This window comes from Castanea sativa, chromosome 9 (genome assembly GCF_040712315.1).
Source record: "Castanea sativa cultivar Marrone di Chiusa Pesio chromosome 9, ASM4071231v1".
Lineage (NCBI taxonomy): Eukaryota > Viridiplantae > Streptophyta > Magnoliopsida > Fagales > Fagaceae > Castanea > Castanea sativa.
In genome coordinates this window covers 18,329,133-18,401,221 of record NC_134021.1, presented here as the reverse complement: position 1 = coordinate 18,401,221, position 72,089 = coordinate 18,329,133, and the positions used below count along the sequence as shown (strand labels likewise).

Sequence of the window (72,089 nt, the reverse complement as noted above, 5' to 3'; positions counted from 1 at the left end):
CTCCGGGGAGTCAATGGGTGGGTCCCACGTTTGAGGGGTCGAGCTGGGCCAGCAAGGTTGGTGGCGGTAGCGGTAGTGGTAACGGTAGTGGTAGTGGTAGTGGTAGTGGTAGCAGTAGCGGTAGCAGTGGAGGAAGAGTAGTGAGAGGCCAGGGTGATCATAAGTGGGTGGAAGTGGGACACACTGCCCCATCTATTCCTTCTCAGCCTCAGCCTCCTCCTCCTCCTGTCGCTGGTATTAGATCTGGATCTCTTCTCTTTTCTGCCTTTCTTTCTTTTCTTCTGTTTTTTTTTTTTTTTTTTCGTATGCTAATAAAATTGGGAAAACCATCTTGGAAAATTATGGTGCTAAAGTTGTTACTCTGTATCAAAGAATTTTTTTGTCGACAATCAAATTCTATTAGGAGGCGATGCCCTTGAAGATAAGCAAAGTATATAATATAGTAATGGGTGTTTCACAATATTGGTGTGTTACTAATACGAGAGTCATGATAGCAATAATACAAAATTTACTTACTTGTCAGTTGTCAACTTTTAAACATATAACAAAACAAAAGTAATTAAAACTCCAATTTCATTCATTCACACTTTAGTTTGTAACTTTTTTTTAAAGAAAAATAAAAGCTTTAGCATTTTCCTAACTGTTTTATCAGTGTATTACATTGATGTTTTATCTGGAAATTATAAATTATTATTTAAAGTGTCATAAGGGGAAAAAGTTCCATGAAGTGTATGATTGTGTATTGGGTTTTGGGGTTCATAGAGTTTTTGTTTGCCTTACTGAATTATCATTTATCAATATGATATTACATTTGTAAAAATGGTCACCTTGGTTAATTTATTTCTTATACTTAGTTTAATATATCAATGATTAACATTGACCATAATTCCTTAAGATTTACTTCCTTTAAAAGCCAAGAAGTTATAATTATATTTAGATTGGATTTTTGGTGAAAATGTGTAGTGCAGTCTACCGTTTATGGTTCTACTATTACTCCTATTATTATTTTTTCAAGTATACTATTATAGTTATTATAAATATTCAAATTTCAACAGATTCCTCATCTTTATGATATTTTTTTTCTTGAATTTGAGTACTTTAGAAGCTTTTATAAACTTAGAAGGAAACTATTCGAGTAATAGAAACGTGCATTATGGTTAGACTCTTTCAACTGTTCTTGACTTCACTGAAAAGATCATTAATGGAAAGATGTTGTCTTTTCCCATATTCATATAAAAAATTTAAGTTAAAAAGTCAGCTTACTTATAATGTTATTATTCCTCGTCATCATTGCTTTCATCTTTTGTTGGACCACTGGTGTGGGTAGCACGTGCTTTGTTCTTAAGGAAGAAAATTAAAATAGAATTTTGATTTGAAGAAATATGAAATTATACACATAAAAAATGTATGTCATACAAAATTAATCTTCCTTGTATAAAATTTTTTATACCTATGCTAAATACGATATTCACTCATTAGGTATTTTTAAAAATGATAACAAATATCATCATCTTCTAACAATAAGTAACTGAATTTTACAAAAAATGTTAGACACATTATTGGCATTGTATTAGGCATGTGCTGAATTGTATTACACACATGGCATGGAAGTTATGATAGTTAGTTACCTAGACCAGTTGGCAAGGAATGATCAAAGTTAGTTACAGTGGTGAGCATGAGAGTATAAGTCTGATTGTAATGAGAGGAAAGGGAAATCATTGATGAATGAATACTAAACACTACAATAGTCTCTATTTCCATTTATGTTCTCTCCATCTTTCTTAAGGAGGCTTGGTTGTTCTTAAAATCAACCAGAAATATTCTTTCCTCTGTACAATCCAAGATTATCTTAGTTGAGTCTTAACGATTAGTATCAGAATCAACCACTATGTCAAGTAATCGAACGTAGCTCATTAAGTATGGGATCAAATAAGTTGCAGTTTTGTGGTCGGATGTCGGAGGGGGCGACCTAAAAGCTAGATTAAAATTATTGATAGGTGAGTAGAGCCACCAAAAAGAGAAAGAGCTATCATCGGATATTTAAATTTTCGTAATGAATAATGTCATATGCTAAATTAAAATTCTTCATCATATACCTTCAACCATACACAATGAAAATTTTATCATTCATACTTTCTTATTTATCATTCTACATGAGTTTGGGTGCAATCTTTAGCTTAATTAGTTTTTAAAGAACACCTATTTTAGGCAAGAAAAGAAAAATATAATAAAAGGCACATATTATCGAATATTCCATTAAATAAATTATAAATTTTGAAGATTTAAACCTAAAAAATCAATGTTCTCCAAGTAACAAATAAAACACATTATATTATAATTCCAACTTTCTAAGCATTACTACTATTTAAAATTCAAAATACGTGAAAAAACTTTTTGAGATGTTAAAATTTAGTGGGAGTATTTTAGACATTGCACAATGGAATATTTTAAAAATTATAAGCTTTCATTTAGGTTTAATTGAGAGCACAACAATATGACATATTTGCTCTTTTCCAAAATATTAAGGGGGAAATTACTTGATTTTAAAATTTAAGGATGAATTGTAAACTACCCAATACATAAAAGGATGAAAAGTGTTTTAATCCTAAGTTTTTGTTTTTGTTCTTTGTTCTTGTGTGTGTGTGTATAAAACTATGTGTTTTTACTTAAAATGGTGCATAAAGAAAAAAAAAATACAAAATACAAAAGTTCAACTCAAGAAAATTGTATGTGAAATAGTAAATTTTGGCTCAACAAAAATTGACTAATAAAAAAAATTCTAGAAACACGATGAATGACACAACATTTTCATAATACCTTTATAATTTTGTTATATTTTACTTTGATTTGTAAAGAATTGATACCTCAACATATGTGAAAATATTGTGACGATAACAAAATGTATTAACATTTTCACAAAAGAAATGCTATAACCACAACATTTTCATTACAAATCATAAATAGTAAGTTGTTACGGATTGTTATTAGTGGGCAAAAAAATAATTTCATTAGTAAATTTAAATTAGAATAACAATTTACCACCTAAGATTTGTTATGAAAATATTGTGAAAAATGTTGTGGATGTAGTACTTTTTTTTTTCACAATACCTTTATTTTTAATTGTGGTTAGTACTAGTATGATATTTTATTATTATTTTTTGACATATAAAGAATTAACATCTCAACAATTGTGAAAATATTGTGGCAATTTGTATTATTATTATTATTATATAAGCAAGTTCAATGGATGATATTACTGCCAAAAAAAAAAAAAAAAAGAAGAAGAAGAAGAAGGAGAAGAAGGCAAGTGAATCAATAGGAATTGAACTACTCTTAAACCAAAACACTCTATGACTATCACCACATATAAATATTTAAAAGAGGAAAAATTGAAATGAGCAAGAAAACTTGTATGAATGGTGATATGTTTAAAGAATAATTTGAAGAAAAAAAAAGAAAGAAGAAGAAGGCTAGCTCTCGTGAAACGGTGAGTTTATGCTCACCAAAGGCCAAAAATACTGTAGAAATGTCTCTGCTCTATATCAATTTTTGTTTTGTTAAATTGTGACTTTTTGCTTTTTCAAAACATAGCACACCATTTTGGCTTAGAAAAAAATAGACAAAAACTTGACTAAACCAAACCAAAATATTGTAGATAAAGGCATTGACACTTGTTATATAGACTAGTTAGGGCGGCACGTGCTATCTCTTGAGTGAGAAAATTAAGATAAAATATTTATTTGAATAAGTATAAAATTATATACATTAAAAATGTATGTCATACAAAGTTAATCTCATTCGTATAAGAATTTTGATCACACACAAAGTCAGGGTAACTATTTAACATATAAATATCTATATTACTATAGTAATTTCTTAGTTGCTAAAGATACTATCAACTCACTAAAAACTTTTAAGAATGATAATGAATATTATCACCTTCCAACAATAAGCAACATAGTTTTGCTAAGACATTGCCACAATATTTAGATTTTTATAATGAATGATCATATGCTACAATTGAAACTTTTCGTCAAATACCTTCAACCATACACAAAGAAACTTTTTTCATTCATACTTTCTTCTTTATCATTCTACATGAGTCTAGGTGCAATGTTTAGCTTACTTAGTTTTTAATGAACACTCATTTAGGAAAGAAAAGAAGAAGAAAAAAAATAACAAAAAGCATGTGTTATCGAATTTTCTATTAGATAAATTATAAGTTTCAAATATTTAAACTTAGAAAATCAATGTTCTCTAGGTAATAAATAAAATACCTTATATCATCATTCAAACTTTCTAAGCATTACTACCAACCAAAACTCAAAATATGTGAAAATAATTATTGGAATGTTAAAATTTAGTAGAAGTATTTTAAACATTACACAATATAATATTTTAAGAATCATAAGTTTTCATTAGAGTTTAACGGAGAGAATAACTATATGAAATATTTGTTCTTTTCCAAAATATTAAGGGAAAAATTGTTTGATTTTAAAGTTTAAGGAGTAATTGTGAACTACTACGAACATAAATGATGAAAAGTGTTTTTATCCTAATTTTTTTTTTGTTGTAAAACTATGTGTTTTTACTTAAAATAATGCTTAAAAATAAAAATAAAATACAAAATACAAAATGTCAAACCAAGAAAAATGTATGTGAAATTGTGAATTTCGATTCAACAAGGTTGACTAAACAAAAAAAAAAAATCTAGAAACACAACATAATGGTACAATATTTTCGTAATATCTTTGTAATTTTGTTTTATTTTATTTTGTCTCGTAAAGAATTGACACTTTAGAAGTTGTGAAAATATTATGTCGACAACAAAATGTCTTAATATTTTCATAAGAGAAATGTTATGACCACAACGTTTTTACAAAAAAATCACAAGTAATAGGTTGTTATGGGTTGTTATTGGTGGGTAAAAAAGTAATTTAATTAGTAAGTTTAAATTATAACCAATAACAATTTACCACTTATAATTTGTTATGAAAATGTTGTGAAGAATGTTGTGGATGTCATACTTTTTTCTTCATAGTACGTTTGTTTTTAGTTGTGGTTGATTCTAGTATGATAGTTTATTATTTTATTTTGCCCATAAGGAATTAATGCCCCAAAAATTGTAAAACTGTTGGTGGCAATTTGTTGTGTTATTTTTTTTTTTTAAGATAACAGCTCATATGTACATTAAAAAAAATAAAAACCTTGTTCAATTGGTGATATTAGCCACACACACACACACACACACACACAAAAAAAAAAAAAAAAAAAAAAAAAAAAAAAAAAAAAAAGGAAAAAAAAAAAAGAAAGACAGAAAGCCGGTGAAACAATGAGAATTGAATGAACCAAACTTGCTGTAGTCATGTCCCTAGTGGCAGCTCTACATGCAAGCACAAGTGGTCACAAGACCCCCCTAACTTGCAAAAAAATGTATATATACACTTGCTAAAAAATTATTATATACTAAACTAATCTATTGTGATTACCTTAATAAAAATTTTGAACACCCTGACTTGAGAATTACAAAAAATTTTGTTCAACAAAAATAGGAGTAGTGCTACTACATTTACAATATTTTCACAATAATTTCAGAACAAATTAAATGTGGTAAGCTGTTATTAATTTTTAATTTGAGCCAAATACTAATATTATCCACCAATAACAGTTTTTTGCATAAGATTTATTGTAAAAAATGTTGTAAACGTAGCATTACTTCAAAATTAATTCTACTCCCAAACATAATTCTTAATCCTTTTTTTAAAAAAAACTTAAATAACAACAAACATAAACCAAACAAAAACAATACAAGACCAAACAACAACAAGTGAAAAAATTATTCAACAAAAAAACTATTATAAAACAAAAGGATAAAATTTATAGCTCGCTCAACTTATTCAATAAAAATAATTTTTAATTTCATTTTTCTTTAAAAAATGGTACCAAGAAAAATATTGTGATAATTTAAATTTTTTAGTGACTAACCTAAATAAAATTCCTAGATCTGCCATTCTTAGAAACAGTGAGAATTGAATAAACCAAACTTACTATAGCCATTGCCCTATAGATCTACGTATTGACTCTTTTTATATATATTAGTTAAAGTGGCACTTGCAAGGCATGTGCTACCTCTTGAGTGAGAAAATTAAGATAAACTTCTATTTGAAAAAGTATGAAACTATATACATAACAAAAGGTATGTCATACAAAGTTAATTTCATTCGTATAAGAATTTTGACCACACACAAAATTATGGTAGCTATTTAACATATGATTATCTATTTTACTATAATAGTTTCTTAGTACTTATTTGCTAAAAGCAATATCCACTCGCTAAAAACTTCTAAAAATAATAACAAATATCATCATCTTTCAACAATAAGCAATTGATTTTTGCTAAAGCATTGTAATAATATTTAAATTTTTGTAATGAATGATATTATATGCTACAATTAAATATTTTCATCAAATACCTTCGACCATACACAATTAAAATTGTGTCATTCATACTTTCTTCTTTATCATTCTACATGAGTCTATGTGCAATCTTTAGCTTAATTAGTTTTTAATGAACACCCATTTTAGGCAAGAAAAAAAAAAGATAACAAAAGGCATATGTTATCAAATTTTCTATTAGATTAATTATAATTTTTGAAGATTTAGACCTAGAAAATCAATGTTCTCTACATAACAAATAAAACACTTTCTATCACCATTTCAACTTCTTAAGAATTACTACCATATAGAACTCGAAATACGTGAAGATAATTTTTGGGATGTTAAAATTTAGTGGAAATATTTTAGACATTACACAAAGAAATTTTTTAAGAATCGTAAGCTTTTATTATGGTTTAATTGAGAGAATAACAATATGACATATTTGCTATTCCAAAATATTAAAGGGGAAATTGCTTTAATTTTTAAAGTTTAAGAAGGAATTGCGAACTAATCTAAACATAAAAGATGAAAAGTCTTTTAATCCTAAATTTTTCTTTTTGTTTTTTTTTTGTGTGTGTGTGTGTGTAAAACTATGTGTTTTTTACTTCAAATTGTACATAAAGAAAAAAATTACAAAAGCAAGATTACAAACATTCAACCAAAGAAAACTGTATGCGAAACGGTGAATTTTGGCTCAACAAAAATTGACTATTAAAAAAAATCTAGAAACACAATGAATGACACAACATTTTCATAATACTGTTGTAACTTTGTTATATTTTACTTTAACTTGTAAATAATTGACATCTTAGTAATCATAAAAATATTGTGACGACAACAAAATGTCTTAATATTTTCACAAGTAAAATGCTATGTTTACAACATTTTCATTACAAATCGTAAGTAGTAGGTTATCAGAAGTTATTATTGGTGGGAAAAAAGTAATTTCATAGATAAGTTTAATAAATTAAAATAACAAATTACCACTTAAGATTTATTATGAAAATGTTGTGAAAAATGTTGTTGGATGTAGCACATATAAAGAATTAATACTTCAACAATTGAGAAAATATTGTGTCAATTAATTCTTTTATTATTATTATTATTATTATTATTATTATTATTATAGATATAGAAATATACCGTCACTTGCAGATCGAGCTGTGTTACTTTGTTAATAATCTGTGTTTATATTTCTGGGGCAGCCTATGCTTTGCTCTAGTGTGTGATCAATTTTGGAGAGAGCTGTTTCTTTTGTTGTTATTGCTCTCTCTCTCTCTTAGAGAGGTTTTGATGTGTTGAGCTTAAGCACAGCCCTCCTCTCCTCGCCTTAAAAAAAGAAAGTTGTGTACAGTCTTCTTCTGTATTTGAAAATTTTCATGCTATTGTCAATTTCTTGATCTCTTGTGCCAACAGAAATGTTTTCTATTTCACAAAATAGAGCAATTTGAATTCAATATTCTTAGCAGCCACAATGATTAACGACTTTTTCCCCTTCTACAGATCCTGTTATTGAAAAATTGAAATTAAAAGAAATTTCAGAAGATTCAGATAAGATTCTCCCAGTAAAACGACCTGATAAAGGTGGCGTGCTAGCTGTACGGACTGTTGGACTTCGTGCCAATCATTTTCCTGTCAAATTCAACCCAAATACTATTATAATGCACTATGTTGTTGATGTCCAACCGGCGGTGCCACCCAAGAATGGTCGACCTGTGAGAATATCAAAATCTGTTCTTTCAGTAATTAGAAACAAATTATCTTCTGACGATCCTGAACAATTTCCATTGTCAAAGACTGTATATGATGATAGGAAGAATACATTCAGTGTCGTACCATTGCCCACTGGAAAAATTGATGTGGAAGTCCATGAGGGAGAAGACATGAAGGGTGGTTCATATGTAGTTACCATAAATCTTGTGAACCAATTTGAGTTTGGCAAGTTGAAGGATTACTTAAATGGGCAGCCCTTGTCAGTCCCTCGCTATGTATTACAAGGAATGGCTCTTGTAATGAAGGAGAATCCATCTAGGCACATGATCCCTTTTGGGCGAAGGTTTTTCCCTAGAGAGCCTAGGGAAGGAGATGATCTTGGGTGGGGCATCACAGCATCTAGAGGATTTCAACCTAGCCTAAAGTCCACCTCCCAGGGTCTCGCACTGTGTGTGAACTACACAGTTCTGGCATTTCGGAAGAAAATGTCAGTTCTAGATTTCCTCTGGGAGCATATTCCAAACTTTGATATAAAAAATTTCCGAAGGTTCAGGAGAGATGTAGAGGATGCACTGGGGGGACTGAAAGTTACCGTGACCCATTGGAAAACCAATCAAAAACACATAATTCGGGGGTTAACGAGGGAGAATACACAAGAATTTTCCTTCATTCAGGAAGATCCAGAATGCCAGAATCCACCTAGGCATGTTAGAATTTTTGACTATTTCAGGGAGAAATATGGCAAGGATATTATGTACAAGGATATTCCCTGCTTGGATTTAGGAAAAGCCAATAAAGAAAATTCTGTACCAATGGAGTTCTGTGTCTTAGTTGAGGGGCAAAGGTATCCAAAGGAGCATTTAGATAGAAATGCGGGTATCATGTTGAAGAACTTTTCACTAGTGCCACCAAGGGTTAGGGAGAGAGAGATATGCAGCATGGTACGCTCAGAAAATAAACCTTGTGGGTATGTGCATTCAAACTTCATTCTTTTTTTGATAGCATGTAATTAGCATGGAACTTCTATTGTTGCTTTATATGTTAATGCATTTAAACAACAAATTAGGACGCATGAGTGACATCAGTAATAGTAGGTGGTTGTTTCACTATGATTGCACTTGAAAATAATGCTAAAATGATATGTATTTTGCACTTTTTTCATTTGGAGAATGGAGAAAATTGTTAGTAGCCTACTATTTGCCATAGTTTAGCCATGAAAAGGGCTAAAACTTCACAGATTGTGCACTTGGCTTTCATGTTGTAATTATGAGTTTAATAATTATTAGCTTTTTATACTAATAAGTGCTGGTTCAAATGGCACTTCCACGTCTCACAAATGTGAGTAAAGGATGAGGTCCTGAGTCAAAGTCCGCCACATACATCATGCATGCATAACTTACTGATCAAAAAAATTAATATTGTATTTTTTTTACCATGAACTCATGCTGGCCACCTTCAATTATTACTAAGCAGTGACTTGAGCATCATTATTATTTTCTTTTTGACATTGATTCGGTCACTACACCAACTATGATAGGCATGTATGATGATTGAAGTGTGAGTAATGTACAGCTAAATGGATTATTTACAATTAAGTAACCTCCTATTACTGGACTAATAAATGTGGGACAGATAAGCCTTGTATCTCCTATATCATGCTGAACTTCTGATAGATGAAAATAGAAAAGCTTGAGACATTTGGCCGAGTACGAAGCTTATAAAAAAATTGTTTTATATTCTATATCTTAAGATTTAAAGATTCAGGATTCATTAGTTGACATGGATTTCCTTACATTAATTGATTGCATCGAATCACTTGGTGCAGTTTGAATAATGCTGTAGTGATTTTATTTAATATTATTAGATTTGTTATGTTCCATTGGCAGTGGAGGAATGGCTCATAATTTTGGAATGGAAGTTGATGATGCCGAAAATATCACCAATGAGTTGCAAGCGCTCCTCAAACGAAAGCAACACCTGCAAAAAGAAAACGAAGGACCTAGAAGAGAGCACCGGTGTAGTGTCGGCCGAATACCCTCTGAAGGTCAAGTTAGAATCTTGTTCCTTTAACCCTAGAGTGCTAGAGTTAAGAATATTATGCGTACCTTCATACTTAGGGTTTCTGGGGTATTTATAGTGGGTAGAATTACCTTTCTTTGAGGATACAACTTCCTTCTCAAGTTCCTTTCCATATAGGAGTCTTCTTAAACGTGTGCCGCAAGGAGTCTAAATATACACGTTTGCGTGGGGATAAAGCAGAAGCTTATCTGAAATATATCAAACGACACGCCACGTGGCATCCATAATTAATTTATACAAGACGGATATTCAGCAACACCTAACCGTCATAGCTGGGTCAATCATGGTGTCGATCCGTCCTCACTGTTTTCGTCCATTTACTATTTTTATCCCCTTCAGTTGCCCCCTTCATTCCTTGGATCCGTCCTTATAATCTGACGGATCCATGGAATGACTAAAAGCAATGTATTAAATGGGGACGGTCTTGGCATACCATGACGGATGACACGTGGCCTACATTTCTGGCGAAGAGCACGTGGCCCTCATGGATTGGCTGTTTACCCAAACCGAGACGTCGCTTCGTATTCCGCGCCCTCTGCTCTATAAAAAGCCAAATTTTTCTCCCCTTATTTTACCTTCATATGAAAAACTTGTGAGCAGAGCACAACCGTCACAACTATCGTGCCTTCCCGTCATTTCAGCAGATCCGTCCGTCGATTCTCGTTAGAAATCATTTCGATTCGGTACGTATTCCAAACCTTTCTCCGTCTTTCTTTGAATTTCACTGTTTCAAGTGTGTTTTCTTTAGAACCGTCGGTGTCTTAGGTTGTACCGTCATAAATGTAGGTAATGTCTAGTGCGTCAAGTAATCAGTCGTTTGTCCGCGAGGGGGCGGGCTACGATGAAAAGTTTCCATCAGGTCCAAGAGATCCTGACACTTCAAGTGAAGAGAGGGATCCGTCAAGTACCTCTTCTTCCCTTGATGGTGGTCTAGAGACGGAGAGTTCAGAATCGTCCAGTAGTAGCTTGGACGGTGTGGATCCTCCCGTCCAATCAATAATTGGCCCAGATGGCCTTAGGGAGTTCGTCATGCTGCCTCTCTGGACGGTAAACGATTTTAGGTCGTCCATGACCGAATCTCAACTCAACACACTTAGGACAAAGTACCAAATACCAGACAACATCCGTCTACGTCTTCCCAACAAATCCGAGAAATGCTACTACAGGGGGGTAGACGGTGTTGGGATCTACGAGCAAGCTTTAAAGGCGGGGCTCAGATTTCCCTTGAGTTCTCTTCACCGTCGACTTCTTCAATACCTTGGTCTGTCCGTCACCCAAATCTCCCCAAATGCCTGGAGAGTGTTCATTGGGGTTGAGGTTTTGTATGGGGCGATGTCTGAAGGTGCCAGAAGGTTGACGGTGGAAGAATTTTTCCATTGTTACCGTCCAACAGAGATCGTCAAGTCCAAGGGGATGTATAGCTTTGTAGCTAGAAGTCCCTTATTGAGGCTCGTCAGTGACACTCCAGACTCAAATAGAGACTGGAAGAGTCGTTACTTCTTTTTAGAAGGGGACGAATGGATGTGCCGTCCAGGAGATGTAACTAACATGCCCGTCGACACAACATGGGGCATAATGCCTCCGTCGGGTATGTGTACCCTTTTTTGCTTCCGTCCGATCTTTGAAGTCAATTTAATTTATTTTCTAGGTCTAACCGTCCTTTATTGCAGCTCGGGACCGTCCTCAGGTTGACTTGGAGCAGTGGAGTTTTTTGGAGAGAATTTTTAACAAGACAAAACTGCAGGAAAGAACTTGGGCTCAACTCGTCACGCTTGATACTCTGAATTGGTATTGTGACGGACCCGAACCTTCATCCGCTGCCCGTCAATACGATAACAAAGTTCGAAAACGTAAGTTCGTCAAAACTATACCCGTCTTTCATTTTTTCTTTTGCTTTACTTTATCTTTCCTCTCTCATCCGTCTATGATTTGCAGAAATGGACGCCGCCAGGAGGAGAGCCCTTATTAAACAGCAAGCAGCAAAGAAAAAGCAGGACGGGGGTCAAGCAAAAGGGACGACCCATATGGTACCGTCAAAACGAATCCAACATGAGAAGACGGACCGTCCTCAGAAGAAACAGAGGACTACCGTCGAACCCGTCGTGGCCTTACAAGCTGAGAAAACGCCCGTCAAACACGGGAAAGGCAAAGGTTTAATGAAGGGTCCAACACCTCCAGGGGAGAAACCACCCGTCCTCTTTCGGGAAGACTCGAGCTATGCTCTCGAGAAGATGTCGTCCATGCTGACTGCTGACGACTACGCAGACCTTGGAAACCACTCGACGGAGGCGATGGGTGAAACGGGACTCTTCACCCTTGCTCAGGTAATTTTGGATCCGTCTGGTATTGTTGCTAAGCGCCTTTACGTCCGTCATTATCATGACATCGTTTTTCTTTTGCTTCCAGGCTATGGTGATGATGAAGGGGCTTTTTGGCCGTTGCCTTAATCATGAGACATCCATGGACCGTCTGAGACAGAAAAACAAGACGATGGAGGAGGAGTTACATGAGCTGAAGACCTATAAGATTAATATGGACAGAAAGCTCAAGTGCTCGGAGCAAGTTAGAGGCGAAGTGGAGAAAGAGAATGGGCATCTACGTGAACTTTTGAATAATAAAGATAAGCAGCTGACGGAGACGGTGTCGAAGCTTGACAATGCCAAGGAGATAGCCGTCCAAGAATACCGTGATTCTGAGAATCTTATAACGGAGCTTGGAAACTCCTTTGCAGACGGGTTCGACGACGCTATCCGTCAGGTTAAGTCGTCGTACCCTGAGTTGGACGTATCTCACATCAACATTGATGCTCAAGGGCAAACACTAGCGCAATCCGTCCAGTCAGAGAGTACAGATGAAGTGTTCGCCGTCACTGCTCCAGCTAATGAAGGTGAAGTTCAACCTCCTACTCAGCAAGACGACGGTCCATTGGACGGGAACTCATCTCCGAAGAACGAATAGAACACTTTTCCTTTTGTAAAAATTTATCACTGTTTAGTGAACTTTTGTTTGAACCGTCATTTGTAATTTTTAAACTTGACTTATCAAACCTTAAATGGCATGTTGCTTGCTTATTATCCGTCGTATATTCAGATAACCCGTCCATTTGTGAACGAGATTTTCTAATCTTTTTGTGTAGTCTGCCTTATTTTATGGAGTTGTAATATGGGATAACCCGTCCACTTTTTAGACTTAAGGTTTTTTACCCTTTGGGTTATCCGTCCACTATGTGGACTTAGGTTTTTTACCCTTTGGTTGATCCGTCCACTATGTGGACTTGTAGGTTTTTTACCCTTTGGTTGATCCGTCCACTATGTGGACTTGTAGGTTTTTTACCCTTTGGGTGATCCGTCCACTAGGTGGACTCGTAGGTTTTTTACCCTTTGGGTGATCCGTCCACTATATGGACTCGTAGGTTTTTTACCCTTTGGGTGATCCGTCCACTATGTGGACTTGTAGGTTTTTTACCCTTTGGGTGATCCGTCCACTATGTGGACTTGTAGGTTCTTCACCCTTTGGGTGATCCGTCCACTATGTGGACTTGTAGGTTCTTCACCCTTTGGGTGATCCGTCCACTATGTGGACTTGTAGGTTTTTCACCCTTTGGGTGATCCGTCCACTTTATGGACTTGTAGACCGTTCACTCCTGGACTTGTAGATTTTCATCAGCATGCATTTTTTAGATAAAATTCCACTCATAAGTTCAATAAACCAAATTGTTTATGAAAAAGAAAAAACTGAGCTCTAAAAAGTAAAAGCTATAACTGTCTAAAATTAAACTGGAAAGTAAGGCAGTTGGTATCGTGACTGCTGCACTTATTGGTAGTACTTCTTCAGGTGCTCCGTGTTCCAGGGATGGCTTAACTTCCTTCCGTCTAGTGTCTCCAAGTAGTACGTTCCCTTCCTGTGCCATGAAATGATTCGGTACGGGCCTTCCCAGTTGGGACCCAGCTTTCCCAGGGATGCATCTTTCGTAGCGCCAAGCACTTTTCGTAACACTAGATCTCCAACTCTGAAGTCTCGGTGCCGAACCTTAGAGTTGTAATGTTTTGCCATCATGTCCTGATACCGAGCCGCCTTTGAGCCGCCGTTGCCCTGACTTCATCAACAAGGTCAAGCTGTAGGCGTAATGCTTCAGCATTCTTACTCTCGTCATAGCTTTCCACACGGTAGCTCGTCAACCCAACTTCTGCCTGTATGAGGGCTTCGGCACCAAACGCTAATCGAAACGGTGTCTCTCCCGTTGGTGTTCTTGCCGTTGTTCTGTACGCCCATAGGACACTTGGTAGTTCGTCTGGCCATATGCCCTTTGCCCCCTCGAGCCGGGTCTTGATGATCTTTAATAAGGACCGGTTCGTGACTTCAACTTGTCCGTTAGCCTGTGGATGAGCGGGCGACGAGTAGTGATTCTTGATTCCTAGCTGAGAACAAAAGTCTCGGAATGCATCGTTGTCGAATTGCTTCCCGTTGTCCGACACGAGTACTCTCGGAATCCCATATCGGCAGATAATATTTCTCCATACAAAGTTGCGAATATTTTTCTCCGTGATAGTAGCAAGAGCTTCCGCTTCCACCCACTTGGTGAAGTAGTCGATTCCTACTACCAGGAACTTCAGTTGTCTTGCCGCCATTGGAAATGGACCCATGATGTCCAATCCCCATTGTGCGAACGGCCATGGGGCCGTCATAGGTGTGAGTTCCTCCGTTGGCTGCCTAATAAGATTGCCGAACCGTTGACACTTATCGCAGGCTCTCACGTATACATGGGCATCCTTCGCATTGTCGGCCGCAATACCCAGCTTCCGAGTAGCTTGTGTACCAGAGACCTTGACCCCGAGTGGTTTCCACAGATCCCTTCATGAACTTCCCTCATTACGTAGTCTCGCTTCGTCATGGCCTGTGCATCTTAGATAAGGGCGGGAGAATCCTCTTTTGTAGAGGATGCCTTTGATCAGTATGAATCGGGCAGCCCTAACCTTCAATTTTCTTGCGTCTTCCTTCCCGTCTGGAAGCTTGCCGTCCTTAAGGTACGCCACAATTGGAACCGTCCAATCATCTCTAGTGATTAGTTCCCGCACCCGAACATTATCTAGTAACGATGAATATTGGACGAAGGACAATACCTGCTCTGGGACGACCATAGGTTCGGCCGAAGCCGCCTTTGCGAGTTGATCCGCTTCTTGATTCTCTTCTCTCGGTATCTGAGTTATCGTGAATTTGAGGGCACTCGTCCGACCCTTCACTTCTTCGAGGTACCTTCTCATTCGTTCATTCCTACAATCATAACTCCCATTAACTTGGCTAGCTACGATTTGGGAATCGGAGTAGACCATTGCTTTCCTGGCCCCAGCTGCTATTGCAAGCTCCAATCCCGCCACCAGGGCCTCATACTCCGCTTCATTATTCGTAGCAGGGAACTCCAGACGGATCATACATTCAATCTTATCTCCTTCCGGGGTATGGAGTACAACCCCGATTCCTCCCGCATGCTTATTGGAGGATCCGTCTATATGAATTCTCCATGTAGGCGTCTCTTCTACCCCCTGCTCCTCATGTGTAGTGAATTCCGCAATGAAGTCTGCCAATATTTGTCCTTTCACAGCTGTTCGTGGCTGGTATTGGATATCGTACTCGCTTAGCTCGATAGCCCACAAAGCCATTCGTCCGGCGGTTTCAGGATTGTGCATTGCTCTCCGTAATGGCTGATCCGTCAGGATTGTTATTGTGTGTGCTTGAAAATACGGCTTCAGTTTTCGAGCTGCAGTTACAAGTGCGAAGGCGAGTTTCTCTATCCGTGGGTACCTCTCCTCAGCGCCTCGTAGCGCCCGGCTTACAAAGTACACAGGTTTCTGGACCTTCCCTTCCTCTCTAATGAGAGCCGCACTTACCGCTGCCGACGAGACAGCAAGATATAGGAATAATTCCTCCCTCGGCGCAGACGGGCTAAGTAATGGCGGGGCAGACAGATATGCCTTCAACTCTTCAAATGCCCTTTGGCATTCGTCCGTCCACTCAAAAGATTTCCTTAGCGTTCTAAAGAAAGGGAGACACTTGTCGGTTGCTCTCGATACGAACCTATTTAAGGCTGCTATCTTTCCCGTCAGGCTTTGCACTTCCTTCACCGTCCTTTGAGGAGATAGATCCATAATTGCTTTCACTTTCTCGGGGTTGACCTCAATGCCCCGCTGGGACACCATGAACCCTAAGAACTTTCCAGCAGTTACTCTGAATGCGCATTTGCTTGGGTTCAGCTTCATTTTGTACGTTCGAAGAGTGTCGAAAGTCTCCTGGAGGTCCCTCAGATGATCCGACGCCTTTACGCTTTTTACCAACATGTCATCTACGTAGACTTGGACGTTCCGGCCAATCTGGTGCTCGAACATCTTGTTCATTAATCGTTGGTACGTGGCTCCTGCATTCTTAAGCCCGAATGGCATCACCTTGTAGCAAAAAAGCCCTTGACTCGTCACAAATGATGTCTTCTCTTGATCTGTCTTCTCCAACTTAATCTGGTTGTACCCCGAGAAGGCGTCCATGAAGCTCAACAACTCATGTTTTGCGGTGGAGTCGACTAAAGCGTCAATCCGTGGGAGCGGGTAGCTGTCTTTAGGGCACGCTTTATTTAAATCCGTGAAATCAACGCACATTCTCCACTTCCCATTTGACTTTTTGACCATTACCACATTTGCCAGCCAGTCTGGATAGTACACTTCTCGTATGAAGTCCGCTTCTCGTAGCTTCTGCACTTCCTCTCGCCGCAGCTCGATCCCTTTCGGGGGCGAATACGAGTTTCTTTTGTCGGACTGGAGAGAACGAAGGTGATACGTTTAATTTATGGACTATGACCGTCGGATCTATCCCTGGCATGTCGTCATGGCTCCATGCGAATACATCTTGGTTTTCTTTGAGGAACAATAGGATCGCATGTCGAATCGTTTGGTCGACCGAGGTTCCTATCCCGGTAGTTCGATCGGGCCTTGAATCATCTAGTTGGACTTCTTCCAATGTCTCCACGGGTTCCGCCATCGTTCTCTCGTTCTTCGATGCTCATTGTCCGTACATGGTCATCCATCTCCATCATGGCCACGTAGCATTCCCGTGCAGCTACTCGATTTCCGCGTAGTTCTCCAACCCCATGTTTAAGTGGGAAACTTGATCATCGATGGTAGGTTGAAGTGATGGCTTTCCATGCATTGAGAGTAGGACGTCCGAGTATGGCGTTGTATGCCGAAGAACAATCCACCACTAGAAAGGAGACATTTTTAGTTATCCGTCGTGGGTAGTCTCCTACCGTCACCTCCAATGTGACGGATCCTAAAGGATGGACCCGGGTTCCCCCGAAGCCGACGAGGGCGCGCGTGCCGGGATCAGCGCTCCTTTGCAATCCCCATCCGCCGGAACGCAGGATAGTAGAGGATGTCCGCCGAGCTCCCGTTGTCTACTAGAACTCGGTGGACGTTGAAATCCCCTACCCGGATGCTAACCACAAGCGCGTCGTCACGGGGGTGGTGAAGGCGCCGGGCCTCGTCTTCAAAAACTCGATGCCGGAGCCGTTTCGCCGTATTCTTTCTAATGAAGGTCCCGTCGATTGGACACTCTGTACCGTCCGTAAATAAGTCTTTCTCGGCCTTCTTGGACGATCCTATCGAAGCGTTGCCCCCCATTATCATCCGTATGTCCGCTACCGTGGTCCGGGACGCTCGTTTTCCCGTCTAGGATTCTCGCTCCCGAGGATGATCAGCTTTTTTCCTTCCTCACGAACCTTTGCAACCTTCCTTGCCTTATAAGGGCTTCAATCCGTTGTTTCAAATCAAAACAATCCGTCGTTTCATGGCCGTGGTCCCGTGAAAGCGGCAATATCTATCTCTTGGCCTCTTGTTCGGATCTCCCTTCAACTTGCCCGGAATGTCAAGCTTCCTTCATCTTTGATTTGCATTAGCACTTGGTCAATTGGGGCCGTGAGGGGGTGAAACTTGTGAACCTCCCCGAAGGCGGTTTGGGTCTCCGGCCTTCTCGTCGATCTCTCGGTTCTAGCCACTTTTCGTCCGTTATCTGGTTTCATATCTTCCTCTCTTTCCCTTTTCTTTGGTTTGTAGTCTTCTCTGGCCAGCAAGGCATCCTCCGCGTTCATATACTTCGTCGCCCTGTAATAGACATCGGACATAGTCTTTGGGTCATTCTTACATAGGGAAAATAAGAACTTACCCTCTTGTAACCCGTTTGTGAATGCTGCCACAAGTGTCTTGTCGTCGGCCTCGTCTATCGAGAGGGATTCCTTATTAAAGCGGGCTATATAAGACCTTAAAGTCTCACCCTCTCGTTGTTTAATTCCCAATATACATTCAATAGACCTCTTGTGTCGATGACTTCCGATGAAGTGTGACACGAACTATGCACCTAATTCCTTAAAAGTGCCGATGGAATTAGGCGTCAACTTGCTGTACCAATCCCTCGCAGGCCCTTTCAAGGTGGTGAGGAAAGCCCTGCACATGATTTCGTCCGGTACGCCCTGAAGATGCATTAGAGTTCTGAAAGACTCCAGGTGATCCAACGGGTCCTTGGATCCGTCATAGTTTTCCACATGGGGCATTTTAAACTTTGAAGGGACGGGGTATGAATTCACCAACGCTGTGAATGGTGAATCCGTTCTATGGACTAGGTCGTCCAGATTGCTGGATACTCGTCCCTTAAGGGCGTTCATCATTGCATCCATACGTTCCCTCATCTCCTGCATTTCGGTAGCTATGTGAGTCGGCACCGGGTTTAAAGCAAGCGGTTGATTGGTTTCTTGTCGCTCGGGTCTAGTCGGAGCGTTGCTGCCCTCAGGCCTTTCCGCGTTCCTTCCTTCGGGACTAGCTCCCTCCTGATCTTCCTGTGGTGCGCTCTGATGTGCAGTTATTTGCCGTAACTGTTCTTCCAGATCATGATTCTGCTTAGTGAGGCGCTCAACCGCCGCTGCAAGCGTTTGGACCTGCCTTTCCAAAGCGGTGGCGCGTGGTTCGTCGCCTTGATTGTTGTTCGTTGCCATCGATCGGGTGAGTGCCATGCAACTCTTTGTCTCAGGGATAGAGTGAGGCTAATATAATCCGAAGTTTTTCTTCCTCCTCCTTAGTGTTATATCCCCACAGACGGCGCCAACTGATGATGCCGAAAATATCACCAGTGAGTTGCAAGCGCTCCTCAAACGAAAGCAACACCTGCAAAAAGAAAACGAAGGACCTAGAAGAGAGCACCGGTGTGGTGTCGGCCGAATACCCTCCGAAGGTCAAGTTAGAATCTTGTTCCTTTAACCCTAGAGTGCTAGAGTTAAGAATATTATGCGTACCTTCATACTTAGGGTTTCTGGGGTATTTATAGTGGGTAGAATTACCTTTCTTTGAGGATACAACTTCCTTCTCAAGTTCCTTTCCATATAGGAGTCTTCTTAAACGTGTGCCGCAAGGAGTCTAAATATACACGTTTGCGTGGGGATAAAGCAGAAGCTTATCTGAAATATATCAAACGACACGCCACGTGGCATCCATAATTAATTTATACAAGACGGATATTCAGCAACACCTAACCGTCATAGCTGGGTCAATCATGGTGTCGATCCGTCCTCACTGTTTCCGTCCATTTACTATTTTTATCCCCTTCAGAAGTAAACACAAGCATGACAAGAGTTAGAGGACGTGTTCTTGGGCCACCTGTGTTGAAGCTAGGTGCTCGGAATGGCAAAGTGATAAAGGTAACAGTTGACGAAGAGAAATGCCATTGGAATCTTGTTAAAAAATCGGTTGTGGAAGGCAAAAGAATTGACCGATGGGGTGTTATTGACTTCAGCGCTAATGATTATAAATCGAGGCTGAATCCTGATTTTTTCATTCCAGAGCTTATCAAGCGGTGCATAAGTCTGGGGATCCACATGGAGGAGCCTCTCATATATGAGTGCACTTCAATGAATAAACTCTCAAGGGTTGATGTGTTGCTTGAACTACTTGAAAGTGTTAATAAAGAGTCTTATAAGAAAGGCAAAGGTCATTTGCAAATTCTTCTTTGTGTGATGTCTAGGAAGGATGCTGGTTACAAAAATTTGAAGTGGATCTCTGAGACCAAGGTTGGTATAGTGACGCAGTGTTGTCTGTCCACCTGCAGAGCGAATGACCAGTTTTTTGCAAATCTTGCTACCAAGATGAATGCTAAGCTTGGAGGCAGCAATGTAGAGCTTAATGACCCGCTCCCCAATTTTGGAGGCAAAGGCTATGTAATGTTCGTGGGGGCTGATGTTAATCATCCTGTTGCTGGGGATTTTGAAAGTCCATCCATCGCAGCTGTTGTTGCTACCATGAACTGGCCTGCTGCAAATCGCTATGCAGCACGCGTCTGCCCACAAATCCATCGCAAGGAGAGGATTCTGGATTTTGGAAATATGTGTTTGGAGCTTGTTCAATCGTATGCTAAGCTAAATAATCGCTTGCCAGACCATATTGTGGTTTTTCGTGATGGTGTAGGTGACAGCCAATTTGAAATGGTTCTGAATGAGGAGTTGCTAGATCTGAAGATGGCACTGCAAAAAAACAAGTACTACCCAACCATCACGCTTATCGTAGCCCAAAAGCGACACCAGACTCGTCTATTTCTGGAGAACGAGAGGGATGGGGGTCCCACCGGCAATGTGTCTCCTGGCACAGTTGTGGACACAACAATCGTTCACCCATATCACTTTGATTTCTACCTTTGTAGCCACTATGGAAGCCTTGGGACAAGCAAGCCCACACACTACTATGTCCTCTGGGACGAGCATGGATTTACTTCTGATGAATTGCAGAAGCTCATATACCACATGTGCTTCACCTTGGTTCGGTGCACTAAACCTGTATCACTGGTCCCGCCGGTGTACTATGCTGACCTTGTTGCCTATAGAGGGCGACTATACTACGAGGCAGTGGTGGAAGGGCAATCTCCAGCTTCAGCAACATCCTCCTCTCCATCATCAACATCATCATCTCTGTTTTCAGCTGCATCACTTGATCCAAATGTCTTCAAGTTGCACGCAGACCTAGAAAATATAATGTTTTTTGTCTAAACTGGCTGTATCATGTTCTCCTTTTCTTTTCACAAAGGGGGTGAGGAGATAGACAGCTGCTGTTTGACAATGGCCGACGCCCTCCTTTCCTATGTGAACTAGTAAAGGAGTTTGTGCGTGAATCTAAACGGGCTATTAGTTGCTTTTTTTTTTTTCATTTTTATTTAATTTTTCTAGTTGAAGGAAATGGAGATTGAACCCAGCAAATGGGTTACAATTCACAGTCTCGTCTTCCGTTTCCTTTAAAGACAGATGGTTTGTTTGGATGATTTATTGTAATAATTTGGTTGTGTTTGGGTTTTCGGAGTCAGTGTGATTTTCTTTAACATGTTTTTCTTCTTCTAGACTACTATTTAAAGTGTTTTTCTTATTTAGATTTCATATTTTGAATGTCTAAAGTACCCTCATCATATTCGCTTACAAGTTTTCAACTAAGAAGGATAAATATGTAAATTCCACATTTTGGATGCCTAAAGTACCCTCATCATATCCACTTACAAGTTTTCAACTAACGAGGTTAAATATGTAAATTAAAATTCCTACACTTTAAAACTCACAAACTCACGTACGCTTTGCAGTTTCTATCTTACTTTCTATCTCTCATTCTTCTTCAGATTGAAGACATTTAGTTTCACTCTACATCCTCCTTTCTTCTTCTTCAGATTGAAGACATTTATTGTCAGAGGCTCCAACAAATTTCCAAGTTCTATTTTTTGCAAGTTCTTTTTGTTTTGTTTTCGTTTTTTTTATTTTTTATTATTGACTTTCTTTGAGCTCTACTTTTTCTTTTTCTTTTTCTTTTTTTATATGTATCACATTAACTCTTTTTTTTTTTTTTTTAATCTTCCCTCTCCCGTTCTCTCAAATCCCAGGGACGACTTCTCAAAATAATCTGTCAAGTCTCATCTTATTGAACATTGTCAATTTTTCCACCTGGAAAAGCTTGAATTGTAGTTTGCCTAGATGTCCGTTTCTTAAAAAAAAAAAATGCTACCTTCATTAGTGGCTTCTATTTGACCAACTTGCAGTTAACTTATAAGTATGATACAACTACATACCTCCTTCAATTCTTCTTCTTCTTCTTCTTCTTCTTCTTTTCAATTATTTAGAATAAAATATTTGAGAACAAAAAATAGGCCTAATTGATTTAAGCTTGAATTGTAATTTGCCTAGATGTCCGTTTCTTTAAAAAAAAATTGCTACCTTCATTAGTGGCTTCTATTTGACCAACTTGCAGTTAACTTATAAGTATGATATAACTATATACCTCCTCCTTCTTCTTTCAATTATTTAGAATAAAATATTTGAGAACAAAAAATAGAGGCCTAATTGATTTTATTATGGATATGAACCGCAAAAGAGCAAAGAATTAAAGATCATATGACTTGTGCTAGATTTTCATGTGATTTTGTGATGATGTGGTGATTAGATTTTAAAGAGTCCATGATAGAGTTAAATTCTAAAATATCTTTATCTTCTATTTCCTCACTTCTTCTTCTTTTTTCTTTTTCTTTTTTTTCTACTTATTTTTTTTTTCTTTTTAAGAATTTTTTTTTTTTTTACCTTCATTGTATATGTTTTTGGCATTAAAGTTTTTTAGTTTTTTTTTTTTTTAACATCATTGTATATGTTTTTGGCATTAAATTTTATTTTTTTTATTTAGTTATTTATTTAAATAGTTGATGATGTGGTGATTAGATTTTAAAGAGTCCATGATAGAGTTAAATTCTAACTTTGGTTTGTTGATTAAATTTTTAAAAAAAATACTTGGTTTAACCCTAATTCTTATATCTCTCTCAGGTTCACGTATGCACAAATTTTTTGGATTGCATTGAGGAGTCATTGGAATTGAATATTAGATAAGTTCGGGTGAGAGACTTTACAAGAATTATTATATGTATTAAACCTCACATAAAGTGGTTGTTATCTAAGAAATTGTTGTAAAAAAATTTCTTTTGTAATAGAAACTATATTTATCATTTGTATAATTCTATGTCAAATTCGATTTAAATTTTTTTCCATAAGTATTAATTTGCTACTTCATAAAAAATGTTACGTACCTTTTTCTCAGTTTCAAAGGTTGTTGATGTTGTTGATATATTTGAAATTTAAACTATTTTTAACTTTTGTTATGGATGTGTAGTGTTTCTTTTGGTATTGTTGTTCTTTTTTAAAAAATTTAATAACATTTATAATTTTTTTTAATTCAAAATTTTAGTTTTTTAGTCCAAAAGTTAGCCACTTACTACACATCCATAACAAAAGTTAAAAATCTAACCCACAATCCCACGTTTTATTTTTACTTTTTTAATTTTTAAACAACCTCAAGTTTCCTTTTGGTTTGTTCAAAATCCAAATAATGCTAATGTTCTATTTGAACTCAACTAACTTCATTTTCCTTAATCACATTTTCTTTTGTAAAAAAAAAAAAAAAAATCTCACATTTTCCTCTTTTCTTTTTTCTTTTAAATCTCTTCCATATTTTGAGGGGGAAAAAAAAGACTCCTACTATAAAACCACTATTATAACTTCTCCATCCATATCCTTATATTTAGGCACTAACATATCTAATTTTGAAAGAAAATAAAATGCTAAATTTTAGGGAAATTTAAAAGATTAAGGTGGGGAATTGGTGTGACCCTATCCTTATTTAAAAGTTTATCAAAAAAAAAAAAAACTACACGTTTAAAAAAACTCTCATGTTTTATTCATGTACTATTTAAAAAAAAATCTAACTTTCTATCTCACATTTAAAAACTACCCGACCACCTTTTTTTTTAACCCAAATTCACATTTTCCTTTTAAAAAAAAAAAAATCTCTTCCATATTTTGGAAAAAAAAACTGCACATTTAAAAAAATCTCATGTTTTATCCATGTACTGTTTTAAAAAAATCCCACTTTCTATCCCACGTTTAAAAACTACCCAACCACCTAGTACATGGCTTGCATTTTTGGATTGGGATTTGGATGCTTCTACTAATTTTTACAATAGCTGAGTATCCAATGAGTTTAAAATTGACAAACTATGATTATCAATACTTATATTGCATTTTTATAAGGTACATAAGTAAATTAATAAGTTTTTTCTAGATACTTCTAAACATTAATTCCCAATTGTATTAGCCTTTTGTTAAGGTTAAAGCACCCATTTAATACTTTATTTTAAAAAATCTCAAAATATAATTGTGGTTTTATACAATTAACGTGTATCTCTTGCCATAAAATTTTCAATTTAAGCTTTTATTTACTTATGTTATGGATGTGTAGTAAATGACTAAATTTTAGGATTAAAAAAACTACATAAAGGTTATCACATGTATTTTGTAAGTAGTTTTATTGTTACAATTTTATTATGCATTTTCAATATATGCACTATTTATAAGATTTATTCAGATGATCTTTTTTTCCTCCCCCTAAAGGTTAATACTAAATTATTGCATCATCTTCCAATCAATAACACGTTAATTACTGCATAAATAAAATTGGCAAAAATGGATAACAGTTACAGAATACTAGCCTCTGAGCACGTGCTCACGCACATGCTCAAAGGCTCTTCTATTTTTTGGATAAGGGTTAATTTAGAGCATTTATTATAATTTAGGATTACTAGATTTTTCAATCACAAAAAAACCTAGAGGTGTGATGAAAAATTATTTCATCACACATAATACTAATTATAAGGCACTACCTCTGCAATACTAGGGGTGTGATGAGTATTATGTGCGATGAAATAATTTTTCATCACACCCCTAGGTTTTTCTGTAATTGAAAAATGTAGTAATCCTAAATTATAATAAATACTCTAAATTAATCCTTACCCAAAAAATAGATGAGCCTATGAGCACGCGTGTGAGTGCATGCTCAGAGGCTAGTCTTCTTTTACGTGTTATGTGACATGTGAAAGAACGCATTGCAATGATTTGATGTGTGTATGAATAAAATTTTGATGTTTGGCATAATCTAATATATATATATATATATATACACACACACTAGTATTACTACTATTTCAGGATTTCTACTGTTTGAACTTCTAATTTTCCTACCCTTACATTCTTCCCTACTTGGACTCTTATAAATATATAAAATTTAAAAACTCATAAATTTTAGCTAAATAAAAATGTAGTTCCAAGTTTTACAGAAATGGTCCTAAATTTTAGATGAGTAATGCTACGGATATAAACTATTTTACAATATTTTTACAAACGGTTGATATGATTTTAGCATTTTTCAAATAGTTATTATGAGTAAAAATGTGGTGTTAGAAATGGACCTATATTAGAATTAGTAAAAATTTATCACATCAGCAATTTGTAAAAATATTGTAAAATAATTTGTGTATGTAGCATTACTCATTTTAGATTAAAAAAAACTACCGTATGCTAAATCGATATGTTTTATTCATTTTGAACTGTTCATCCTTTACTCCCGTTCAATATTTTGTGCAAATTAAAAATAAATAAATAAATAAATAATGCACATAAAAAAACAAAAAAACAAAACAGGAACCAATGGGGATAAGCACATACAAATCCCAATTACGATTTTCCTTCTTCCTTGAAATAGAGTGACTCAGTGAGTCCCATGCCAAAGCGGTCCCGGCCCACGTTAAGCTGCATTTGCGTCTAACGAGGCCTAAGATATCATAGTGCAGGTGGGTCAGAAGATTGTATTCCAAACTGAGCACATTTCTGCCAAGGGCTCACCCGGTACTCTGCATTCTCAAATTAAGGCTTGCTTTCTAGCCTGCGATTGGTCATGGATCATATTCTAGAACCCTTTAGTCGCATATCCAATAGTCCAGCCCAATGGATAGCTGCACTCTCAAGGAGTCCATTTCCTCTTAATGGGTTTCATCTCCTCCAATTGATTTTAAAAGAATCCTTTTTGTTTGATTTCTACCTGTAGCATTAGATGTCATTTTTCTTTTTTAAACCAAAAAACAAAAAAATGCATTAGCAAAATCATAATGACAACTTTGTTCTAACTCGAGGAAAATTCTATGGATATAATTTATTTTTCTTGCAACTTGTTAATCAAGTTCACAAATTATAATTGAAGTGATATTACTTTTATATAAGTTTATTATTACTATTATTTTTGTTATGCAGCAATTACAAGAAGATACGTCAATAATTATGAAAAGTTATTAAAAAATTTCACCTTTCGACTTACTGTTTTAGTTTATGTCCTCGACTGCATTTTTCTTCTCTTTACTCTACTACCCACCCATGAAATTACGTTTGAATGAATGTAAAGAAACAAAATTTATAAAAGTGATAAGTTATACTTGAAGTAACAATTACTAGGTATGAACTTGGACAAAACCGATAGAGAGAGCCAAAGAGGCTATCCCTGTGAGTCAGGCAATGCGCTATTAAGTAAAAAACAAAAATGCTCCATGGGGCATGTATATGCAATCAGCCTAAATTCTTTGGAAAGAAATGAAGGTTTTTCTTGTGGTAACCAAACAAACGTGAGGAACAAGAAAGAAATACACTCACAGTTGCAACAATATCATACCATATTACCATGGATCTTAAGTTTGTACGGAGGGAGAGAGAGGAGACCCCAATCAATAATATACCGCAACTCCTCAAAAAGTGGCATTTCATTAGAAGAACAAAAAAAGTGATGTGCAAGATGCTCACATTCTAAACATCTCTAACGTATTTCTTTAAATGAATGTGAGGATAAAAAATTTATAAAATTAATAACTTATACATGAAGCAACATTACTTTTATATGAACTTACAACTTATAACATTTATGCACCAATTATAACAAATCTTGTCAAATATAAATATATATATATATATATATATATATATATATATATATATATATATATATATATATATAAGTTTGTGAAAATCTTACATCGCTAGACTCATTTATACCACAACGTGTACCACAAAGCTATGCAGATCTTTGACAAAAAAGAACAGCAATTAGTAGTGATTAAGGTGAATTCCTCTAATGTCCTTCGTCTAGTGAGCCATGATGGTAGGATTACCTCACCTAAACAAGACAACCTACAAGAAGATCATCCAATCACATGCCAAATATGCGTAGAGCCCATGCAATCAAACCAGAAATTCAAACCACAATAACAACTGTGTGCACCCTTTTTTATAATGCCAAATACATCAAAATTCATGTTGACAATAAGGTGCCAAATATTGAATGTCCCATATTTATTTATGTTGCATAAATTGCATGTTTAAATAAGAATTAAAAAATAAAATTTAATATCATATGTATTCTAAATCTATATTTGCTACCTCACTTTGAAGGCTTTACACATCATTATTTTATTTATTTGATTTTTAAACCAAATTTTATCACTACAAAGTACAAACATCTTTCTCTTATATTTCTATTGTGTATTACAGTGCATTTCAGTCCTACTTGATCTAATTCAGTCTCATTTGGTCCACATTGGTCCTATTTGGTCCAATTCCGTCCATTCTATCTACTCAGTCCTATTTGGTCTATTCTTTTTATATTGGTCGTATTCGGTCTACTTCGGTCTCATTCAGTCTATTTTGGTTCTATTAAGTCTATTATGTCCACTTTGGTTTTATTCGGTCCATTATGTCTTATTCAGTTAACATTGGTCCTATTTGATCTACATTAGTCCCATTTTGTCTATTATGTTCACTTCGGCCCTATTCGGTCCTTTTTGTCCGCTTTGATTCTATTTGGTCCATTAGGTCTTATTCAGGGCCACTTCAGTCCATTCGTTATTATTCGGTTTTATTCGGTCCATCTTGTTCTATTCGGTCTTTTCTATCTGCTTTTGTTCTATTTGGTCTTATTTAGGAATTTCGGTCTATTTTGGTCCACTTCAGTCCTATTTTATATTATTCGGTCCATTTGTAGTTATTCGTTCTAATTTGGTCTTATTCGGTCTACTTTGGTCCTATTAGGTCTATTCGGTTCTATTCGGTCCTTTGGAACTAGAATTTTTTTTATTGGAACTAGAATTATTGATTTTCATTTTTTTTTAAAATTGTTGCATTGAGCATAGCAAAGATATTTAACATTTTCTAACTATCGAGTATATTGCATGGGTTAGCTTAGTTATTATAGTTGCTGAGATTGCATGACAGATTAAGCAATCCCCAGGTTCTACATATATGCTGCTATTTTCATGACCACAAGGTATGAGATCTCATACCTACCCTTATTGTTAAAACACCACCAAAAACCCTTATTGTTAAAAGAAAACCATAAGTATTGAATTAAACATTTGAGAGACTTAATTTGACTTTTTTTTTCTTCGTAATTCAAAGGTTGAATGGGGGAGGATTTGAATCCTAGAAGTTTCCATTGTAAATATCAAGAGATGCTAATTGAACTATAAGACTCTTAGTAAGGCTGCGTTTGGTTGAATGTAAAATATTTTCTGGGTGTAAAATAATTTTAAGTGAAAATATTTTCAGGAAAGGAAAATAATTTCTAGTGTTTGGTTGCAATTTTAAAATTATATTAGAAAATAATTTCAAGTGTTTGATAACATTCTGAAAATGCAAATTTTCTACGAATTTTTCACATTTTCTCAACCATTTTCTCAACTTCCAAACAAATTTTATATCAAAAAATCCACCAGCACCCACACAGCACCCATAGAAAATCTATCACCACCCACACACTAGCACCACACTACACAAAAACCACCAAAACACCACCACCCACACCATCGCAACAACAACAAAAATATCAGAGATCAAAAGCCACCAAAACACCACCACCAAAACACCAAAAAAATTAGAGATCAAAAGCCACCAAAAGCCATCAACATCAGAGATCAAAAGCCACAGAGATCGGTAACGACGGCCAAATCAGTAACGGCGATTTGAGCTTGGGGCTTTGGGTAACGAGATCGGTGGTTCGATCTGAAGGCGATAGCGACGACGAGGGTGGGTAGTGGGTTGTAGATCAGTGACATGCGATCCCGCCAGCGATCTCGCCAGCGCGAGCTTGACGGCGCGTCTAGGCTTGGGGCGGTAGTCTGAGCTCGACGGCACGAGCTCGATGGCGGGAGCTCAATGTCACTCTCTCTACTCTCTCTTCGTGGTTGTTCTCTCTCTCTCTCTCTCTCTCTCTCTCTCTCTCTCTCTTCGTGCTCTCTCTCTCTCTGTTTTCAATCAAGAAAATCCAATTTGAAGGTAAAATAAGAACGGATTTGATTTTCCATCAAACAATGGCTATTTTACAGTCAAACTGTAAAATAATTTCAGTTTACCAAATTTTATGTGCCTACCAAACACACAACATGGTGTAAAACAATTTCTTGAAATACTTTTCAGTCAAAACAAACACAGCCTTAAGACTTAAAAACCAGTTTCACACTAGTGCCACCAAGGTCATTTGATATTCTTTTTTGCATGAAAACAAGTCGTCCTAATTGCAAGCAACCCGTGTAATCAATAGGAACAACTTTGTGTATATGATATTCTAAAAAAAATATTATAAAAAAATTAATTTAAAAAAAAAAAACTGTGTATGAGATCAATGCCCACCTTTTTTGTAACCACCTCTTGATGTTAGAAAATAGTGACCTTAGTTTAATTAGAAGTAGTATTCTTAATGTACCTAAAACTGTTGTAACTCCTTAACTAAATTCATCTTCTTTTCATTAAGAAAAACGTTTGGTATCTTCCTCTCCCATGACCCATGACCTTTTGCACAGTTTATAAAGGTGCACATGGTGGGGACAGATGTTCGAACCCTTTAATCAGAGCCAGAACTTTAATTAAGTGAGCTCTGATTGGAGCTGGCTACTTCAATGGTGTTTACAACCAAACTCAAAGGGGCCGAGGCTTTAAACCCTTGTCAGCAGGCAGGAAAGAACGTTTAATTAGTAGGACTAGTTTGTTGGTATAAGTGGGTGTAACAGACAGGCATGAATTGCTCTTTCATTTGTTTCTCTAACTAGTTACGTGACTGCCTTTAAGTATTACAAGTAAAAGTCCTCGTGAGCCTTGCGAGCTTTGTAAGAATCTTTATTGTCCTTATGAACTGCATGTATTTAGGGCACAAACCTAAACTTGGGACACAGCAGTAAAGAAGGCTTAACTAATGAATTAAATAACTTTTTCTAGGCTGATTATTTACTTTCTTTTTCTTTTCCTTTATCTTTTTTTTGCTACTTCTCAGGTGTTGGAATTTTCTTAGCCATGGGTTAATTGGTTAGGAGAGTAATAAAAGTATTATGATTTAGATATTTTCTCTCTGTAGACTGTAATAAAACTATAGTGGTGTCAATGAAATTTAAGTACGGGAGTCTTAAATCCGACCCCAGCAGGGAGCCAATGAAGCAACAGAGATTCAGCGTGGAGAAACCATGCATATGATTGTCATATATTTAAGGAAAGGGGAAACTTTATAATTGTTCTTCAAGCTTATATATATATTAGGGATATTATTATTATTATTATTATTATTATCACAAATAAGTACTTTAGTTAATATGTTTTGAGGTGACACTAAACATGCTAATTGCCATATCATCAATATATAAACATTTTAAACTAAAATTAATAGCATTTTTCGCATTTCTCTTCAAGTAAAAAGCTTACCTTTGGACCATCATATACACACACACACACACACACATGTTCTTCAGTTTTATGACGATGGTACTCTTTCTTGATTCCTCTCTCTCTTTTTTCCCTACACTTTTTCCATTTGATTCTATTTATTTCCTCTTTTGAAGATCAGTCCCAGTGTGAAGTGTCTATAGTAATTGTATCTTTTTTAAAACAATAATAATTTTATCTTAAATATGTAAATTTAATTTATGGTGTTTGAATAAGAACCCCTAAGTAGATTAAATGGATGCATGAATACCGAGCAACCACACTAAAGTGAAATATGTGCAGGCACATGGTAGGGTCAAATCCAATTTTTATTTTTATTTTTTGATAATTTGATAGTTACAATAAAGAGGAAGAGATTTGGATTTAGACGTCTCTGTTGAAAATATTAAAAAATATTAATTAAACTATAAAACTTTTAGCGGGTTCAATATTCCAAATCTACAATTGGAAATCACTTCATGAAAGAAAAAATAAAAAATTACCTTATTAATTATACCGAGCAACCACACTAAAGTGAAATATGTGCAGGCACATGGTAGGGTCGAATCCAATTTTTATTTTTATTTTTTGATAATTTGATAGTTACAATAAAGAGGGAGAGATTTGGATTTAGACGTCTCTGTTGAAAATATTAAGAAATATTAATTAAACTATAAAACTTTTAGCAGGTTCAATATTCCAAATCTATAATTGGAAATCACTTCATGAAAGAAAAAATAAAAAATTACCTTATTAATTAGATTATAGTCTATATAAAAACAAAAAGAAAAGACAAAAAAGAAAAAAAAAAAAAAAAAAAAACTAAATTAAGGAAATGACTCATGGCCTTTTCCTTACATAGAGCCGTAAATGCCTCATGATGTTTATAAATAATTTAGGATCAATTCAAGAAAACACTTGTTTATATTCTTTTATTTAACAAATGAGTCACAATTTTTTTTTTGAGAAAAAAATGAGTCACAATTTAAACAAACAAAGAAAAAGTGTCGTGAATATGAAGCTTTATTTTAAGCTCGACTATTAAACGAGTCAAGTAAGAATATAATAATCTGTTTGTGAATAAAGTTCATGAGTAAAAAAAAAAATTTATTTATGGGATGAGTAAAAGATTCTATTTAAGCATATATAGTATTAAATATTTATATGTATACATGTATAAAAATATACTTGTATAGAATTGAGAGATGACTATGTAAGCTTGTAAATAACTTAATAAAATATCAAATTATTATTTGTAATTTATTGATAATATAAATTGTTTATTACGTAGTAAATATTATATAATTAGGCAAAATAATACTCTATTAGAAAATTTTGAAACTTGATGACATATCTAATTTGCTCTCGGCCTCTATCTAGATTTTAATAGATTCCAAATTAATCTCTTAAGAATAATTCTAGATTCACATTATTTTTCACAATTATCTTATATGGTAGATTAAATCTAATTGTCTGTCATTTTCAATCACTTTTACATACATATATCTACAATTTTTTCCCCATTATTCAAAATCCGCCTCATCGGAGGAGTTACGGGAAAGTTGTAAGACATGGTCCTAATTCCTAATTTTTTTTTTTTTTTTTTCATCTCCCAAATGCCATTCTAGTTCTAGCGGAATGGCAAGAAGGGAGTTCAAACCAGGTGGTGATGTGGTGAGAGCTTAGACACGTCATCAGCTTCTAACTAGACAACCTTATCTGGTCGGCCAGCATGTCAACGGCCACGCAATCAATGTCTCCTAAATCTGACCAACCCTCCAACGAACAGTGGACACGTCATTATACTCCCCGTGCTTGCAGGTGCAACATATTTTTTGCCTTCTCTCGTGACTTGTGACTTTCATATATCTACTACTACTACTCCATTTTTGACTTTGACCCACACGGTTGGATATTCATTTTTTAGGCAATGCATTACTACTTACTACTCCATTTAGTAGTTTATGGAGTTTTGTAAAGCCTAGTGAGAGCTTAAGACATAATTTGATTCATGGGGATGAAAAGAGAAACCAATAATCTAATGGTTCATTTAATCAATTGCTACCTTTTCTTTTACTTAATCAATAGGGATAATAGGATGAAAAGGAAAATATTCCCATCTCTTCCCATATAAGTTATCTTAAGTATTTATTTATTATTTTTTTAAGTCTATTTTTCTATAGTTAAGTAATTTAGTGTATGTTTGGAACAGGGCGCCTTTCCCTCCATTCAAACATACCCTTATACTCTTTTTTTGAAGAGAAAGAGACATCACTTCTCATAATTCGTTATAATATATTCTTTCCTACTCCTACCATCACCAAGTTAAAAAATATATATCTTTTGAATTTTCATTGGGTCAACATTTGAAATTTATTGCTTGGGTGCGACAAATGCACCTTTTAAAAAAATTGTAGGGAATCAATAAATATATAAAAGCAGATATTGTAGAGAATCAATAAATAAATAAAATTTTGTAAGGTTGTGCTATGTGGCGCATTTCTTGATGTTCTCTTTATTTAGGCTTCTAAATCATCAACATTTACATTTATATCAAAATATCAGTTCATTGAATTAGTCAATAGAGTAAACGCATATATTAATTATCTATAGTTATGCATTAATTATTTATATTAAATGAATTTATATAGTTATTTTTATAAACTCTATATAAGAGATAATTTTTAGTTGGAATTATAATAATAAATTTAGAATATGACATTCTTACTCATTTTTAGTTGCTCTGACAAAAATTGACACAAGAGTCATAAAAATTAAATATTTGTGAATTCACTAAAATTAATCTTAATCCTTTAAATTTCCTAATTCCTTTCAGTCGCATGTAATATATATATATATATATATATATGTGTGTGTGTGTGTGTGTGTGTGTGTGTGTGTGTGGGGGGGGAGGGGGGCTAACATTGTAATATTTATTCTATGTAATTGGAAAGATTACTAATAGAATAAATACGTTTATTTTGTTATAGCATAATAAAATTTTAATATCATTTTTCTAAGATTTATATGAGAAAAAAAAAATTTAAGTGAGAAACAATTTATTTGAAATATGATATTCTTACTCAAATTTAGTTGTTTTTGCTTTTTTTATTTTTTATTTAGTAGGCATAAAACATGTTTATCTATATTAACCACTATATCATGCAATTTTCAATTTGTAAACACATATATGTTGTGTGATCAAATCACTATACTACTCTTAGTTTCTTTCTATTTTGTATATAAAATAACTAAAGATTACAATTTTTTTAAAGGAAATTTATTAAAAAAAATTATACATCGATAGTTGGGAGTGGGGCATTTGAATCATGAATGCCTCTTCTGAAATTGAGCAACTAGTTAATCTACATGATTCTCGGTAAAACAGATTGAAATATTGGAGAAAACTAATAATATGTATCTAGAGAATTCAGCTAGTTATTTTAAAAGGAAGTTTACAATTTACATACATTTTCTTTTAGATAAGTGCTACATCTATAACATTTTCACAACACTTTCACAATAAATCCTAGGTAGTAGGTTGTTACAGGTTTTTAATTTAAATCTACTACTGAAATTATTATTTTTTCCCACCAGTAACAACCTATAACAACTGACGAAAAGCAAGCTTCAATGAACTAAGCAAGAAATCGTATTTACATGTTTAGCAAGATAACAATGGAGAATGTAGTTAGAGGGAGAGAATAAAGAGGAAGAGAAATGAATAACTTTTGTAATTCTTGCTTAGACTGAAATAATACACATACACCAGTATTTATACATAATTAGTCTACTAACAGAATCCAAGAAACGCGATAACAAACTCTAAAATATCTAAAGAATTGTAACAGAATTTTCCTAACTGAAATTCTCACATTTTGCAATTGATTTCAGCTTAAAAACCAGAGCACCTAAAATGACCACGTTTTAGGTAAGTGATTTCATAACTGAACTAAAAGAATGGAACCGTTTCTCATTATGTGCTAATTATAACAGTTTTATGTTGAACGACATCGTGTGGATCATCATGTTTAACAACAACTTACTCCTTGAGATTTGTTGTAAAAATATTATGAACGTAGCATTTTTTTTTTATTATATACATAGGACTTGTTCACTTAATTAACTGTAATTGGAGAGTAAAAAAGCATGTGTTAGTGTGGCTGCCATAAAATAAAATCAAAAGGAGGCATTTGAATTTTAAGCTTTCATTAATAAGAAAATTGAATAATGTCGTTAAACTACAACATTCTTAATCTTGTAAAAATGATATTAGATAATGGTAAGTTGTAAAAAAGAATACAGAAAAAAAAAAAAAAAAATTGTTCGTATGAGTAATGAAGTGCCATAAAAAATGCGTGAGTTGGTCCTTCAAGCAAGTAGGGCCTTAACTTATAAAATTAGCACGTGCATATGATTTGTAACATGTATTAACCTATTTCATTACGAGTTCAGTCAGCTCAAACTTGATAACAGCAAGCTTGGTTTGTTGTTTTCAACTTAATTCATGGAAAATGCCAGCTTACCTAGCTACATTATCACATCACACCCACTCTCTCCTCTACTATAAATAGCCTCACTTCCTAGATTTCCCCCAAGCCTCACTCAAGGCTCAAGGAATCTCAACTCTCTCTCGCTCTCTCTCTCTCTCTCTCTCTCTCTCTCTCTCACAAAACACACACACTTAACAAACCACAAAACACTCAATGGCTGCAATAGCAATGAAGCTTTGGCCATTCCTTTACTTGTTTCTATTCAACTTATTTCTTTATGGCACCCATGGAACTCATGGTTTTGAGGACTCCTTTGGTGGATGGCAAACTGCCCACGCCACATTTTATGGGGGCAGTGATGCTACTGGCACAATGGGTAAATCTAAAACTTCCCATTTACCGATACATTTTAGTCCATACATTTTTCATAACTATTAACGTCATGTGTTATAATTTGTACATGATAAAAGTGATGTTATTCTGGTGAAAATGACGCTAATCCAATCACATATCATGTCTTCAATTGCTAAAAAATATTGTCCCCGACATTTACTCAATACACATTGTTAATTTGTTGTGTGTATTTCTTATGAGGTGCGGTGGTTTTGCAGGGGGAGCATGTGGATATGGTAACTTGTACAGCCAAGGATATGGGACTCACACTGCAGCTCTTAGCACTCCTCTATTCAACAATGGCTTGAGCTGTGGAGCGTGTTACCAATTAAGATGCAGAGATGACCCCCAATGGTGCCTCCCTGGCATTATCACTGTGACAGCCACCAACTTTTGCCCTCCTAATAATGCTCTCTCTAATGACAATGGTGGCTGGTGCAACCCCCCTCTTGAACATTTTGATTTGGCAGAGCCTGCCTTCTTGCACATTGCTCAATATCGAGCTGGAATTGTACCCGTACTCTTTAGAAGGTACATGTAACTTTATATATGGGTTATATCAAGTTATACTTGGTATAACTTTATACCTATTCATAACTTTTTATTTTTTCAAAATTATAGATTTTATTGTTAGATTACGGATTTTATTGTTCTTAATGTACACATCAAAATGAAAATGACTACTTCAGAATCCTTCACCCGATTCTTTAGAGAGCTAGTGGCAAACATCTTCACTAAAGTTTCACGGAATAATAAAAGCTAAAATAATGGTTAAATGTTTAAATTCACATCTCTTATGAACTAATGCTTTTGAGTGGAAGTTTCATGATATCAAAGTGTGTAGGTGGTCTTGAATTCTAACATACCTCCACCCTCTTTCATAGAAAAAGTAAAAAATTCCATGTGCTGCATCTAGTTATTAAAGATGAGCTTAGGCCCATACATGAGAGAGAGTATTAGACTAATGACTAAATGATTAAACTCACTATTTCCTAACAATTGTGTGTAGAGGACCTGAATCACCTAACGTTCATGCGTCAATCTGTTTTTTAATTTTTGACTATATATATTCTAATGGATGTATGTGTTGATATTGTTAGGGTTCCATGTGAGAAGAAAGGAGGAATAAGGTTCACCATCAATGGCCATTCTTACTTCAACTTGGTTTTGGTAACAAATGTTGGGGGTGCAGGAGATGTCCGGGAAGTGGCAATAAAAGGATCTAGGACAGGATGGCAAACCATGTCAAGAAATTGGGGGCAAAATTGGCAGAGCAACTCATACCTCAATGGCCAGAGCCTGTCTTTTAAGGTCACCACCAGTGATGGCAGGACTATCACCAGCTACGATGCTGTGCCTGCTGGTTGGGAATTTGGGCAGACCTTTGAAGGAGGTCAATTCTAGATTAAATTGTATGTTTATAAGAATATTCCTTTCAAGGAGTGAACATAGGGAGAGAAAATTTGGCCTGTTAATGTTGATTGTTGAGGTGAAAAGTAACACCTGCAAGGCTTTTATTTTTATCAAATACTATATATTTATATATATAATATTTTTTTGGATGAATAAAGATATATATAAATATATATATTAACACATGTATGTATGTAATGCTCTATAGTTATTTTCATTAATACGAAGAATTATTAGATTGCTACAAGTCTTATGTTTGATTCTATTTCAGTTTGGGAGGGAGAGATGAGTGGATCTGCTCATTACTTTCCCATTACTTCAATTCTAGCATTTCCTGAACAAATGATCTGGAAATTAACAGTAAAAAAAAAAAGGTGTAATCGAAAAGATACTTAAGAAAAAACCATACACATAACTAGAAAATGTAATATACAATATTGTATAATTAATTTTTCGTATCAAGGGTTTAAACAGGGAAAGTACCCATTCTTTTGGAAAAAATAAAAAGGATCCCTAACTAATAAATCACAACCACCTTCATTTTTTTTAATCTTAAAAAATCGGTGACAAAATCTTTCACAGATGTTTACATAACCTATTGTGATTAATAATAGTAAAAGAAGCAATGTCAATGATGAGTCTCTATTGTGATTACTTGATAGCAAAAACAACATCAATAATGAGTCCATGCGAAAGTAACATCATTCTAATCATATCTTATCATCTTAACGAACTACAAAATAAATTATGTACATAGCATTGCTTTTTTAATCTCAAAATCTCTGTTTAAAACAGGACAGGACAGACATAACTCAGCTAAATGGGAAGCAAATATCTTACTAAAGAAATCCCACATTAGCTTTTAACATATTAACAATCTTGTAAAGAGGAGCTATCTAAATTTCTTGGCCATATGACGAAATGGGATTGATATATTCTATAGATTTACTAGCATTATGGGGAAACCAGCCACCACCAAAACTGAGTTTCCAAACCACCCAAAACCACATCCTGCCATATATATATAAATATATATATATATATATATATATATATATATTTTTTTTTTTTTTTCTTTTGATCAACTGCCAGATCTCCATTTAACTCAGCCCATCACACTGCAAAGGTAAGTACATGATGAACACAACTATATACTCATCAAAAGGCGCCATATATACCTAACAAAAGCCAGCACTGCACATCATCAGACAAAAACCATACAGTAATGAGTAAAGCTCAGTAATTTAGCAAGGAGTATTTCACTCTCAAAACAATTTTCCCTTTCTCTACACCAAGCTTTCCTCCAGTAATCAACCAATGACCTGGAGGATTTTGTGGCCCCTTGCTCTTCTCGATCATATCAACAAACTTCACCAACTTGTTCCCCACTAAGTTTTCTCCTGAATGTGAACTCGAGTCACTTATATTGGCATTACCATTTATAGACACCACTTTCCTTGTCTTATCACTCGGCGCATGGTCCCACAAAGATCTCCGTATTGTACAGCCAGGCAGCCTGGAATACAGAAGCTTCATGTACAAGACATTTCTTGACCCAAAATCCCACACTCCAAGCTGTGCTCCAGTGACCATGTAAACACCAGAGAGGTCACCTATGAAGGTTTCAGGGTTCTCAATTGGTGCAGTGCTCACATGAGAAAAGTTTTTCCATTTTACTGGCTCAAACCATCGGCTATCTTGCTCCTCAGGTCCCTGCCACTTGGGAGCACCAATAGGTATATGGGTGTCCCAGTATGGCGTAAGGATCTTTGGAAGAGACAATAAGTGTTGAAGATGGATACACAGGCGATTTTTCTTGCTTCCTTCTAGACATAATCGCAAGCCTGTTACTGGTTTACGTCCAACTGATATCTGCATTTACATTAAGACAAAGCAACAAATGTCAACTGAATCAGGAGTTGGAGACAGATTGCTGAATAACTTGCAAAACTATAAGTTTCCACACAAAATAATAATAATAATAATAATAATAATAATAACAATAATAACAATAACAACAATAATAATAATAAATAACGTATCTCCAAAGCATTCAAAATATTATGAAAGACTAATGGCAAGTCTTTCATAATATGTTAAGGATCTATAGCCAACCCCAATATTTTGGGACTAAGACTTTGTTGTTATTGTTGTTGCGATGGTTAGTGTCGCCCAAATAAGTTCCATTGGCCAATTGATTTTGCAGGTGGCATTTAGAAATCCCAAAAAAAATTATCAATTATGTGAAGAAGATATTATGAAGAATTAATAATAAAAGTAAAAATAATAGTGATAACAAGAAAATCATGAATCTTATTGTTAAGATAAATTTCATTTTAAACTATTTATATGAGGGGTGGTTTTAAATTAAACATTATAGTTTTAAATTTTCAAATTAATCTCTGAAGTTTAAAACTATTACAAATTAGAATCAAACATGGACTTGTATAAGCATATCAATTTAGACCCTGGACTTTTTGGGTATGATTAGGGGGTTTAAATTGGTACGGTTTTAATAGTCCAGTGATTCATTTGAAACTAAGATTAATTTGTAACACTATTAAACTCTAGGGTTTACTAACGGTGTGCTGCATCAGAATGCAAGTGCACGACCTTGATCAGTTTGTTCAAGATACAAAACCAATCCCAAAATTTTGGAGATTAAGACTTGGTTGTTATTGTTGTCGCTTTATTAAACTTCAAAGTTTAATTTGAAACCATCCCTAAAGTATAGGGTTTACAATGTAATTTGCCTTATTGTTATAAGAATGGAACTAATGTCAGCTTTTCATGATCTAAAGTGCTTTTTCTTTTTCTTTAACACAAAGAAGAAGATAATGATACTCATTTAGAAGACAAAACCTCAAAATGACAAACTCAAACTGATCCATGAAGGCCCCAATGCTGAGAAAGCAAAAGTTCAATGGATTAAATGGGTGTTCATTTGAGCACATCTCTCAAAAACGAAAACCTTTTTAATCCTGTCAACTAGCGTGTCGAGATTTAATTTTAGGCCTTCGTTCATGTTGTAATTTGGTTTCGTAGTCTTAGCCTCTTAGATTCAAAACCCAGTATAAAAAAAAGAGAGGAGGAAATCCAGTGCTCCAACATACTGCATATTACTGTATTAAATCCACCTTTCACAAGCATAGGTCTCATGACATAGTAGAAGATCTTGGGGACAGAAATCAAAAATTGCCTAGGCTTATACCTGCTCTTGGCTGACATAAAGTTTTTGCCCCATTATGCTGAATTGCAAATATGGGCAAACAGGTTCTTTCCTTTGGTGGCCAGCAATCCTGTCACGTACAGGGGCCCATATCCGAGGAATCTGAAACTCCAGGAAATATCTCAATTCTTCAACAGGAGGCTTATCTGCACACATTAATTTTAAAGGGAATTTTTTTATACAAGAACTACAGTTATAAGGAATACTTATAATTAACTTCTATAGCAAATGCAGGAAAACCACTTCCAACTCATCAATAGCGAAGCTCAGGTGCCTTACATTCAAGATAGAGACCAATTGCACGAGTCAGGTACTCCGTTCCTGCCACCCCATCAAGGAGAGCTGTTATGGGAAAAAACGTCATCTCAATGACATCTGGAGAACAGGGGACAGTTCTGGTCCATTGGGTGTGGTTTTGTTCCAGATCATCTCCTCCCCTCCTCCGGAAGATGACTGTGACATCCTGCATCAGTCAGAGTTCCAGAAAATTATGAGTTCTAGGGCACTGAGCACATAGTGATGCAATGACCAATTGCTGGAAACTAGCAATCACTAATGAGAATCTGTATGCATTTCCTGATTTTGAACCAAAAAATTAGGCTCTGCCACCCATACAAAATTTCACAATCCAACCTCCAGCAGCAATATATCTCATGCTTACTAATCTCTATAATTATAATAAAGAAAAGAACACCATACTTAAATTGGGACAACAATCATTGTAGAGAATCCTTTTGCCACAAAATATGATACAACTGTACTTTAAATATGAAGAGGAAAATAGAGGCTCAGATGGAAAAGCACATCAAAAAGGAACATACAATCATTAAAAAACAAAACAAGTGCAATATATTACATGCAATAGTGAGTTTATGAATAATAATAATTGAAATTTGACATACTTCTCTCCCAGTAACATATGGTGCAGCAATGGGTTGAGGATATACCCCTTGGCTGTTGAACAAGCCAGGATCAACACCCTGCAAAATGAAAAAATAATATAAATCAGTTACAAAAAAAAAAAGAGCCACTGGTGATCAAAAAGTCAATGCAAATGAAGGGGGGTGGGGGGGAGGGGGAAGAAGATAATTTGTGGAACTAGCCTTATCCTTCAATCTCATTTGACCTGAGCTTGCATGGCTGGGAGTGTCAGAAAACCTGTGATTTCCAATATCCTGAACATATTTTTTAATCTCCATGGTTGACAAAGGAGAAGACTGATGTTGTTTAACATAGATCACATCTTTACCACCAATGGTTACGGATGTAATGACATGCGTCCCAAAATTTTCAATAAAGCTGTAAAAAACAAAAATACACATTAGGAGAAATTTAAAGCTATATCATCATTATTTTCCTTTAAATAATTCCAAGAATCATACCTAGCGAGAGATGAAGGGTCCCAACAAGTTGGAACCGCCCGTTTGACATTTTCGTGCAAAACTAACGAGGTTTTTGTAAGCTGAACCTTGGCAAGTGGAAAATAGTAGCCATCCATAGTAAGAGTCTTTGTCGCAGCAACATCAATATGCTTTGAACCGGTGAAGCTAAATGCAGAATTAAAACTACCAAGAGGAAAACCTCCAGATAGATTAGCCTTTTGATTAAAATACTCCACCATCTGCAGTCATTCATGATAAAAGTATGTTATAACAATGTCATTCAAAGCATTGCATAGGCTACAAGATGCACTTTAACTTCTGAAAATAAAAATTCCGTTCATTCCACATTTCATCCTCAGTGCTAAGTTGTTGAGCACTACTGTTTCTTTCTCTCATATTACCAAAAAATAAAATGCCTGTCACCATAGGCAATGTGCTACCAATGCCTTTATCATTATGACCAACACCTCAGACCAACTCAAAAATCACAGCTAGTGTTTATTTTTAATTTAAAACCCTTGGAATCATTAGGATTATGTACACACATAAAAAGTCCTTTTAATACTTGCAACAAAATCAGAACTTAGTCGGCAACAGCCTCGTAGCTTAGTGGCATTACCCGAATATAGGAGAAGATAAGCTAGGTTCGAATCCACCCCCCCCCCCCCCCCAGCACTTGTTGTATGCAAAAAAGGGGGGGAAACCATAACTTAATCAATACATGTTATTTATTTTTTATTTTTTGTAATTTAGTGTCGATAGGGTTAGGTTGAGGTTCTGGCCAGTGAAATAACTAAGATGAGTAATTAATGAGCTGAGAAAATTTTTGAAATTAAGAATTTATACAGTAGGGTAACAACTTACAAGGTTCATTAATTTTGATGTTCAGACAAAAATTTCTTCAGGTAGGAAAAGCTATCTATCAAAGTGCTATATCGCCATTTTGCAATAAAGTATTGGAAAAAAATCTTGATTTTATTTTTTATCAGACATAAGTCTCCAGAGGACACTAAAATTGGTAAAATTGGGGGTACCATTAGTACTAAAGAATTAGTACATCCTAATTTGTTGCACATCCTCATGATAGTGCACTATGCATTACAACAACTTCTACAACTAACTGGCAATCCATTAGTCCAACCCAAACCCAATTCACACTCAAAACCCCTAAAACAAAGCCAATGAATAATAAAAACATTCACATTTGCACACAAAAAAATAAAAATGAATAAAATATCCAAGATTTGACAAACCTACAAAATACATGACTAAACAAAGAGAGAGAGAGAGAGAGAGAGAGAGAGAGAGAGAAATAAAAGAGAGTAAATTTCATACCTCATCAAAAGTGCAAACCCCGGACCTCTGACGGTCAATGGTCTCCTGAGAGTTAGTGATGTCCTTGGGAACATTGGGCACAACTACTTTTTCATACAGCAAAAGATCCCTACTGTGTTCTTCATCAACTTCAACCACTCTAACCCCAGCCACTCCTTTACAATAAAGCAACCTTGTATCAAAGTTCACATCAAAACCTCTCCCTAATGCCTGTACAGAGTTTATAGCTGTGTGCAAAGCTGCTGCATTGTGCTCCATAGAAAATTATTCAACCCCTTGAGTCTGTCTGCTATTAAACGCAGAGACCCAATTCACTAAATCCACCAAAATCAACGACCCAGTTCCCAAATTAGAGTAATTGAACTGAATCATCAACACCCAGCTGAAAAAGTTGAATACTTTGGTTGTTTCATTCATGAACACAAATGGTTTGAGTCATTAAAATGCTTATCTCTCTCTCTCTCTCTCTCAAAGCTGACTCATACAAATCTTCTTAAGAGAGATTCAAAGCGATAATCGATAATCACGCAATCAGCTATAGATCTTGAATCCAGTAAAAATCACCCAGCCTCTCTCTCCATAAATTTACTTTCTTTCTCTCTCTCTCTCTCGGTTCATGTGTGACTCTCTTTTTACTTTGTATGGGAAATTGACTTTGGTCTCTGTTTTTTTTTTTTCTCTCTTTTAACACTCTTTTCGTGTATATTTCTCTGAAATCTTGACCGTTGAATAATCAAATGTATGTACACGTGCGCTAAACAAGTTTAATCCAACGGTGTTGAGGTACGTGAATCTGTGACTTGGAATGTATCCACATTAGTTGTCTTGACATTTTGTGGTTCTACGGTGAAATTTATGGGATTGGTTCTCAAAAGGGTCAGCCTGCTTTTGTCGTCAAAGTCCGTCGTCAATATGGGAAATTTATTGGGAGGTGGTGGTGAGGATCAAGATATTTTCGTATACAACTTTTTTTTTTTAATTTTGTTTAGCTAAAGATATATAAAAGTAAATAAAAGGGGATAAGATTCTCACCAATTGAATCCTTCAATTTCGTTCCATTGTTATTTAGATTAAAAAAATAATAATAATATTTTCTTATTTCATCCATTTTCCTTTTATATATATATATATATATATATATATATATATATATGTATATATATATATATATATGTGTGTGTGTGTGTGCGCGCGCGCGCGTGTGTTTCTCAAATAAAAAAAAACTCAGTATTATTAAGTCATCCTACATCGATAAGGTATTAAGAAAAGATTTATCACTTACTCTGTGACACTAACTACCGCATACAGTTTTGGCATTGTCATGTGAGTGTATTCCTTATCTCATCCATTTTCCCTATATATATGTGTGTGTGTGTGTGTGTTTCTCAATTAAAAAAAGAATTCAATGTTGTTGAGTCATCCCACATCGGTAAGGTGTGATATTGAGAAGGAGAGTTTATCACTTGCTCCGTGACACTAACTACCGCATACAGTTTTGTTGGTATTGGCGTGTGAGTGTATTCCATTATCTCATCTCACTTTCTCTATATTGTGTGTGTGTGTGTTTCTCAAATAAATAAATAAAAAGTGTAATATTTAAAAATGGGATACATATCAGTGATATCACCACATCATATTATATATTTATATATATAACAAAAATTGAGTTTAGACGTCGTGATTGCGCCAAATAACGGCACCAAATTGCAAAAAAAATCTTAAATTTTTAGATTTTAAGAATATATATATATATATATATATATATATATATATATATATATAAAAGTTTTCTTAAACTATAATTTCTAAGTGGATATAATTTTTCTTCAACTATAATTTGTAAGTGGATAAAAATCTTAATTTCATTAAAGTTGAATTACACTTGCTATATTTCTAAGTGGATAAAAATACAGCAACGTAATGTTTAATTTGTTCTTCTCTTTAATTTATTTTGTCTAAGGTTGCAATGTAGTGTTTAGAATTTTTGTTTATAAATTCTATTCAATTAATATTAGCTTTAGACTTTTTGTTCATATAAAATTCTTCAATATGGATATATAAGTATTTCTAAGTGGATAAAAATACAACAATGTAGTGTTTAATTTGTTCTTTTCTTTAGTTTATTTTGTCTAAGGTTGCAACGTAGTGTTTAGAATTTTAGTTTATTAAGTTCTATTCAATTAATATTAGTTTTAGACTTTTTGTTCATATAAAATTCTTTAATGTGGAGTGTGTGTGTGTGTGTATATATATATATATAAAATAATTCATAATTAATACTCATTACACGGTTCTTTTGTGTTATTCTTCTCCTCTTCTACCTACAACATCTATTGTTCTCTTCTTCTACCAACAACCCTACAAGTACGTAGTTGTTTATTCTACTCTTTTTTTTTCACATCAAATTGAATATATTTTGTGTATTTGTTTATGTTGATTTCCTTAAATTTAATCCAACTTAGAGTATTGTTACAGATTGTCAATTGATTTTTTTATAATGCCAGTGATTGTTTAGAAATTATATAAGATATATAATTTCTAACCCAAATTATAGATTCTTAGATATAAATCATATCTTTACTAGATTTTTCATAAAAATGTAATAAAGATATGATTTATATCAAAAAATATAAATCATATCTCACGTGCATATGACTTCAAATATTAACATGATTTATTTATCAATTTGTAAAAATTAATATATATTGTGGGGTTCCGAGGACCCAGGAACCCGAAGACCCGAGGAAAGGAAGGCCGACATGCATTAAGCAAGATGAAGTAAAGGAGTAAGGGAAGTTACCTGGAGATACCCGAAGATGAAGTGGCATGGGCGCTGCTGACATAAGGGTTGCAAATATCCGAAGGTGGCAGGCTAATTTAGAGGGTTGCATTAAATGCCCGGCAACAACCATTCTGGCCGCATTAATTAGAAGATACCAACTCAATCCGTTGCATTAATGTAGATATGACCTGAACAGTGCTGAACGCAAAGTTAGAACTCTGCTCCATTACCGACAGACAGGTGTCAGGAGGAAAAACATAGTAGATTGCGAGGTGTAAGGCCATGATAAAAGGAACAAATGATATAAATAGGAATCAGGAAACTACGGAGGAGGGACTTTTGTTGTTGAACCCTCTCTACCAAATGTATTGTATATGGACCTTTAGTGAATAAACAAACAGCCAAGTCTCTAAGCTAATTTTATGCGTTTTTGGTCCTTACATATATTAATAAAAATTACAATGGATAATGAACTATTTTTTATTAAAGTTAATTTATATATTAATAAGTATATATTATGATTTATTTATTGTATATTAATTATATTAATATATAATTATCGTACATTATTTTTAGTAAATTAATATGATTTATATTTTGATATGATTTATAAGTTGATAAATCTAATATTTCACGTGCATCGTATGTGAAATTTTTGATATAAATCACTTAGATTTTTAGATTTAAAAATATATATATATAATTTTTCTTTTCCTATAATTTTTAAGTTGATAAAAATCTTAATTTGATTACAATCCAAATTCTTCATCTAATCCATTTAATCCTTATTTTTTCGTGTAGTGTGTTATAATCCAAACTTTTCATCAAATCCATCTAATCCCTTTTTTTATATATGTATAGTGTGTATGTGTGTGTATATCAAATAATTCATAATTAGTAATCATTATACGGTTGTTTTTTTGCGCTATTCTTCTCCTCTTCTACCTACGACATCTATTATTCTCTTCTTCTACCAACAACCTTACAAGTACGTAGTTGTTTTCTCTACTTTTTTTTTTCACATCAAATTGAATATATTTTGTGTATTTGTTTAAGTTGATTTCCTTATATTTAATCCAAGTTAGAGTATTGTTACAGATTGTCAATTGATTTTTTTTTATAATGTTAGTTTGATTGTTTAGAAAATATATAAGATATATAATTTCTAACCCGAATTATAGATTCTTAGATATAAATCATATTTTTACTAGATTTTTCATAAAAAATGTAATAAAGATATGATTTATATCAAAAAATATAAAATCATATCTCACGTGCATATAACTTCAAAAATTAATATGATTTATTTATCAATTTGTAAAAATTAATATGTATTAAAAAAAAATTACAATGGATAATGAACTATTTTTTATTAACGTTAATTTTTATATTAATAAGTATATATTATGATTTATTTATTGTATATTAATTATATTAATAAGAATATTAATATATAATTATTGTACGTAATTTTTAGTAAATTAATATGATTTATATTTTGATATGATTTATAAGTTGATAAATCTAATATTTCACGTGCATCGTACGTGAAATTTTTTATATAAATCACTTAGATTTTTAGATTTAATTTTTTTTTTCTTCTATAATTTTAAGTTGATAAAAATCTTAATTTGATTACAATCCAAATTCTTCATCTAATCCATTTAATCCTTATTTTTTAGTGTAGAGTGTTATAATCCAAATTCTTCATCAATTCCATCTAATCCTTTTTTTTATATGTATAGTGTGTGTGTGTGCGCAGGCGCGTGTGTGTGTGCGCGCATATATATATATCAAATAATTCATAATTAATACTCATCATACGGTTCTTTTGCGCTATTTTTCTCTTCTTCTACCTACAACATCTATTATTCTCTTCTTCTACCTACAACCTTACAAGTACTTCTTTTTTTTTTTTTTTTACTCTACTTTTTTTTCCATCAAATTGAATATATTTTGTGTATTTTTTGAAGTTGATTTCCTTAAATTTTTAATCCAATTTAGAGAATTGTTATGGATTATCAATTGATTTTTTTTTTATAATGTTAGTTTGATTGTTTAGAAATTATATAAGATATATAATTTCTAACCTGAATTATAGAGTCTTAGATATAAATCATATCTTTATTAGATTTTTCATAAAAATGTAATAAAGATATAATTTATATCAAAAAAATATTAATCATATTTCACATGCATATGACCTCAAATATTAATATGATTTATTTATTAATTTGTAAAAATTAATATATATATATATATATAAATAAAAATTACAATGGATAATGAACTATTTTTTATTAACATTAATTTTTATATTAATAAGTATATATTATGATTTATTTATTGCATATTAATTATATTAATAAGTATATTAATATATAATTATCGTATGTGATTTTTAGTAAATTAATATGATTTATATTTTTATATAATTTATAAGTTGATAAATCTAATATTTCACGTGCATCGTACGTGAAATTTTTTATATAAATCACTTAGATTTTTAGATTACAAAATATATATAATTTTTCCACTTCTATAATTTGTAAGTTAATAAAAATCTTAATTTGATTACAATTCAAATTCTTCATTTAATCCATCTAATCCTTATTTTTAGTGTAGTGTGTTATAATCCAAATTCTTCATCAAATCCATCTAATCCTTCTTCTTTTTTTTTTTTTTTTTTTATACGTTTAGTGTATTATAAAAAAAGTAGCAACTTTCTTATTTTTTAATTACTACACTGCACGTAAAAAGAAAACATTTATATACAATAAAAATAAAAAAATGACTTTCATTGGGAGGATATACACACGAGGAGGAATTGCTAATAAATTTGTTATCTACTTTTTTTCAAATATATTTTGTTTTAATTTATTTTTTTGGATAAATATCAAATTTTTGGATTAAAAAAAAAAAGCTAATAACGAAATGATTTTCATAGTATAATAGGGAAAAAAATTGTAATTAACGTTAACAACTTGATTTTTATGATATTTGATTTTAAATAAATTCCTTCCTTTTTTGCTTATATCAACTTCATCACAACTTTCATTGGGAGGATATAAAATGGGGAGGAATTGATAATAAATTTTTTATCTACTTTTTTCCAAATATATATATTTTTAATTTAATTTTTTTAGATAAATATCAAAATTTTGGATTAAAAAAAAGCTAATAACCTTAATTAACAACATGATTTTTTTGGTATAACAGATAATAAAAATTTGTAATTAACGTTAACAACTTGATTTTTAAGTTATTGGATTTTAATTTTGATTTTTTTCTTTTTTAGCTTATATCAACTTTTTCACAACTTAAAATTATTGTTTTAAATAGAAACATCTTCTTATCAACTTTTTTTTTTGGTGTTGAAGTTTACCGTGGTTGAAATTTTGTTTGTTGGATAAATATATGAATGATTATGGATAATAGTTTTATTATACCATGACTCTCATCTTTAGATTTTTAGGCTACCATAAATAATGAGGCTAGATTCTTGATTGCTTTTTTTTTAATATTTTGAACGTCCAAGTATCTATCATTTTTAGGGTTATTTGATATTTGTTTGTTTTTTTTATTATTCATGTTTTTTTATTTTTTTTTCAGGACGTTTCCTTGAGATTTCAAAGCACTCGATCAAACAATACTCTTGGTAATACTCTTGGTGTTGACTTTTTCTCAAAAAAGAATTTCTCAAAGTTTATATTTACACATTTTGTTTTGATAGGGTGAAATTCAATGCCTCCTACCTCACTTTCAAAGACAAAAATTCAATTATTACGTAAGTTTATCTACTTTATTTTTTTAATGTTTAGCAATTTGGATTGTTCATAATTCTTAATTGTTACATTGAAATTACCACTTAAATATGCTTTCAATTATTTTTAAAAAATTTATTGAATTCAAGGTTTTTCATTTAAATATGTACTTGAGCTTTAATTATGCAACTCCCTTTATATTTTTTTTAGGCATCTCCTTTTACATTAGTTGCATAGTTGTCTACCATATTCCATTCAATTAATTTTGGACTTATATATGATTTTATTTATTTATAAAAACTTTATTTGAGGTGAATTTATTTATAAAAACTTAATCTTACATAATATGCACTCATTCTATACTTAAAGTAAAATGTTACTTTGTTTAAAAAAATAGAGTAAAAGATTAATTTATTTTTATTATCAATTTTTTTTACTTAAAATTTTTTTTTTCATTAATTTATACATGATTCTTAATTAAGTCATGCATCACACTAGCATAATACTAATATCTAGTAATAAATGGAAAAATTGAAAGCGGTCGTGCTCTCAACATCGAGATATTTTGAGAGTTGAGATTAAAAAAAATAGTGGGATAAGATTCTCGCATAATGAATCATTCAACTCTCTTTATTTATTTAGACATAAGATATACTTGCCTCATAACATGCGCTTCGCCCATGTGATGAGACTTTTTGTTTTTTAATTTTGAGTTTAATGTAATTTTTAAATTTGAATTTATTTACCATTAGTGAGGTTACATAGAAAGAGATTTTCAAGAAACTAAAATTTAGGATTTGAAATGAAATAAACTGCTGGTTTAGTATGTGTTAGATTTTAGGGGAAAAAAAAAGTATTAAACGTGCGTGCGATATATTTAAATAGAGAGTGTACTAATTTTTTGAAAAAAAAGTTTCTCCAGCCTTTTTTTTAATTTTGTTGAATTACAATTTTAATCCTATTTTTTATTTCTTAAGAATAAGGTTTATCTAATTAGATTAGGAGTATTTTTGCCTTTTTTTAAAGTCTTAACTAACTTTCTGAATCCTCTTGATATATAGAGACAATTATATATCACTTGCATTTCCACCTAAAAATAGGAAGGAATTAGAGGTTCAATCAGAAAATATCTTTTCCCATATAAAACTTTGGTATAATTGTTATATCAAATTCTCCAATTAAGTTCAACCATATATAATTATATTCTCTTATCTCATACCCCTTCCCCTATATGTGTATGTGTGTGTGTTTCTCAAATAAAAAAAGTATATATATATATATATAATTGTATTAATCAATAAGCCAAGGTTGAATTTTTTTTTAATATAAATTGTTTAAAAAATATATATATATATATCACTAATAAGAAACTATAATTTAAGTTTTCCCTTATTATAAAATAAAAAAATAATAATAAAAAACTTGGTACGTGTGTTTGGAGCTTAAATTCAATTTATTTTTGGACTCTTTTATATGTAGATCTTAAAATCTCGCTTTTTATACAAATATAATTCTATTCTTACCTACTTATCCCAAACCCTACCAACTCTAAAAATGTTTTTTTTAAGAAATAATTTTTAATTCCGGACGACAAGTCCGAACAAGTCTTTAACCACTAAAGATTTTGTTAAAAACATTATATTTGAATAAGGATGGCCCTTTAGTAATTTGAATATGGTAAAGTTGACTCCAACTAATACGTCAGTCTTTTTATTTTATTTGTTTTTACTCGTTTGGTTCCCTTGAGAAGATGCTACTAAAGAACAGGTCCAACTGAGAAGCTAAACGAAAGAGGCAATACAATTCATCCAGTTTCTCTTTAAAATTTTAAAAAAGGAGTGCGTGCACTAGGGGCCTTGACTCTTGTGCAAATAGCTTGACTTGGAATAAACAAATTCAACAATTGACAGGGATTAATCAATCGTATAGAGTATAAATGTTGTGTTTATCATTAGAGGTTAACAAGAATCCTAGCTTTAAAAAATAAAATAATAAATAAATAAACATTTTTTTTGAAAAAGCTTTAAAATAGAAAAAGGAATCAAGGACTAATCTAAAAGCTTGGAGCACAGAAGCCACAAATCAATGGTTAAATTGCAAGACAAATTTTTAGCACGGCTAACACCAACATGGGCCGTGGTGATTGAAACAACATCAGTTTCATTTAAATTTTTAACTAACACCACTTTTATTATGCAAAAATCACAACAGCCATGTCAACAATAGTTAAAAATACGGTTCATTATACTTACTGTTCTATAATTATCTCATCTCTATATTGCTGGAACCAAGTTTCTTGGGAACTCCAGTAAGAAGCATTTCATTCCTTACTCGCTCCACATCATCCCATCTCTCAGCTTCAGCATAAATGTTTGACAACAAAACATAATCTCCATCGCTAAGAACTTCCAACTTGGCAAGCTGGCAGAATGATTCCTCAGCCAATTCTGCATTCCCATGAACCCTACAAGCACCCAACAAAGTTCTCCACAACACAGCAGTTGGAGGCAAAGGCATAGTTTTGATCACCTGGAAAGCATCATATAACAATCCCCATCTGCTAAGAAGATCAACCATGCATCCATAATGCTTTATATCAGGCATGACCTTATATTCCTTGATCATGCGATTAAAATACTCTTGTCCTTTTTCCACCAAACCCTTATGGCTACAAGCAATCAGAACACCAATGAATGTTATCCGGTTAGGGATGACCTCATCAAGCTTTAATTCCATGGCTGCAAACAATTCCAAAGCTTCCTCACAGTAACCATGGACGGCCAAGCCCATAATCATTGCATTCCAACAGCTGACTGGTTTCATTTTAAGCTCATTAAATACCTCCCAAGCCAAACTCAAATTCCCACATTTAGCATACATATCTACAAGGGCATTACCCAAATACCCTTCAACCTTGTACTTCTTATCTTTCAAGGACTCATGAATCTTCCTACCTATCTCCAATGCACCCGTTTCAGCACAAGCACCCAAAACAGATATAAACGTTACTTCCGTTGCATCCACCTTAGCAATTTGCATTTCACCAAAAAGTGCCAACACTCCAGCATAATCCTTAACCTGCACATAGCCAGCAATCATTGTATTCCAAGAGACCGCATCCCTTTTTAACATCTCTTGAAATACCCTTCTAGCTGCTTCAATATCACACAATTTAACATGCCGTGCTATTAAGGTATTCCATGAAACCACATTCTTCTGAGGCATCAACTCAAGAAGGTAATCAGCCGATTCAAAGTCATTAGTCTGATCATAGGCCATTATCATGATATTCCACGACGAAACACTTCTCTCAGTCATTTCATCAAACACATGGCGAGCAAGAAGGGGAAACCCACATTGGGCATACATAAACACCAACGAATTCTGAATATAAACATCACAATCAAACCCCAACTTCACAACTCGGCCATGAACTTCAGCTCCCTTACGAACAACACCAAACGCATCACAATCCACACACTTCAAAACTCTACCACACGCCTTGAGCACAAAATTGTAACTAAAATGATCAGACCCAACATTCATGTGTATCATATGATTGTAAATATAAATACCTTTAATGGGAAAAATGCTATTAACGTAAGCTCTAATCATAGTGTTACAAATGAAAGAATTGTCCTTGGTACTTTCGTCGAACAGGTCTTGTGCATGGGCGAGGCTTCCTAATGGGGACAAAGCGGAGAATGCTATGAGCTTCGAGAGTATATAAGGGTGGGTGTAGAGGCCAGCCTTGGTGACAATAGCTTGGGCTCGTTCCAGTTCTTTCATGGAAGAGATTTTTTGAAGCTTTGGGATTATGCATGAGAATGCGGTTCTCAGCATCTTCCATTTCCTTCTAGTGTTTCAGCTGCTGCTTATGTAATTTTGGTTCTAAATTTCTAATAAGGTTTTAGTTTTAGAAGCAAAATTTTCTGAAGTAGTTTCTAACCGCGACATTTTAGATTCTTAAAGCGAAAATTGGCGCTCAAGAAAATCAAACCGGGTACTATCACAACATTTTCATAATAAATTATAAATGTTAAATTGTTATTGATTTTAATTTGAATTTACAACTTAAATTATTTTTTTACTCATTCATAACAATCAATAATAACTTGCCACTTAAAATTTGTTATGAAAATGTTGTAAATATAACACCCTTAACAAATACCCAAAAAAGAGTTACCAAACATAGGTTTTGTTTTTTGTTTTTTATTTTTAATGATACCAAACATAAGTGTTACTTCAAGAAACTACTGCATACAAAAGTAACCAAACCATGATTTTAGTAGGGTCGAGTTCTCTCGTGTACATAGAAATGATGATAGACCTATCCAGTTATTAGTAAAACATGCTTTATGTATTGATGATTTTCTCTACTTAGATTGAAGAAGAACTTTGATTCTTAGAACAAGTTCTTCTCCAAGATATAATTTCTATAATTTGTGGTTTAAAAATATTAAAATTGTTGTAATTTTATGACAAAAAATATATAAATTAATATAATAATAAATGTGATTAGTGTCATTTCAATAATTAATATATAAAAACAATTAAAAATAAAAGTAAAAACCAATATAAATCAAAATTGCTTCCTTAATTAAAAGGGAAATTACACTTTACCACCCTAAACTATGCACCAGATTACACTTTGCACTCTAAATTATCCAAATGCACATTTTGCACCCTAAACTATTACACTTATTACACTTTGCACCCCGGTGTTACTTTTGCTGTTATGTTTAACGAAATCTTACTGTTTTAATTAATTTTGAAGAAGGGCATTTCAGTCTTTTAAGTTTGTTCCACCTAAGTAAGAAGCATGTGCTTGTCACATGCAGCAAGATTCCGTTAAACATAACAGCAAAAGTAACATCGGGGTGCAAAGTGCGATAAGTGTAATAGTTTAGGGTGCAAAGTGTGCATTTGGATAGTTTAGGGTGCAAAGTGTAATCTGGTGCTTAGTTTAGGGTGGTAAAGTGTAATTTCCCCTTAATTAAAATCACCACAATCTACCTATCAATCTAATCACGAACCACAAATTTCATTTCTCCCCACCTCTAATTGGTTGGGTTGATGGGCTACTTGGCTACTCCCCACCTGAACATTTTAGTATGTTACCCACCTAGTCCCACCAGTAAAAAAGCTTTTATCGTATTTGCTTTCCGATCAAGTGGTATAACATCTCTATCCAATCTGCATTTGTTTTTTTTTATTTAATCTAACATACTCTCACTTAATCTATCCTCAATATGTATTTTGATGTTACGAGTATGTATTAAATTTATAATAATATTAATCATGTGCTTTTTTTTAAGCGAGTTAAATATATTGGATTTGTGTCAACTAAAACCTGCTTAATATATAAGGAACACCACTCACGGACAATCACTAAGGAGGGAGATGATGCAGGAAAGTCAAACACCATTGGCAACAAACGACAATGTACACGTTAGCACCAAAAAACACAGAACGGATTTGGCATTAACTCCACACTATGATACGCCACTAAATGCTCCTACAGTTATGGATGAGCCAGTATTTACTCCAAAAACAAATACCACACCGATGAATCTAGACACAATAAGGGAGAAGGGAGAGCAGCAACGGACAAGACTTGAAGGGCAAACCGAAAATCCAGGGGAGCAATTATTCAGCATGCCAATTGATTTCATTGAAGGTAATTTTAATTTTCTTGAGCGGGAAATGGTTAGGATTCCTAGTCCGAATCAGATTTCGAATTCTCAAAGAGACGAGGCAAACTTGAGATCCGATTTAATCTCTAAGTCAGATTCTGATTTGAATTTGAAAGGGAGAGATAAGGGTGAATCTACTAGCAAGCTGGAAATTAGAGGAAAAACCGAAAGTCATAGGGGAGTCGATCCTCTTCAAACTCAAAATCTAGCCAACTTAGGCCTTTTGGAATGAATCCAACTGAAGAGAATTTCAAAAAGCCTGGAGAGATTCACTCTAAAGTTGGGGAAGATATTGAGATGAGCACAACGTCATTTGAATGTACTAAGAACTTAGACTTGACAAAACACTCTTTACGCAATTGGAAGCGTATTATTCGGGGTGATATGGTTTTGAATTCAAATCAGTCTCCTAGTCTGAAGGTGTTGAGCTCCAAGCAGCATGTCGAAAATCATGATCTCAATCACTCTGCAGAACTGCATCCACATCAGAAAAAACAAGTCATTGATCCATTTGATACCCATTCTTTCTTTCCTCTAACTGGGGTTGGTACTCAATCTCCCCCTTCTCTTCCATAAAAATTCTCAGCTTTTCAAATCCAGTTATAAAAAATAAAAAAATAAAAAGAAGAAGAAGATGAAGAAGAAAAAAGAGTAACTTCAGTGGGTTTTGGTCTCCTTATACGAAACAACATAGGTGAAGTGTTTGCTGCATCATGTGTTCATGTGGAGAAGACTTTGAGCTCTATTTGTACAATGACTTCTTTAGTGAGAACAGCTGTTCAATTCGGTCTCAGCATCAGCTTCTTAAAAGTTTGAAGAAGAGTGTAACCTTGCTGAACTTGTTTGCTCACTAGAGGTTGCTTGGATCCTTGAAGACATTAATTGGATTAGAGATAGTTTTTGATTTTATTTTACTTTATTTTTAATTTTTCTTTTATGATGTAATCATGCGGTTCTAGCTTTGGTTAGTGTTGCAAAAGAGAAAGAGAAGGTTATTCTTTGATTAAGAATGCCCCTATTTTCTCTTCCCCATTGTACAAAGTGATTCTATATAAATAAAGTCTACTATCGTTTTTGCTCAAAAAAAAAAAAAAACTTGCTTAATATTAAATAGGTTGAAATTGGTCATGTCATATCTACCTGCTTCATTAACATGTTGTGTTAGAGTTAATGAGTCATGAAACAATTATTAAATAGATTGGATTTGGGTTGAGCCATTTAGCCAAATATCCCTACCTCTACACGGCACGGCATGCTAACCCAAATTGACACCTCTTACATTTTAGAATTTTGAAGAATTTTTTTTATTGAAAAATTATTATTATTATTATTATTATTATTATTATTATTATTATTATTATTATTATTATTATTATTATTATTATGGTTTTCCACTCTAACTTTCTTGTTTGAATGGTTGTACTTTCTTGTTTCAGGTATAGTATTTATCCATTACTCAATCATGGTAAGCTTTTTATAAATAAATAAAATAAAAATAAAATTTGTATTGAGATAGAAAATTTAGACCGAGGTGATAAGTGATAAAATACCCCTCGCAATAATTATAGTCAAAGTGAACATGATTTGGTGGTTAATTTTTGTTGAGGTATAAATTTTCGGGCCCTAACTTCTTTAGCCCACGCACAGAAAAATACCCACATAAGCCCAATAATTATTTCGAAGCCCACGTAAATATTTCCCACATATTACTTAAATATTCTCCATGTTATTGGGCTCCCACAAATATTTCCAACATATATAAGCCCCACAAATTACCTTGGGCCATCTCACAAATATTACCCACTACATTCCACATATTATCCAACGTGGGTTTTCGCAAAAATACCCATCTATCAACGTTGGGCCACAAAATTATACTCCCTCCACAAAATGGCCAAAATCATTCAACTCGTTGACAAGACTCAAAAAGCCCAACAAAACCCTTTTCTAAGCCCTTTGCTACACGGCACCTCTAAACCCGTTGCCACACGGCACCTTTAAGCCCGTTGCTACACGGCACCTTACAAAGCCCATTGCTACACGGCACCTTTAAGCCCGTTACTACACGACACCACAAAGCCCGTTGCTACACAGCACCTCTAAGCCCGTTGCTACACGGCAGCTTACAAAATCCGTTGCTACACGGCACCTTTAAGCCCATTGCTACACGGCACCTTACAAAGCCCGTTGCTACATGGCACCTTTAAGCCCGTTGCTACACAGCACCTCTAAGCCCGTTGCTACACAGCACCTTGCAAAACCCGTTATTACACGGCATCTTTAAGCCCATTGCTACACGGCACCTCAAAGCCCATTGCTATACGGCGATATTTTCTACAAAATGGCAAACTATTTTACGAAGCCCAAATGGCAAACTGTTTTACGAAGCCCAAATACCAATTTGGCAAACTATTTTACGAAGCCCGAATACTAATTTGGCAAACTATTTTACAAAGCCCAAATACTAATTTAGCAAACTATTTTACGAAGCCAAAATATTAATTTGGCAAACTATTTCCAAAGCCCAAATACTAATTTGGCAACTATTTTCCAAAGCCCAAATATTAATTGGGCACTATTTTGCAAAGCCCAAATATTAATTTGGCAAACTATTTCCAAAACCCAATATTATTTTGGCAACTATTTCCTAAAGCCTAATATTATTTTGGCAACTATTTCCTAAAGCCCAATAATGTTTTGGCACTATTTCATAAAGCCCAATATTGTTTTGGGCACTATTTCTTAAAGCCAAAATATTATTTTGGTAACTATTTCCTAAAGCCCAACGTCATCTTGGCCACTATTTCCTAAAACCCAATATTATTTTGGCAACTATTTCCTAAAGCCCAATGTCATCTTGGCAACTATTTCTAAAAACCCAATATTATTTTTGGCACTATTTCCAAAAGCCCAAATGCTATTTTTGGCACGTATTTACAAAGCCTAAATATTATCTCAACAATTATTTCACATATACAAAATCTCTTACTCATGGGAATTATAAATATTTATCCTCCAAGAAAATACCTCCCTTGCAAAGTTTATAAAAGCCCATGAGTGTCATGGCAAAATTCTTCATTTTAAGGGAACAATTAGGCCCAAAGCAGCCCAAACGTGAGGCCCAACTGGACCAGCTCAGCCCAAAACCTACGCACCATTAGCAGAAGCTCACGTGAGCTAATTAGCCAAAAATCCAGCACAAGTCAGCAGCTGGAGCCCACTGCTGTCAGGCATCAGCTTGTCCTATCAAGTCAGAACAAGACACATGTCCATCAAGGGTCAAACCTTTCTGAAATATCATCAGTCATTGGGTGACATAAAGCTGAAATGGACTTAACAAAAGGCTGAGAAGACCCAATAGGGGGCTGAAAGCACTTTAGCCAACCACCCCTCTTTCTTCTCCAACATATTAGGTCAAGCATCTAAGGTAGCCATTAATGCCCTGAAGCAAGCTCAAATCAGCTCGTTTTTCATGCTAAAAAATACGTATTTTCTAGTTTATAGACCAAGCACATGAACCTCTAATGGGGAAACTTAGGAAAATGTGGTTTGGAGGGCACCAAGGAGAGCCCAGCAGAGTTCCCAGCAAAGGCTCTAAGGTTGACACCTGGCTTGGGGTGATTTAACTTGCCTTTGGGAGCTCTGAATCTAGTAAGTAGCACAACCAATGTCATTAGCTTAATGCATGCGCTAACCCTAGCAAGTCAAGACCAATCAGCATTAATGCAAGATCAGAAACTCAGCTGATATTGCATCAAAAACAGCAAGAGTCTTCAAATGGTCAAGCTTACCATTCTTAGCTAACATTCCAAGAAACGAATCCCTAAGGATTTTCTGAAGATTGGGGGAGATTTAGCAAGAGTTATTTGCCAATTGCCCCCTAAATCTCAACTATAAATAGAACCCTCTGTTAATGCCTCAAGGGGGAACAAGGAGGATGCCAAGAAACACACTCATAGAGGAAAACCCTCATAAAAACCTTTCCATATCAGCTTCTCAAAATCCCAGCAAGATTCTAAGTCATAAGGCTCTGATTCTAAGTCATAAGGCTCTCATTCTTATGCATGGAAACGGAATTCTCTCACTCCTAGCTTAAAAACATCTCTTATACCTCAAGTTTAAAACATTCAGCTCCTCCCCAGCAGTGAGTTCCAACAGCCCACTATAAACTTTTGCATGTTGCCCACACGTGTCTCTCTCTACCCATTATATGTACTACGCTCAAGAGCATGCTTTGGCACCATAATAACCTTGCTGCACTAGTTGGGATCTCTCTCTCTCTCCCTTCATCTCACGCTAAGCTTTCCTCATTATTTGCTATTATGGAACCCATAATGTTTATCTATTCATTTACTATTCATGGTTATGATGTGACTGTTACCATAGAATTTTTTCCTCATATTATTGTATTAGAAGACTCTTCCCTATAGCTAATGGATGATGACTCTGACGTTTCCTCTTAACCTGTGAAATACTCAAAGTTTACTTTACTGTACTGCTGAGTTGTTTTTGCTGCTGAAATACTTTTACGGCTGGGCCACTCTTTTCTGCAAAAGCACTCTACAGCTGGGTCATTTTCTGCAGAAGCACTCTACCGCTGGGTTATTTTTCTGTAGAAATAATTTTACGGCTGGGTCACTCTTTTCAGCATAAGTACTTTACAGCTGGGTTATTTTCTGCAGAAACACTCTACCGCTGGGTCATTTCTCACAGTAGACTTTTTAACCCCACTGACGTGTTCACTGTAGGGATTGTTTAAGGGCCGTTCTTGCAAGTCTCAATCTAGGCCTAAGGCATGAAAACACGGTGAATTGTTTGGATCTTCGCCAATAGCCTTTGGGCTGTGTATCGAGCCAATCGTCGAGTTTTGGTTTAGGGCCCCGACCCAATATAAACCTCATTTGTTGGAAATGAAACTTTTTTGCCCCCGACATTTTGGCGACTCCACTGGGGATCCTACTGAAGCCAAAAGTTCACCATGCCTCCTAGGTTGCGGAGTAGCTGACAAGAAGGGACTCAAAACGACAGTCCCCCAGCTGCACAAAGCCATAGCAACCCAGCCACACAAGGAGAACAGGCTGGCCAACATAGGTTTAACCAAGAGGGTTCTAACCACCGATTCTCTTTCCTCATGGAGACTTTACAAGGAATGCAACAAGCTCAGCTCGAGTTTGCTGAATCTTTGAGGATCTTAAGAGAAACTCAAAGGCCAACACCCCAGCCATTACATGAACAGCCAGATCCTAGAACCCAGTAAGAGAGAGGGTCAGCCGCTAGGAATCCTCAGTCTGGTGAGCAAAATGCCTCTCTTCCTCAGTTTGTTACATTATCTGATCTCACTGCTTTGCTGGAAAGGGAAAGGATTAGCCAACCGAGGGAACCAAGGCACTTTATACGTAGGCCACCCTACCCAGCTGAGTTACTAAGCAAGCCGTATCCGAAGAAATATGAGACTCCTACCTTCTCTCTTTATGATGGGAGGAAAGGGAATGCTATTGAGCATGTCAACAAATTTCTCAATTCTATGGGTCCTTTTGTTGGAAATGGTGATCTTTGTCTAAGAGAGTTCTCAAAATCTCTTACCGATCGTGCCTACACATGGTCTTCCACCCTTCAGCCGGGTTCCATTGCTACATGGGACGACATGGTTGAAAATTTCTGCTCAAAATATTTCCATGGAGAAGAAAAGGTTACCATTCTCACACTTCACAACACCAAGCAAAGTCCTCCGAAGGACTCCTTGATTTCATCCGACAATTTAGGGATGCTGCTCTTGATTGCTATGGGCAGTTCAAAGAACAAGAGCTTGTTGAAATTTGCATTGACAACATGTCTCATGAGTACCGTGCCCATTTGGAAAATCTTGATATTATTCAGTTTGCCCAGCTGCTCCAGAAAGCTAGGAAGACAGCCGTATCAGTCAAGCCTTCCACTACCGAAAAGGCCAAGCCAGAAAAGAAAAGTGGTCCACATGCTCTCACAATCACCAGCGGTGAACCAATAGTCAGAGAAAAGCGAAAAAGAGAAAGGGAGGAAGAGTACCCTCTTATACCATGCACCGATGAAGAAATGAATGTCGTCATTGACAAATGGATGGCTGATGGAGTACTTAGGCCATTCAAGCCTATCCGAGAGCCTACTCAGGAAGATATGAGGAAGCCTTTCTATTGTCGGTATCACCGATTTGTGGGCCATGGAACTAGAGATTGTAGAGCGGTCCGAAGAACGTTTCATGAGAAGATTTCTGATGGTACTTTGAATCTCACACGTGAGCAAGGGATCCAGCGGAACCCATTGCCTCAGCATCCTAGAGGAAAGGCCATGGCAACTGTACTTTTTTATGATAGGGCTGATGACAATGAAGCTGCCGGTGGTACAGGTTTGCCCCCAGCAGCTAACTCTACTCTTCAAAGAAGCCTTGCCTTTCAGACTTTGTTCAATCAGTTAGGGCTTAAAGAGGAGTCAAGGAGAACAGCAACAAAAGCCCTTGTATCCATTGCAGCCAGCTTTGGAACACACTGCCTCACAGCTGAAGCTCATGCCAGTCGAGCCTTCCTAGAGACTACTAATGCCATTACCTTCACCGAAGAGGACATGGAGGTACAACACCCTGATCATAGTAAACCATTATATGTTGCTGCTCAAATTAATGATGTTCACATAAGAAGGGCACTAGTGGACACCGGTGCATCACTTAATCTTATACCAACTAGCACACCTCGAGCAGCTGGGATCCCACTCAGCAGAATCGTTGGGGCACCTATAGAGGTTTTTAGCTTCGCTGGAATTCATGAATGCACTCTTGGCAGTATTCAATTAGTCCTTAAAGTGGGGCCCGTTATTGCCCTCACCAGATTCCATGTTATCGATTCAACCGTTTCTTATCATGCTTTAGTAGGGAGGCCATGGCTCCATAAACACAAGCTTATGCCCTTCACGTATCACCAATGTGTCAAAGGGAGATTCAATGGTAAGCCTCTACGCATCCCTGCTAATCTTACACCATTTGATCTATTCGAGGCACGTTATTTTGAGGCCACTTTCTATGATGAGCTCGCCCCAAGTGGGGAAGATTCTACCTCAAGGGCCGTTGGAACTCTATTACCCCACTGGCAAGATATTGAGAATAATCCAGAGATAGACATGAGGTCTTTCCTTGATCAAAGAAGAAAGAAAAGAGAACGTGGGGAAACCCCCAGCGGTCTCTCACAGCCACAATGTGTACAAAGCCAGCTGCCGGATGGTCGTTTGGGGTATCGCTTATGACGGTACATAGGGCCTAGCAGTCTCAAACAGAAGGGTCCCGGACTGAATGAAGCAAGTACTACACCAACTTGCTGTTATACTCAAGAAACAAAAACCCCAGCGGTAGAAGAAAATCTGCCCAGCAGTCTAGCAGAATTGTCTAAAGAGCCCCCAGCGGTAACTAATTTTTCACCTGATGTGGAGTTGGAGTCCATTAATCTCAGTGATGATCCTAACATCTAGAGGCCAACATCGGTCAATGCAACATTGCCACCACTGGAAAAGGCTCAACTATGTGCTTGGGAATACCATGAGATTCCCGGTTTGGATCCTAACCTAGTAGCACATGCTCTCAATGTGGAACCAGGGGCAAAACCAGTAGTGCAGCCCATGCGGACATTCCATCCTGAGGTTGAAGCTCAAATTATTCAAGAAGCTCAAAAGCTCCTCACAGCTGGGTTCATCAAGCCTATCATGCACCCGAAGTGGCTTTCAAATATTGTACCAGTCAAGAAAAAGAATGGACAAATACGATGTTGCGTTGACTTCAGAAATCTTAATAAAGCATGCCCTAAAGATGAGTTTCCGCTTCCGAATATGGATATGCTCATTGATTCAGCTGCTGGGCATGCTATGTTCTCATTCATGGATGGTTTCAGCGGGTATAATCAGATCAGAATGTCATTCAAAGATGCGGACAAAACAGCCTTCTGAACTCCTATGGGCAACTTTTACTATACCGTCATGCCTTTCAGTCTCAAAAATGCCGGAGCCACGTATCAAAGGGCTATGACCACAATCTTTCATGACATGATGCATAAAGAGATTGAGGGCTATGTGGATGACATCGTTGTGAAGTCCAAAACGAAAAAAAGATCATCTTGCTATCTTGTGAAAGGTCTTTGAAAGATGTCGACTCTACAAGCTTCGCATGAATCCACTCAAATGTTCCTTTGGAGTTACGGCTGGGAAATTTCTGGGATTTCTTGTCCACCAAAGAGGCATAGACATTGATCCTAGCAAAGTCAAGCCATTGTTACCATGAAGCCACCTACTACACTCACACAGCTTAAAAGTTTCGTTGGTAAGCTCTCATACATCCGACGGTTTATTCCCGATCTTGCTGCCCTCACGGCTGTCTTTGCACCATTGCTAAAAAAAGGAAGACCCTTCCGCTGGGATTCCAAATGCTAGCAGGCATTTCTCCAGCTACAGCAACTTATGACTAGGCTACCAACCGTATGCGCACCCATACCAAGAAAACCACTTAAGTTATATTTGGCTACCAATGATGAGGCAATAGGAGCACTTATAGCCCAAGATGATCAAGAAGGGATTGAGCGACCAGTTTAATATGTTAGCAGAAAATTAAAAGATGCGGAAACTCGCTACCCAAGGGCTAAAAGGGCTTGTCTTGCTCTGATATATGCTGCCCAGCGGCTGCGTCATTATCTGCTAGCTCATACGGTACAACTCTTAACAAAATCTCATCCAATCCATTCACTCTTAAGGTGACCGGTTCTTTCTGGAAGGCTAGCACAATGGCTGTTACAATTATCTGAGTTTGAGATCATAGCAATCACCCTAACGGCTGTAAGGGGTCAAGCCATCGCTGATTTACTATCAAACTTTCCTAGTGAGGACAGCTGGGACATTACTGATGATGTACCTGGAGAGCTGCCAGCAGTTGCACTGATGGAAGCAGCTGGGGCTGCTTGGACCTTACGATTTGATGGATCCTCTACCACTTCTGAAGGAGGGGCTGGGATAGTCCTATCCAAAAATACTGGAGAAACAGTGGCTATGTTGTTCAAACTTGATTTCCCGTGCACCAATAATATGGCTGAATATGAGGCATATCTTACGGGCCTAGCAGTAGCTCATGAAATGGGTATTAAGCATCTTCAAGTGATTGGAGACTCAAATCTGGTTGTTTGCCAAGCTAGAGGAGATTTTGCACTCAAGGAACCATCTTTAGCTCCATATAGAGCTATGTCTCAAAGGTTGGAGGACTCTTTCGATGAATTCAATATTGAACACTCCTTAAGGTCCGATAATCGCTTCGCCGATGCCCTAGCCACATTGGGATCAAAAGTCAGATTCGAAGGTGCAACTACAGATGTAACTATTGTGAAAAAGCCTTTCTCGGTCATACAAATGATGAAGGAAGAATTCTTTGAGCAACTGCTAGGTCAGACAGACTGGCGGTCTCCCATTAAAGAAGCACTATTATCACCGGATGAGAAAGATCATTTAAAGATACTCAAAGATTATACTCTAATGGCTGGAGAATTGTACAAGAAGCTGCCTGGAGGAGTTCTAACTAGATGCTTGAGCCCTGGTGAGTCCACCAAGCGATTAAAAGAAGTCCATGAAAAATCCTGTGGTGCCAGCAGTTCTGTCAGTCTCTACAGACGCCTCCAACAGCTGGGTTATTACTGGCCAGAAATGAGCAACCAAGCTGCTACTATTCAAGAGCAATGCACCAGCTGCCAAAACACTTTTGATCAGATGGATTCATGTGCAGTCTTCACCACTAGTGATTGGCGCATACCCTTCCTTGAGTATCTCATAGAAGGCATCTTGCCCGATAATCAGAAGAAGGTCTACCGCTTGAAAAAGTTGGCTGCCCGCTATTTTATGGAAGGAGACACTCTTTTCCGGAAAGGGTTCAATGGGGAGCCTTTGAGATGCCTAGGGACCCCCGAAGCACAATCGGTTATGCAAGAGGTACATGCTGGAGAGTGTGGTAACCATCAAGGCAAGAGGCGGCTTCTCCAGCAGCTGCTCAACCTAGGGTATTTTTGGCCCACCATGAAACAAGATGTAGCTGAATACGTGAAGACTTGCCATACTTGCCAAATCCATGGGAGTCTCATTCATACTCATCCCACCAACCTCTAAAATATGATGACTCCTTGGCCATTCCATACTTGGGGGCTTGATCTAATTGGCCCCATCAATCCACATTCCAAGGGTCATATTTGGATACTAGTGGCCACTGAATACTTCACAAAGTGGGTTGAAGTAGTTTCCCTAAAGAAGGCTACAGGCCCAGCCGTTGCAAATTTTATCAGAGAGCATATAATTTGTAGATTTGGCATCCCTCACAAGATTGTTACTGATAATGGTACTCCTTTTGTTAACAAAGATCTCTGAAAACTACTCAACCATCGCTGCATCAAGCATCGCAAGTCTACTCCTTACTATCCACAAGGCAACGACCAAGCGGAAGCCACCAACCGAGTACTATTGAGAATTCTCAGCAAGATGGTGCATAAGTATGAGGGTGGCTGGACTGAGCACGTGCTCGAAACCCTATGGGCATACCGAAGCTCAAGCAAAACAGCCACCGGTCTATCGCCATTCTCTCTTGTGTATGGTACCGAGGCTATATCTCCAGTGGAGCTATTGGTCCCTACCCCAAGGGTTGTTCATGGACAAGAAATAGATATAGATGCTACCATTTGTGCAGAAATGAGAACTACAGACCTTGAAACCTTGGAAGAAACACGAAATCTTGCCTATAACTGCACCCAGCGATATCAGCAACAGATGGCCAACGCTTACAACAAGGCCATGAAAGTCAGGATTTTTGCCAAGGGACAAATGGTCCTAAAAGCAGCCGATCATGTGAGGAGCAATCTCTCAGCACCCTCCAACTTTGCTCCAAGTCAGGAGGGGCCTTATCTTATAAGGGAAGCCAATGACAGCGGTTACTATCGTCTAGCTACAGTGGAAGGTGAAAGTCTCGCGGAACCTATCAATGGCAAATGGCTTAAGTTGTACTATGCTTAACTTCGCTTTCAAGTATGTACCAAGCAACTCTCTTTTGTATGATCTCGAACTCCTACTATGCCAATAACAATTAAGCATTGCCTTTTGCCTCAAACATGAATTTATTATATTTGCAAGTACTCTAATATTACTTTCTATACATAAGCATGCACGTTCAAAACTATGAATAAAGTTACAGCCCTAACAGCTGGGCATCCTGAATCAAAATAGTCATGAACACAACGAGCATTTTCAAAATTATGCATATAATTCCCATGACTATATTTCTGCCTGAGCGTACTATTCTTTGATAAATAAATCATTTTTCACGAAATAAATTCATATACATGTGCAAAAACAAAGACACAGCTTGCACAGTTGAGAAGATATTGAGTTTCTACATAAGGTTCATATGGCTGGTGCACGTTTGCACAAAACACAACCTGCATAGTTGAATAAACCCAAAATACGTAACATGTTTCATCACATCATATTTCAAAACAACTGTCTAAAACGCCAAGCTACTAAAAAAAAAAAAAAATAAAAAAGCTAGTCAAATAAGCCATCGCCAAAGGTTTCTGCTGAGGACGAAGCACCTCCAGCTGACGAAGACCGCACCATGTCATCTCTCTTGCTCAGTAAAAGTGAAAGCTCAGCTCTCTTCGTTGCAATTTCTTTCTCAAGATCAGCTATCTTCACTATAAGCTCATCGTCTCGAGCAATACAAGCCTCAACAGCAACCTGAATCTTATCAAGGATGAATTGGACACCAAACTTCATGAATAACAAGTCCTTGAGAGCATTCTTCCACTCAAGTGCTTTCTTCAAGTTTGAACTCTCAAGCTTGGTGCATTGCATGTCTAACAGCACGGAAATAAGCAATTGGAGTCCAGATTTCCTCAACGGACCACCTAACTTGCACCCGGTTATGAAGTGTGGATGTCTCTTTACAATTGCTACCAGCAGTGGCTGACCTTCTGCAGGAATTTCTGACCGTTGGAACACAACAGTAGTCCCTGAATGGGGATGGAAGTCAGCTGCCACCTTCTCATTTTCTTCATCTTCTGCAAATTTCTCTAGGAATTCTTCAAGGCTCATTCCCTTGGCGGTAGCACCAGAAGATTCTATCCCTAACTCTGCGAAAAAGAGGCATGGTTATGTCCCCAGCAGTAACAGAAAAGCATTCATACAGCCAAGTGTTATTGAACAAAAAGCTTTCTTCACTATACACATAAATCAAGTACATCATACCTGGTGGTTCTTTAATATGAGGTGTGTCATGAACAGACGAGGAAGTAATACGCCCTTGGCTGGGCACACCAGCAGCAGGTTCTCCAGCGGTAGCAGTGACCTCAAGAACCTTGCTAGCAGAAGCCTCCATAGCAGTAGCATTAGTAACAGGACTATCGTTGGCCATCTCAGCATCCCCATTGGTCGGACCTAGAGAACAAAGGACGTCAGCAGAGGAAAGGCGAGAAGAAACTGAAGCGAGGAATAGTAGTTTACCAAAGTCAATAGCATCAAGCTTATATCCTTCCGATTGCATCTCTTCGCACTCGCCTGACTGTTACAACCATAAAAACATATGGTTAGCACTAATAATGAAGACAAAGAAGGAAAGAAAAAAGATAGAAAGGATGTAAGAAGATAAGGGTACTGTGAAGATACCTCTTTCGAAGTCTCAAGAACCAGCACTCTGCCAGCACCAGTTTTCCTCCTATAATGCTTCAACGGTGAGGATGAACTAGCAGAGGCGGCAACTGGGACACTGGACTTAATGGCTGGGGCTGCACGAGAGCCAGATTGGACAATAGCTAGGGACTTGGAATTGCCAGCCTTAAGCTTCTCAGCACTTACTCTCTTTCGTCTTGCTTTTTTGGGCCTATCTTCGAAGGAAGGTGATTTGCCACGGGACCTTTTAGGTGCGCCAGTGGCTGGGTCAGATTCAGGGGCTGTTGCTATGACATTATTCTTACTCCATTCCATGGGAACCTCACCCCCATGAACCACCCAGCCATTAAGGTCAGCCCGCCATTCAGCAAACCCCAAATTTTGTCTAGTAGCCCATGCTAAATCTGCTCTCGTGTTGGGAACAAACCGAGTGTTAGAAGAAAGTTCTCACGAAGGAGGATTTATCACTACTTCCTCAACCTCCTGGCTGTTCACATAATCCACAAAGGTACCCATTACTCTCCCCCAATACAACTTCATATTCGAGGTAGCATACCCCTCACGATGACGGCTTGGAACCAAAACCCTTTCTACCTTGTTAGCCCAATACCCCATGGCTGTATCATGAACTAATGGATGTATAGCATCACTCAAGGGGCAGACTGTGGTATTGATATCTGGAACATCTTGGTCAAATCCAAATTGTCTTAAAACTCTATGCTGATTGTATTGTGTCAAGCCAAACCAATCACCACACGGATATGGAATGAACGAAGGGGATGTAATGAGTAAGAAGTTAGGGATTTTCTCATGATCATTCAACCCAAACTCCTGAGACCCGGGTCTAGCATTGGGAAAGGGGTTTGGGCAGCAAAACCCAGCAGCAACATAAGAGTAGGGCTTCCAAGCAAAGTGAGCCCCATCATCCAATAGTTTGATTGAAGGCAGGTTCCACACCTTCAATCCCATCCATTTCATCAACAAAAGGAGTCCATTCTCAAAACCAAGAAATTGGAGCTCACCTAGGGACTAGCAGCTCCGATCACCCAATTGCTCGCTTTCACAACATCTTTGCCAACGTCAGCATAATCTTTCAAACGCTCCCATACAAAAGTCTACAACAACACTTCATTTATACTAGACTCGATAAAGTGGTATGGTGATCCCTCAAGTTCGTCACTACGTAATCTGTCAAGCTCAAAATAAAGGGTACCTAAACATAAAGCGCCTAAAGGCAAAGACACACCCCTACATAACACTACGACTAGAGGAAATGTATAAGGCTTCATGAACTGTACTGGGTGTGAATTAAACACACATTTGCTCAACCACAAAGCCAAGAATGCAGCCCTTCTAGTATCAACATCATCATACTCTCTAAATGCAGAAATCCAAGAAGAAAATCTAGCTCTATTACCTCCCCAAGACGCGAAGGCACCTCCAAAAGCCTCCAGCAGCTTCCCCGCAATTTCGGACTCCCCATCAGTCAGCCCCAATTCTAGTGGGCTGATGTCTCCCATACTGGGCAGCAAACAGATTCTTTCCACATCCTCCACGGTGACCGTAGTCTCACCCCAAGGGAAGAAGAAAGTGTGGGCATCAATGTTCCAACGGCGCGCCAAAAAACGAAGTGCCCTCAAGTCTCTATACATGTTCCACCCACGGGACAAAACCACAGCTTCGAATATCTTGGCATCTTTCAAAATCTGACAAAATCCTTCATCAGCAACCTCTTGTTCCACCCAATCTGACCAACCAACGGTTGTGCCACAAGGACACAGACACTGAATCGGAGCTGGCAAGAGCTCTTTCTGCTGGAACTGCAGGTCTAGTATGCGAGAAGCAACTGGGACCCATGCTGTCTCATGGCTAGGGGCTTCGCCTTTCAAAATCCACTTCTTGGGAACCCTAGGTGGGCTGACCTCAAGAGCCCCAACGGCTAAGAACAGAGGGGATGAGAAGTACCACGGGTCTTGCAATGGCAACAACGTTTCTCCTGCCTTAACTTCCACATCATCACCCCCAGCAGTTGACGCAGCCACACCCCCAGCCGTGGCCTCACTTTCTGGTACAGTCAACCCAGCAGTGCTAGCATCACCAGAACCCAGCAATTCCTCTTCTCCAGCCATAACTCACAACAGCAGAAATATTACTTTATCAGAAACAAACAAGGACAGAAGGGCACTCACAACCACCACAGGAAGCAGAAAAAACTATGGGTTTTCCTCTTACTTGGCCGAAATCAACAAGGGAGGAAAATATTTTATGGGTTTCTCTCTTACTTGGTCGAAATCAGCAAGAAAAAAAAAAATCTCTGTGCTATGGGTCTTTCTCTCCCTTGGCCGAAATCAACAGGGGAAGAAAAGTTTCTCTTCAGCCCCTCTCCAAACCCTAGCCGCTGCCCTTTGTCTCTCTCTCATTCTTGGTTCAAGACAAAAAAAAAAAAAAGGAGAAAGGAGAAGAAACCTTTGTTTCTTTCTGGCCAGCCAAAAATCTCTGTCCTTCTCCCCGCCTTGGTTGAAGTTGGTGTTTGCTCTCTCACCCTTGGCCGAAAATAGCAACAGGAAGAAGAAAAGATGCTCTCTGTGCTTTAGTCTCTCTGTTTTTCGGTCCAAGCAAAATGAAAAGAAGAGTAACCAAAGCAGCACTTTTACTGGTAAACATGAAGATGGAACAGTGACAAGACATAGGGAAGAGACTAGCATTTAATGCAAGAAACTTGGGAAGCAACTGAATACCCACTAAGTACTGAACGTGGAAAAGTTGCAGAAGCCCACTATTAGTAACTGCCACCAAAAATTCAAACTCGCACGTGTGACCAAATAGAAACCGCTCACACGTGCCTTGGGGGGCTAAATGTTGAGGTACAAATTTTCGATCCCTAACTTCTTTAGCCCATGCACAGAAAAATACCCACACAAGCCCAATAATTATTTCGAAGCCCACGTAATTATTTCCCACATATTACTTAAATATTCTCCATGTTATTGGGCTCCCACAAATATTTCCTACATATATAAGCCCCACAAATTACCTTGGGCCATCTCACAAATATTACCCACTACATTCCACATATTATCCAACATGGGTTTTCGCAAAAATACCCATCTATCAACGTTGGGCCACAAAGTTATACTCTCTCCACAAAAGGGCCAAAATCATTCAACTCGTTGACAAGACTCAAAAAGCCCAACAAAATCCTTTTCTAAGCCCGTTGCTACACGGCACCTTTAAGCCCGTTGTTACACGGCACCTTACAAAGTCCGTTGCTACACGGCACCTTTAAGCCCATTGCTACACGGCACCTTTAAGCCCGTTGCTACACGGCACTTTGCTAAGCTCGTTGCTACACGACACTTCAAAGCCCGTTGCTACACGGCACCTTTCAAAGCCTGTTGCTACACGGCACCTTACAAAGCCCGTTGCTACATGGCACCTCTAAGCCCGTTGCTACATGGCACCTTACAAAGCTCATTGCTACATGGCACCTTATAAAGCCCGTTACTACACGGCACCTCTAAGCCCGTTGCTACACAGCACCTCAAAGCCCGTTGCTATACGGCGATACTTTCTACAAAATGGCAAACTATTTTACAAAGCCCAAATACCAATTTGGCAAACTGTTTTACGAAGCCCAAATACTAATTTGGCAAACTATTTTACAAAGCCCGAATACTAATTTGGCAAACTATTTTACAAAGCCCAAATACTAATTTGGCAATTATTTTCCAAAGCCCAAATATTAATTTGGCACTATTTTGCAAAGCTCAAATATTAATTTGGCAAGCTATTTTATGAAGCCCAAATACTAATTTGGCAAACAATTTAACGAAGCCCAAATATTAATTTGGCAAACTATTTCCAAAGCCCAAATACTAATTTGGCAACTATTTTCCAAAGCCCAAATATTAATTTGGCAAACTATTTCCAAAGCCCAATATTATCTTGGCAACTATTTCCTAAAGCCCAATATCATTTTGGCAACTATTTCCTAAAGCCCAATATTATTTTGGCAACTATTTCATAAAG

The 72,089-nt window shown here is 36.0% G+C and overlaps 5 protein-coding genes across 5 annotated transcripts in view; 3 read left to right on the top strand and 2 right to left on the bottom strand.

The window, feature by feature from the left end:
* LOC142608572 (protein argonaute 2-like) overlaps window positions 1-21,415 on the top strand; it is a 21,679-nt gene extending 264 nt beyond the window's left edge. Inside the window, exons 1-5 of the mRNA XM_075780264.1 lie at window positions 1-234; window positions 7,942-9,118; window positions 10,038-10,068; window position 10,269; window positions 19,869-21,415. The exon at window positions 1-234 is cut by the window's left edge and continues 264 nt beyond it. Of these exons, the coding sequence (XP_075636379.1) occupies window positions 1-234; window positions 7,942-9,118; window positions 10,038-10,068; window position 10,269; window positions 19,869-21,292 (2,867 nt within the window). The 3' untranslated portion in view covers window positions 21,293-21,415. The remainder of the gene's footprint in view (window positions 235-7,941; window positions 9,119-10,037; window positions 10,069-10,268; window positions 10,270-19,868) is intronic.
* A 14,067-nt stretch (window positions 21,416-35,482) lies between these two features.
* On the top strand, window positions 35,483-37,394 carry LOC142609822 (expansin-A10-like). The gene is made up of 3 exons (XM_075781540.1): window positions 35,483-35,749; window positions 35,985-36,297; window positions 36,867-37,394. The coding sequence occupies exons 1-3, from the start codon at window positions 35,587-35,589 to the stop codon at window positions 37,168-37,170; spliced, it is 780 nt and encodes a 259-aa protein (XP_075637655.1). The 5' UTR covers window positions 35,483-35,586; the 3' UTR covers window positions 37,171-37,394.
* Window positions 37,395-38,331: 937 nt separating this feature from the next.
* LOC142609395 (MACPF domain-containing protein CAD1-like) lies at window positions 38,332-43,766 on the bottom strand. Its single transcript, XM_075780974.1, has 7 exons — window positions 43,126-43,766; window positions 41,791-42,029; window positions 41,512-41,707; window positions 41,311-41,388; window positions 40,688-40,871; window positions 40,391-40,554; window positions 38,332-39,051 (listed from the first exon to the last, which is right to left on the bottom strand). The coding sequence occupies exons 1-7, from the start codon at window positions 43,381-43,383 to the stop codon at window positions 38,416-38,418; spliced, it is 1,755 nt and encodes a 584-aa protein (XP_075637089.1). The 5' UTR covers window positions 43,384-43,766; the 3' UTR covers window positions 38,332-38,415.
* Window positions 43,767-51,840: 8,074 nt separating this feature from the next.
* LOC142610009 (pentatricopeptide repeat-containing protein At5g15300-like) lies at window positions 51,841-53,605 on the bottom strand. The gene has a single exon (XM_075781726.1). It carries the CDS (start codon window positions 53,512-53,514, stop codon window positions 51,934-51,936), a length of 1,581 nt encoding a protein of 526 aa, XP_075637841.1. The 5' UTR covers window positions 53,515-53,605; the 3' UTR covers window positions 51,841-51,933.
* Window positions 53,606-65,882: 12,277 nt separating this feature from the next.
* Window positions 65,883-66,410, top strand: LOC142608865 (uncharacterized). The gene has a single exon (XM_075780524.1). The coding sequence runs from the start codon at window positions 65,883-65,885 to the stop codon at window positions 66,408-66,410; it is 528 nt and encodes a 175-aa protein (XP_075636639.1).
* Window positions 66,411-72,089: the final 5,679 nt, after the last annotated feature.

Coding starts and splice junctions, on each gene's coding strand:
- LOC142609822 (XM_075781540.1), top strand. CDS start 35,587: ATGGCTGCAATAGCAATGAAGCTTTGGCCATTCCTTTACTTGTTTCTA. Junction 35,750..35,984: donor TGATGCTACTGGCACAATGG/GTAAATCTAAAA, acceptor GTGGTTTTGCAG/GGGGAGCATGTGGATATGGT. Junction 36,298..36,866: donor GTACCCGTACTCTTTAGAAG/GTACATGTAACT, acceptor TGATATTGTTAG/GGTTCCATGTGAGAAGAAAG.
- LOC142609395 (XM_075780974.1), bottom strand. CDS start 43,383: ATGGAGCACAATGCAGCAGCTTTGCACACAGCTATAAACTCTGTACAG. Junction 41,389..41,511: donor AAATGAGATTGAAGGATAAG/GCTAGTTCCACA, acceptor TTCATTTTGCAG/GGTGTTGATCCTGGCTTGTT. Junction 39,052..40,390: donor TTTATGTCAGCCAAGAGCAG/GTATAAGCCTAG, acceptor ATGTAAATGCAG/ATATCAGTTGGACGTAAACC.
- LOC142610009 (XM_075781726.1), bottom strand. CDS start 53,514: ATGCTGAGAACCGCATTCTCATGCATAATCCCAAAGCTTCAAAAAATC.
- LOC142608865 (XM_075780524.1), top strand. CDS start 65,883: ATGGTGCATAAGTATGAGGGTGGCTGGACTGAGCACGTGCTCGAAACC.